The sequence below is a fragment of the Terrapene carolina genome, unplaced genomic scaffold, assembly GCF_002925995.2.
Source record: "Terrapene carolina triunguis isolate 2854851 unplaced genomic scaffold, T_m_triunguis-2.0 Scaffold402, whole genome shotgun sequence".
NCBI lineage: Eukaryota > Metazoa > Chordata > Testudines > Emydidae > Terrapene > Terrapene triunguis.
This window is the reverse complement of record NW_020664753.1, coordinates 2,418,612-2,483,162: the sequence shown is the minus strand read 5'-3', so window position 1 is coordinate 2,483,162 and position 64,551 is coordinate 2,418,612. Positions and strand designations below refer to the sequence as shown.

Below are 64,551 nucleotides of genomic sequence, written 5' to 3'. Positions count from 1 at the left end.
GATAGATAGATAGATAGATAGATAGATAGATAGATAGATAGATAGATCTATTGGATGGGGATGGATAGATGTGGTTTATGGGGATAGATGAATGGATCGGGTGGATGGGGATGGATAGATGGATGGATGGGGTGTATGGAGATGGATAGATGGGGTGTATGGGGTGGATAGATAGATAATTACAACCATATTCAGAAATTTAGTCCTGCTATAATCAATTAAGTTTAAGGGGCAAACTCAGCTCTCCTTATTTACATGAACTCCCGCAGATTTCAGTGGAATCTTTCTGCGTCAGGATCTCACGATCAGATCCCAGATGTACTGATGAATCAGGGTTAGGCAGTACAGTAACTCCTCACTTAACGTTGTATGTTCCTGAAAAAAGCAACTTTAAGTGAAACAATGTTAAACTAATCCAATTTTCCCATAAGATTTAATGTAAATGCGGGGGATTAGGTTTCAAGGAAATATTTTTGGGGCAGACAAAAGGCAATATATACTGTACAGTACTGTACTGTACTGTGGTGGGGAGGTGCCCCTGGCTTACCCCTGGGGCTCAGGGCTGGGGGTGCAGGGTCTGGGAGGGAGTTAGAGTGTGGGAGGGCACTCAGGGTGGGGTGCGGGGTCTGGGAGGGAGTTAGGGTACGGGAGGGCGCTCAGGGTGGGGGTGCGGGAGGAGGCTCAGGGCTGGGGCAGGCAGGAGGTGCAGAGCACTTACCTGGGGCAGCTCCTGTTTGGTGCAGGGGGTGTGCAGATGGCTCTGTGCAGAGCAGCACCGCCCCCATGGCCGCGATTCTGGAAGCCGCGATTCTGGGAGCTGCCCTCTCCACCCGGCAGGCAGGGCCACCCAGAACACAGGGGCTTTAGGGGCTTCAGGGCCCTGGGCTAAGGGGGCCCCTGGGCCCTGGCCTGCAGCTCTAAAGCCCCTTTCGGAATGCGGCCCTGTGAGCACGGGCCGGAGGACTCAGGAGGAGCAGGGGCAGCTGCGCAGCCAGCGGCCGGAAAGAAGCGGCGCTTTTCCCTTCAAAGCCGGTCGGAGAGAAGCGGCGCTTTGAAGGGAAAAGCGACGCTTCTCTCTGGCCGCTGGCTGCGCGGCTGCCTTTGCTCCTCCTGAGTCCTCCGGCCCGTGCTCGCAGGGCTGCATTCCGAAAGGGGCTTTAGAGCTGCAGGCCAGGGCCCTGGGACCCCCTTATCACAGGGCCCTGCAGCCTCTAAAGCCCCTGCGTTCCGGGTGGCCCTGCCCGCGGGGAGGGGGCAGCTTCCCCGCTCGCTCCTTCCCTCCCTCTCAGAAAGTCCTAAGCGCCGCCAAACAGCTGTTTGGGGAACTGCTGGGAGGGAGGGAGGGAGGGAGGAAGGGAGGGGGAGGAGGCAGAGAAGAGGAACTTGTGCAATGCTCCCTTGTAAAGTCAGCCAAACGACATTATAAGGGAGCATTGCACAACTTTAAATGAGTATGTTCCCTAATGGAGCAGCGACGTAACTTGAAACAACATTAAGCGGGAGGACGGTAAGTGAGGAGTTACTGTACAGCATATGAGTGCTTGGTCTTCCAGAGAGGTTGGTTCCCATCTTGACATAGGCCACGAGCGAAATGAGGCCAATATTTTCAAAAATGGGGGTCTAAAGTTAGGTGACTGAGTCCATAGTGGGAGACCTAAAATAGTGGTGTGATTTTCAAATGTGCTGAGATCCCAGCATCTCCCATTAGCCGCTGTCCTAGGTGTCCAAGCCTGGATTTAGCCATCCATTTTTAAATAATTTTGACCTAAATCTAGTGGGTTTCCCTCTGATCCAGTGCACACAATCAGCACACAGAACAGCAATCAGTGCTGAGACCCCCTGCAGAGAGATGCTGCAGAAGTACCTGAGACAGATCAATATCCTGTGCTTAGGTCAAGTCCTTGGACTGGAACAGTGGGAATGTGGCAAGATGGGCAAAGATTCATAGAGAGGACTGGGGGGTGGAAACCTGCACAGTTCCTATTTGCTCTAGACAGTGCCTGTATTCCATCATTTTTGTGAGTACTACATTCACTCAGAACGTTTAAAACAAAACGATGGGGTTTTTTGGCTTTCCTGGCACATAAAATGTCCTTGCCAACCTGGGCTTTTGAAAACAAAGCACCCAGTGTGTAGAGACTGGGTGACTCTGGGGACTGGCAATAGCTTGCAGCAACCTTTAGGTCATCAGTCCAAAAATGACCCGGGGCAATAATTATGGAAAGACCTTCCCATCTGGTGACTGTGTGGCCTGGATGTAATGAGTCTTAATCACTTCCCCAGAGGACTAATTGGTCTCCTTGTTGGAAGTGTCAGCAGAGAGGCCAAGGAGGGAATGGGCCATGAAGGCCAATCTCCCATCTCACCGCAGAGACGGGGCACTTCCAGAGCAGGGTTGATGCACGCTGGCAAGGACACTGCGGGGGAAGCTTGCACAGCCATTGTCTGTCCTGTGGATAAACAGAAGTCTGCAACCCCCAAGTCTGCCCAACTCAATTTTGCTTAAAATATAAATGATCTTTGTGAAACACCCCAGTTAGAGGAATGCAGAAATATATCTGAAAATCTCAAGTTCCTTCTTTCTCCGGCCACATAGTTCAAAAATAAGCAAAAGGAATTTTTCACATTCAGTACATTAAAATACACATAGCTATGTGGCTCAGACCTGTCATGTCAAGCACTAGCCAGGAGCAGATGTTCATGGCAGAGTTAGAAACCCCTTTAAACTAAGGACTTATAATTGCTGCACTGATAGACAATTATAGTGATGCTACCAGGCGCCGCTATAATTAGAAAACACTAGAGGTCAGTTGTTGTTTTTTGCAAGTGCATTTCGACACAGTGGCAAACAAGAGCTGGATGTCAACAGCAATGTAGCAGAGGAGAGAGGGATAACACAACATACGGATGTCACCACGTGATCTGAACAGAGTCAAGTGACCAAACCCCTGAGCAGAGGATGTAGCGCAGAGACAGGCAGCTGGATTCTTATGCAGCCTGAGGGCTGTCAGCAGCAGCCAGGAGGCCACTACCCCAAGAAGCTGTGAATTAGTAAACTTGAGGGACCTGTGGCAATAGGTTCAGCAGAGGCTAAGCACCAGTCTGGTGTCAACTCCTGAGCACACACAGCTCCCATGGCCTACAGCAGGAACTGTGGGTGCTCAGCATCTCTGAAAACCAGGACATTACTATATAAACATCAGTGCAATTGGAGATCAGCCCTCTGATTTCTGAGTCCCCTAGCCCCCTGTAACCAGCACACTGGAGTAAGGGAGCCCTACACTTACAACATTTCCCCTAGCATCAGTCTGAACCAGAAGAGCCCTACCTTCTGAATTACCAGAGCCACTTTCCATAACTTGAAGGTGTCCCCTCTAAGTACCAACAAAGGATGGGGGAGAGGGATAGCTCAGTGGTTTGAGCATTGGCCTGCTAAATACAGGGTTGTGAGTTCAATCCTTGAGGGGGCCACTTAGGGATCTGGGGCAAAAATCTGTCTGGGGATTGGTCCTGCTTTGAGCAGGGGGGTTGGACTAGATGATCTTCTGAGGTCCCTTCTAACCCTGATATTCTATGATTCTAATGCTGCTCCAGCACAACATACTGTGGTAAGCATACAGAGGGCAGATTGTATCTACCTGTGGTAGCTTCAAGAGGTTTGCCCTGACCTTCTGCTTTGTGTGGAATGACACCCTCTAGGAGGTCTGAGATAGGTCTTTGCTTTTTTCCCATGTCAGGCCTTCATATACCCATGGTTCAGTCCCTTTGCTCTGAAGCTGCCTATCCCATAGAGTTAATACAGGAAGATGTAATCTACATCAGAAGGAGGAAAAACTGCACAAACTCAGCAAGTTTCTCTTTCTAATTGGCACCATATATTATACCAATAACTTCACCAGCGCATGATCTTTTCCCCTCTGCCGGCTGATGTCTTGAGGATTTGATCCCTGCAGATGCCAGCTGGCAGGATGAAAAAGAAAATCATGCCCTGACAAAGTCATTGTGGTAATGTACAGTGCCTGCACTAATAAGAGAAGAAACTTGTTGTATTCCTTCAGTCTGCCTGCTTTTGATATGAGATAACATCTTCCCACAAGGGAGCAAAGTAACAGAAAGGACTTATTAAAGTCATTCTGGTTCACCCAGACTGACTTCTCAGACACACCCTGTCATTCATTCAGAGCGGACCTCACAGGCCATAGGACTCAAGCCTGGATATTTCATTGGGGGAAGGGATAGCTCAGTGGCTTGAGCGCTGGCCTCCTAAACTCAGGGTTGTGAGTTCAATCCTTCAGGGGGCCATTTATGGATGTGGGGCAAAATCAGTACTTGGTCCTGCTAGTGAAGGCTGGGGACTGGACTCAATGACCTTTTCAAGGTCCCTTCCAGCTCTATGAGATAGGTATATCTCCATATATAATGGCAACATTTCAACCCCATTGTTATCCATCTAATTAAGTCTGAATGTCTCTAATTCCAAACTGGCCAGGCACAATGGAGGAAGGCAATCCACAATGTCCTGTATAGGATGTGATGACACCACTTGGTGGCATACAATGTCTAGCACTGCCATATTGTTGGGGGTTATCCCATTAGAAGTTGGACCCAGAAATGCTCCCTGATTCACATCTGAATAAATGTGATTCCAAAAATGTGTATGTTACAGTCTCAGTTTCACCCATTCCCCTCTGATTGGCCATCCTCCCTTCCAACACTCAGAGATTCCCCCCACCCTGTCAACTCTTACTTATTATCTGGCTCTGTCCTGCTAAACTGTTCCAAGAGCCAGAGTCCATCCATCCATGAGATCTGTCCTCAGAAACCCCCTTGCTGCCATACCACCAGTCACGTAGAAAAGCAGTAAGGGCCAAATACAACTTCAGTTTGTACGCACAGCTCCCACCGACATCCCTGGACATTCTGCTACAGCACGAGGGAAGCACATAGACCATAGACTTTGGGGCTTTCACATAATCCTTGCAGATTTCTTTCTTGTAAATGTCCTACTCCCGAAAGGCCAACAGGAATTTCACCATTGGTTTCAGTGGGAGCAAGTTCAGACCTTAAAACCACAAGAAACTCTTTCAACTTAAATGGCCAAATTACCTCTTTCACATTTTTCATTCCAAACAGTTCGGCTTTTATTCTCTTGCAGACTTTCATGGCCTGATCTTGCTATGATTGAAGTGGATGGGAGTTTTGCCATTGACTTTAATGGCAGCAGGATTGGACCCTACACATAGATCATCTATACCACAGTCACAATCAAGTCAGAGAATCAAGTTACATCACAATTTCAATGTATAGGTTTGACAGTACCTTAACCAATATCTAAAGCCTTAGATTTGACTAGGCATATAATAATGACATTTTAAGGCAAGTAAATTACATTGTATGAAGTTATATACATGTCCTATCCTTCCATAGAGAGTACCCCAATCTCAAACACCAATATCCATTTTTACTGATTTTTTTTATTACATCCTGGAGAACAGCATGATAATGTTGATAATAACAATTCAAAATCTTGATACAAGTGCATTTGATGCTGGAGTCAGAAAGCCCTGTAATAAACCTTAGTAGGCAGGAGGGTATTTTGTGATGCATGTTCCTGGAAAACAACAACTGCCGTAGGAAGTCTTTCCATCCTTTTGCTTTCAGAGCAAAACAAAGTCACCATCTTTTGTTGAGAAGGTGCTTTTTGGCCCAAAGCTCAGCAGAAGGCCTGACAGAGTGAACAATTCCCCCGCTAGACACACACACACACACACACAGAGCCATCACCTGGTCAGATGCACATTGAAAAAAGCTCCAATCTTTAGTCATGCTTTAACATGTGCTAACTAAAGCCTCTTGACTAGCACAACTGTAAATTCTACTGTAGGCGGGACACAAACATTTCTTGCTTGTCATGTTGAACCCAAGGCTGCACGCTAGAGTTAAACACAACTAGGAACGAGCACCCCTGCCCTCTAACACTTGTGTAGTGTCTACACTAGAATTTACAGTTGACTTGAGTAACACGTGTTAAAACACATCTACAAATACCGGTGTAGACATACCTTAGGCCATATTTAAACTAGGATAATAGGTAGTATCTAAAAATTTGTTAGCCAATATGTATTAACTAACATATTTTAAACACTAGTGTAGACAACCCCCCAGAGATTAACCATGACCAGCTAACACGTTTTTAAATACGTTAAACCAGGCCTGTAAACAATTGCGACAAACAACTGTTGGATTCTTAAAATTAACCAGAATGCACAGGCTATACTGTATCCCAGAATTAACCAAAGGCCATGGGTGATAGCCTAGAACTAAGTAAATTCTTTGGATTCAAGCCTAGAACTAATTAAATGCAAATGGTTACTGCCTAGAACCGACCAAATCCCTTAACATCCCAGAACTAAAGCAAGTCGCGCATTATGCGCTACTAACCGCGCATTAGCGGGCTCTCCCGAGCGTGGCTGCCTTTGCTGGGCCACCGAGGCTTTGAAAAGCCCTGTGCCCCTGTGTGTGTGACCTGAGCTTCCCTGGCTGGGGGTGCCTTTGCTTTGCACAGTGCTCTCTTTGTGTACAGGGCGCGGGCAGCGTGGGAGGGCGGCATGCCCCGGCGATCCGCCCAGAGACCAGCAAAGATCCCCGCTGCAGCAGCAGGGCAAAGGCAGTGAAGGGTGAATAACCGCTTTTAAATGGGACTGTCACTTACTTATCCAGGACGAAGTAGAGATCGAAGGCCCCGTGACAGGACCGCTGGTCGTCTCGCCCTTCCTCCTCCGGCTCTGCTTGGGCGCAGGACGCCAGGCTCCAAGTGGCCAGCAGGAAGGCGCAGAGGAAAGCCGCTTTCTCCACGCAACTCCCACGACTCGCCATTTTCTTCCTCAATCTCTGCCCCCCTCCCCCGCCCCGCAGCCCTCGGAGTCTGTTCAGAAGCAAAGAAAAAGTTTCCGATCTCCTCTCAAACATGCGCAGAACCAGATCTCGGCTCCCCCACCCCACTGGTCCATGCAAGGGCAGAGTTGCTGCTGGGGGTGGGGGAGATTTCTGTGTGGAAGGGGGGCTTGGATCGGAGTCCGGATGGACGGTACCTAAAGCCCCATCCTCCCGCCCCTCGCTAACAGGCTGGGTTTAGTTGCTAGAGTAGCAACTCAGCCCCAATTTCCTGCGTGCCTCCTCCCATAGGGAGCGAACAGATTCGTAGGGAGGGGGAGACAGGATCTTATGGTGGGGAAGCTGAGCTGGGACTTTCCTGTTCCGGGCTCCAGAGCGGGGAAAGGAGAGCACGGCTGCAAACTAGCAAGAGATGCACCCCGCTTCCCCCCCCCAAACACACACACACCCGTCCCCCACACCCAAAACACCAGAGCTATGCCCAGGGTACAGCTCGGGTCTGCCCGCCCTCCCTCCCTGAGAGTCAGCTCTGGATTCGTTTGCTGACAAATCTGTTTTAAGTCTCTCACTCTAGTCTTCTTGCAGCCTCCCTGTTGCCGTTGGAGGCAGCTGGTTTTACAACCATGCTCTGTGTTTAGGGACCCTAAAGCAATTAGGACCGGTCACCGCTTTGCTATTTATTGAGTGTATTTCATGGGCACGGCCGGGGAGCAGTTCTGGAATCATGCAACAGGGTAAAGGGCTAGGAGGAAGAATTGTAGCGAAGCGATGTGTCTTGACCCCAGGCGAACGGATTGTAGCGATCTGTCTGGACCACATCACTGGGAACGAGTAGTGCAAAGGGGCTGTTGGCTTCACGGATGTTTATTCAGCTGCTGCCTTTTTGTTTAAAGAGGAATCGATTTAACCCACTCTCACAAGTGTCATGAAAACAGTTCGGGCTCCTACCGAGCTATCCATTGTTTTTAAAGCGCTGCTTTTAAAACAATCCAGATAGCCCTCAGATCTATTAGTCGCCCAAATGCCTCTGGTCAATAACAGTAAACTCGTCCGCTCCCTAGCTGCTCATTACCCTCTGTGCCTCGCGATTTCCAGTCGGGAAAAGAATTCCCAGGGAGGTGGATGAGGGCGAACATTTTACATCGGAGAGGCAGCCTTGCAATTCCCCAAACATAACGAATCGGTGCCTCTTTCCACCGCTGTTATCAATCCACCTTGCCCTTGTCACACGCCTTTTCGATCCGCGTGCAAAGGAAAATGCCCGGTTGCTGTAGTACAGGTTGCTGCTTTTCCCCACCTTTTTTACCCCACGATTAAATGTTTTCTTCTAATGATAAAAACGAACACAGAGAGAGAGACTTATGTATTGTGGGTGTCATATACGTGGGTACAGTGTAGGTACGGTTAAAATAAATCACTGAATTGAGGTTTTACACAACAGCAGATACTTGGACTTCCAACCTCCCATCACCACCACCACCACCCTCACCACCACACACACACAAAATCGCCCTTAAAGAACTGGCCAACGCCCGCATTCATCTGGATGCGGCATATGAAATCTGAATAATTAGCAGTTTCCAGCCGCCCATCTCCGAGCTGGGAACTAACTCTCTCCCCCCGCCCCCCATCGCCCACCAGTCACAGTTCCTGAGAAGGGACTGGGATTATATGACCTGATTAATGCCTAGAGCCACTGAGAGGGATGCGAGTAGAGTCACTTTGGATGAGAGAGTTGGAAACGGACGTTGCTCTTTCTTTGGGGGAAGGTTCATTGTCAGAGAATGAATCCACATCGATCATGGGGGTTAGAAGGCAAATTGCTCCAATTATATTGTCCCAAGGACTCCTAACCTGCCTCTCATCAAACCCCAAGAGAGATCGCTCCCCCTGCAGAGAAAAAGGTTCTTTCTGAGGACGGGGAGGGGGTCTGGTTGTTTCCTTGTTCTCAGTGACAAAGAGGAGCCTGGATCTGGAAAAAGGGGTAAACAGAGAGGTGGCAAAATTTGCAGATGATACAAAATTACTTAAGATAGTTAAGTCCCAAGCAGACTGGGAAGAATTCCAAAGGGATCTCACAAAACTGGGTAACTGGGCAACAAAATGGCAGATGAAAATCAATGTTAATAAATGCAAAGTAATGCATGTTGGAAAACATAATCCCAACTGTACATGTAAAGTGATGGGGTCTAAATTAGCTGTTACCACTCAAGAAAGATCTTGGAGTCATTGTGGATAGTTCTCTGAAAACATCCACACAATGTGCAGTGGCAGTCAAAAAACCTAACAGAATGTTGGGAGTCATTAGGAAAGGGACAGATAATAAGACAGAAAATATCACATTGCCTCTATATAAATTCATGGTACACCCATATCTTGAATACTGTATGCAGATTTGGCGGCCCCATCTCAAAAAATTCATATTGGAATTGGGAAAAATAGACTCATAGACTTTAAGGTCAGAAGGGACTGTTATGATCATCTAGTCTGACCTCCTGCACAACGCAGGCCACAGAATCTCACCCACCCACTCCTGTAACAAACCCTTAACCTATGTCTGAGTTACTGAAGTCCTCAAATTGCAGTTTAAAGACCTCAAGGTGCAGAGAATCCTCCAGCAAGTGACCTGTGCCCCACACTGCAGAGGAAGGCGAAAAACCTCCAGGGCCTCTGCCAATCTGCCCTGGAGGAAAATTCCTTCCCAACCCCAAATATGGCGATCGGTTAAACCCTGAGCATGTGAGCAAGACTCACCAGCCAGCACCCAGGAAAGAATTCTCTTTAGTATCTCAGATCCCACCCCATCTAACATCCCATCACAGACCACTGGACATATTTACCTGCTAATAATCAAAGATCAATTAATTGCCAAAATTAGGCTATCCCATCATACCCTCCATAAACTTATCAAGCTTAGTCTTGAAGCCAGATATGTCTTTTGCCCCCACGACTCCTCTTGGAAGGCTGTTCCAGAACTTCACTCCTCTCCCTCCCTGATATTTATCCCTCTGGTATATTTATAAAGAACAATCATATCTCCCCTCAGCCTTCTTTTGGTTAGGCTAAACAAGCCAAGCTCTTTGAGTCTCCTTTCATAAGACAGGTTTTCCATTCCTCAGATCATCCTAGTAGCCCTTCTCTGTACCTGTTCCAGTTTGAATTCATCCTTCTTAAACATGGGAGACCAGAACTGCACACAATATTCTAGATGAGGTCTCACCAGTGTCTTGTATAATGGTATTAACACCTCCTTATCTTTACTGGAAATACCTCACCTGATGCATCCCAAGACCACATTAACCTTTTTAATGGCCATATCACTTTGGCGGCTCATAGTCATCCTGTGATCAACCAATACTCCGAGGTCCTTCTCCTCCTCTGTTACTTCCAACTAATGTGTCCCCAATTTATAACCAAAATTCTTGTTATTAATCCCTAAATGCATGACCTTGCACTTTTCACTATTAAATTTCATCCTATTAGTAAAAAAACAGGAGTACTTGTGGCACCTTAGAGACTAACAAATTTATTAGAGCATAAGCTTTCGTGGGCTACAACCCACTTCTTCGGATGCATATAGAGTGAAACCGAAGAAGTGGGTTGTAGCCCACGAAAGCTTATGCTCTAATAAATTTGTTAGTCTCTAAGGTGCCACAAGTACTCCTGTTCTTTTTGCGGATACAGACTAACACGGCTGCTACTCTGAAACCTGTCATCCTATTACTATTACTCCAGTTTACAAGGTCATCCAGATCTTCCTGTATGATATCCCGGTCCTTCTCTGTATTAGCAATACCTCCCAGCTTTGTGTCATCTGCAAACTTTATTAGCACATTCCCACTTTTTGTGCAAGGTCAGTAATAAAAAGATTAAATAGGATTGGTCCCAAAACTGATCCCTGAGGAACTCCTTCCAGCCTGACAGTTCACCTTTCAATATGTCCTTTTGTAGTCTCCCCTTTAGCCAGTTCCTTATCCACCTTTCAATTTTCATATTGATCCCCATCTTTTCCAATTTAGCTAATAATTATAGAAAAAGGTAACAAAAATGATTAGGGGTATGGAACAGCTTCCATATGACGAGAGATTAAAAAGACTGGGACTTTTCAGCTTTGAAAAGAAACGACTAAGGGGGGATATGATAGTGGTCTATAAAATCATGACTGGTGTGGAGAAAGTAAAGAAGGAAGTGTTATTTACGCCGTCTCGTAACACAAGAACTAGGGGTCACCAAATGAAATGAATAGGCAGCAGGTTTAAAACAAACAAAAGGAAGTATTTCTCCACACAACACACAGTCAACCTGTGGAACTCCATGTTAGAGGATGTTGTGAAGGCCAAGACTATAACAGGGTTCAAAAAAGAACTAAATAAATCCATGGAGGATAGGTCCATCAATGGTTATTAGCAAGGATTGGGAGGGATGGTGTCCCTAGCCTCTGTTTGCCAGAAGCTGGGAATGGGCGATAGGAAATGAATCACTTGATGATTACCTGTTCTGTTCATTCCCTCTAGGGCACCTGGCATTGGCTACTGTCAGAAGACAGGATACTGGGCTAGATGGACCATTGGTCTGATCCAGTATGGCCGTTCTTAAGTTCCAAAGCAATCCTTTCACAGTGTCACATTAGCATCTCCTGTTCTGTCCTGGCACAACAGATAGCGCCAGAGGCAAAGTTTTGAGCTGAAGTGTGCATTGGGGTGGGAATTAAATCCCTCTCACTGTTATAGGCTGATCCCTTGATACTTGCCTCTTCAGTGCTGAAACTATCAGAAGGGCAGTTTGGTCCTCTCACCTCCAATCCTGCGGGATCCAAGCTAAAGATTCCTCTGATCTAGTGGGTTTTCAAACTTTTTTCATTTGCAGACCCCTACAAATTTTCAAATGGAGGTGTGAACCCCTTTGGAAATCTTAGACATAATCTGTGGACCCCCAGGGTCCACGTGGACCTCAGGTCAAAACCCACTGCTATAGGGAAGCTAGGCAGGGCATGTTCCCTCTGTGTTGTTGCTTGCCGTCTCAATGCCCGTCCTCGTGTGTGGTGGGGGGCAGATTTGCCATTGAAAATATGAACCTGGTGTATATCTATGGTGTGTGAATGTGTATGGATGTGTTGTGTTTCTTTGTGTACCTATGAGTGCTGCCTCTATGCACCATGGTGTGTATTTCTGTGTGAGGTGCATGGGTGCAAGAGAGTGTGTATGTTTGCGGCTGACTTTGCCTATGGATGGGAAGCAAAAGGTGTTTGGTGTGACCATGTGGGAGCATGGACGTGTGTATTGAGTGTATATATTTGGTGCGTATGTATAGGGGTGTGTGCTGTGTGTGAGAGGAGTGTGTGTTGTGTGCGTATGTGGGGTGTGCATGTAGGACTGTTGTGTATGGTGTGTGTAGGAGTGTGTGTTGTGTCTGTCTGTAGTTGGGAGGGTGTGTAGATGTGGTAGGGGTGGGCATTGTGTGTGTATGTGAGGTGTGTGCAGGAGTGTGTTGTGTATACGAGATGTGTATGTGCAAGAGGGTGTGTTGTGTGTTTACAGGACTCTCTCTGTGTTGCTGTATATGTGTGCTATGTGACTGTGTCTGCATGTGGGGGATGTTATGTGCAGGAGTGTGTGTTGTGTGTGTGCAGGACTCTGTGCATATCTTGTGGTACATGTGTTGTGCGTGTTGTGTGTCTGTATGTGGGGTGTAGCAGTGTGTGTGTGTTCACATAGCAGCGGCCCCGCCTGCCCCAGGCCGGGCCACCCGCCCCTGCCGCCGGGTCCGGGGCGGGGCTAGCAGCCCACACCCTCCCCCCAGCTTCCCGGCGGGCTGGCACTGTCCGGCCCGGACCGGCCGGGCGAGGCAGAGGGGGAGCGAGCTAAGACAGCGGGCGCCGGGCCCCTTCGCCAGCAGCCGCAGCCCGGCCAGGCTGGGACATCCGGCCAGCAAGTCTCTGCACCGCGCAGATATAGGCGGGGCTCTGTTACAGCCCCTCCCCCCTATACACACAACTGTACCTACACAACCCCCTCACACCAATAACCCCACACAGCCCTCCCACTTACACCCCCCCAAATACACACACAGCCCTCTCACCTACACCATCCACCTACACACACAACCCTCCCACCTACACCCATCCACCTACACACACAGCCCTCCCACCAACACACACCGAAATACACACACAGCCTTCCCACGTACACACACAGACCTACACACACAGCCCTCCCACCAACACACAAAAATACACACACAGCCCTAGCCCTCCCACCTACACACTCCCCATATACACACAGCCTTCACACACACACACTTCTCCCATCATCACACACAAAAATACACACACAGCTCTCCCACCAACACACACGCAGTGGCAGTCCTCACACCTACACATACACACTGCCTTTCTGCCTACACACACAAAATACACAAATAACTCTCCCATCTACACCCACCTACACCCCCCACAAACACATACACAGCCCTCCCACCTACACACACAGCCCTCCCACACACATAGCCCTTCCACCTACACACACACACTGACAGTCCTCACACCCACACATACACACAGCCTTTCTGCCTACACACACAAATACACACACAGCCCTCCCACACACGCACACAGACTCGCAGCCCTCCCCATATTCACATACACACACAGCCCTCACATACACACAGCCTTTCCGCCTACACACTCACAGCCCTTTCACACATGCAGCCCTCTCGCCTACACACACACAAATACACACACAGCTTTCATACTCACAGGCTTAGCTCTTCCACACACAAATATACACACACAGCTCTCCCACCTACACTTGCACACACAGCCCTCCGACCTACACACACAAATGCACTCACCGCTCAAACACACACATTAATCACGCACTCACACAGCCCCTCACATCAACACATACAAATACACACACACACACACACCCCTACCCTCACACACACACTTGTAAGACAACCACACTCACATATGGGCGCAGACACACACCTCCCCCCTCTGTTGTGTAAGTTACTGCTAGTAAATCTTGAGCCAACGCTAAAGCTACAAGCAAACCGGCTCTGATTTCGTTTCACGTTTCCTCGCTGGACCCAGTTCAGAAAATCAGTCCGCCCCTGGCTGTAGGCGGCTCAGCAAGAAAGAGGATCAAATGGTTTTAGCAGACAATTTGCCCCCTATAAACCATGCCCACCTGAAGTTGAATGCACTGCTTGTGTTAGCCACTTTTTCTGCCCTGGCCATTTCAGCCCCAATGGTTAACTTAGATCATGGAGATGGAAATAAAAACAACCCACATCCTATATGTTGACACACACACAAAATGAACAAGTGACTTCAGGGCAATGAGAATCCCCTCCCCTAGGCTGAGAGCTCAGTGCTGCCCACTAGGCGTCCTTTCGCGGGGAAATGTCTCTTTCCCGGGCTGCTGCAGACGTGTCCGAGGCGCAAATGTGCCAAGCGCAGATCAGAAACAGATTTCCACCCCTCTACATGCATTGAAATCAATCCAGTGAATTGCCTTTTAAAATCAAAGCCAAATGCTCATCGCTTCGGATCCCTTTGGTGCTTGACAAAGATCTGGTTCCTGTCCGTGTTGCAGGTATAATTACCCCCACACCGTGCTTTTCAACCTGAAATAAACTATAGTACGCATCGCGTATCTTTTGACATTTAAGTGGCTCGTGCACATTCACCATTTTTCTTACCCGTTCTGCAGCGTATCACTTTTTCATTCCGGATCCCTCATAAACAATCGATTGCGTTGCTCCTTTATATGCACAGGGTACACGTGCAGAAAGACAATAAACAGAACACCCCAGTGACTATCTATTAACGCCCATTGGGACCCCGTAGCACATCAGTGGGGCATACTTGAAGGCTTGTATAAAATTGGGAATAGTATAATAATCATGCAATTATAATTATTGAACTGAGAATCAAGAACATTCTGAATTAAAAGTCTGTTCCCCCTCCCCCTTTGCTGTGTCCAGATATTACAGAACTACTCGGTAATGATTTCTTCAGACTTTAAATACCAATGTGTGCCAGGGCACAGCACAGTGGTTAGAGGAGATTTTTTGACTTAATTCTTGCTCCACTCCAGCTCTGCAGAGCTATAGCTTTGTTTCACGTTTTGGTATTTCCAGGGTTCACATTCTCAGGGTATAAGATCAGCATCAGCATAAAGAGATGCCCAGTTAATTGCGTCATGCCCTGTGCAAACTTGACAACTCCGGTTACTGGTGGGTAGGTGAGATGGCGTCTAACCCCTTTGTCTAATCAAAATGGGGAGGGGGTGTAGCGGGGGCGGGAGGGGACGGGAGTGGGGTGGGGAGCTGCACGATTGAAAATGACAAGAACGCCTATGTTCATTTGCTCATGCATTGCTCAAAATAAAACCAAACACACTGCATCCAGTCCCATCCGCTCATCTGACAGTAACCTCTAGATCCTGTTTCCATTAGGGAATCGATACAAATAATCTTAGCACATTTTCTTGTAATGGTTCATGCGCCCTAATGCAAAAGGTGGTTTTTTAAAAAAAATCCGTTCCCTGTATATTATTAACCTATTTGCATGTAAATTGCGAAACATAAACAAACAGCTCCGGCAATGGGAATTTGCTGATCTCATTTATCTGCCACATACATCCAATTTCAGAAAATGTATCCAAAGAGATTTTAAAAGGCCCCAGCATCAGATAAACCCCTCCCTTGATTGGTGATTAGCCGCTGGAATAATAGCTGTATGCAATGCTTGGACCCGTTACCAGATTATCTATGTTCCTTTCTGCATGATCGGAATTCTTAAAGAAAGTTAAAATCCTTGCTCTATCCTCTCTTTAATCCCTTCAATATATTTCGCGTAGTGTAGGTTTCACTTCCTTTGTTGGTATAAGATTACTCTTGAATTGCAGCGAAAATCCCTCCTTTCAAAAGCATTACAAAGTTGACATTTCCTTTCTCAATACAAGCCAATATTTAGATTACATGGACGTTAATCAAATAACCCGGGTTATTTCATTTGTCAACATGTTCACAAGAATTTTCTACCAGGCGTTAAAGGCATTTATAGGGAACGACATCTTTCAAAAGCAATGTTGCTAGCCCAGATATAGGGAATATTTGATCATGACAAGACAGCTGATGGTTATATTTTACATACCAGCTGTTTCAGAAATCGTTCGATACCCCAAATAGATCCATAATTTCTTTCTTGTGAGTGCCTCCTATGAGGCAAAGATTGTTTTATTGTAAAACATTTTTTACCATCAGACCCGAAGTGTCCACAGTCTCTAGAATAGCCCTGTAAATCAGAGCATTCAGTCAGAGATTGCGGGAGACTGATTCACAGGACATTTTTAAGAAACACCCAAACGAACCCCCTTTTCCAAGTCCCATCCAGAGGAATTGAGCAGCGTTTTTAGTACCTAGTATCCCACAAGAGTTAACTATTTAATAAACACCTGCTTTCTAACCCCCTTAATTTTCTGCAGACTGGAAGAGGTGTGTGCCTAGGACACAGTCTAACCAGTGCAGGACTGGGAAAAGCAATGGCACCAGGGGAGATGTGACAGCACACCCCAGAGCTGCTCTGGAAGGCTGGTATGCTGGCATCCTGTAATATACAAAGGCTACTCCTGACGGCATTCTGCGCAAAAAAAAAAAAAAAAAATTCTCCACACAATATTTTGAAATTCTGCAAAATTCTGCAAATTGTATTTGTCAAATAAATGTGGAGGCTCCAGCACGGCATTGGGGAGCACAGGCCACTGGCTGCACAAAGGTGGGAGATCACTGTGCAGCTCCCCCCGGGGATGCGGACTCAGCGGTGAGGCTGCACCCAACCCTGACACAGTGCAAGGACTGGGCCTGCCCCAGAAACACCCCAAGGCCCTGCCCCTCTGTACCAGGTGCACCAGGTGTGGGCAGGCAGGCTCAGCAAGGCAGGATCCAAGTGTGGGGGGATCCAGGTGTGGGTTGAGAGGGTTCTGTGTGGGGCAATCTGGGTGCAGGAGGCTCAGTGAGGGATCTGGGTGCGGGGGGATCTGGATGCAGAGGGGCTTGTTGGGGGGTTCTGGGTGCAGTGGTAATGGGACTCTGCAGGGGGGTCCGAGTGGAGGTGGTTGGGGATCAGCAGGGGGTCATCTGGGTGTGGGGGAGATAGAGCTCAGCAGGGGGTCTGGGTGTGGGGGGCTCAGTGGGAGGGTCCAGATGCAGCTGGTTGGGGCTCGGTGGAGTGGGGATCCAGGTGCGGGTGGCTCGTCGGGGTGATCCAGGTGCAGGGGGAGTGGGGCTCATTGGAGGGGGGGTCTGAGTGCAGGGGAGGAGGGTCTGGGTATGAGGGGGTCTGGAGGCACAGGGGTTGGGTGGATGTGGGAACAGTTCCCTGTACAAGGATCCCTCCCCCTGCAGCTGAGGAGCAATGAGTGCAGGAAGCGGATGGTAGTGGGGAAGTTTGCAGAGCTTCCTTCAGCTGAGGGAGAAATTTAGGGTGAGTTTGACCTGGCCATGGATGCTGTGCAAGGGAAGAGGCAGTCCCGGCCTCCCCAGCTCAGCTGGGACTAGCAGCTGAGCACAGCGCAGGATAAGAGCCACCAGCTGTGTCTTCCCCAGTCCCGCCTCCTGCACCATAGTGATTTATCTCTTTGCCAGCTGCCCTGGGCCCCCAAAACATACTGCTGGGGAGGGTTGCATGATTGCTCTTGTGGTTTCCCTTTGGTTCTCCGACAGAAAGTCATTTTTCTGCGGGGAAGCAAAGAAATCTGTGAGGGACATAAATTCTGTGCATGTGCAGTGGTGCAGAATTCCCCCAGGAGTAAAAGGCTCTTGGGGGAGAGTTTCCTTGGAGAAGGGGGGCAGGTAGGGGAGTCTAGTTCCTGGGGGGAGAGGTGGGTCTCCAGGGGGTGTCTCTTGGGAGAAGGAGGGGGGACCTGAGGGAAGGCATTTCTGGTGAGAAGGCTGCAGTGTTCCTGGGAAGGGGCATATGGGGGAGAAATCCCTAGCTCATGGGAGTGTTTCTGGGGCAGGGATTCTCAGCGGGGTGTGGTATTGGGGAGGGTGAGTCCCGGGATTCCAGTGGGATCAGACCAGGAAGGGGCTCGGAGGACCTCCATGCTTATCAAACTCCTTGAGATGATGATAGTGCCAGGCTACCAGCTGCAGTGATCACTCCTTGGGAAGTATCTGTCTGTCCCCGGTGGCCCTGCGTCTGTCCGGAGACTGTAGAGGGGACCTCGCCTCCCGCACAAAGACAATCAGAGAGGGCGGGGGGGGAATTGAGGCGGGGAGGGGCTGTGATGAGTGAGGGTGGATTCGGGGGGCGAGGGCGGGATGCTGTGGGAGTGGAGATGGGGCACAGGGGAGGGGCACAGGTGGTGATGGGGAGCACAGTGACTGGGTCATGGGGATGGGGGGGGCAACGCGGCAGGAGGAGGCTGGGAGCACGGCAGAGCATAGGCAGTGGGGAAGATGGAAACCACAGATGGGGGTAGGAAGAGATTTAGGGAAGCAGAAGATGGGACCTGTGGGGCACGGGGGGCGAGGTGGGAGGGGGATTTGCCCTGGGAGTGGGTAGGGTGACCAGACAGCAAATGTGAAAAATCGGGACTGGGGTGGGGGGTAATGGGAGCCTATATAAGAAAAAGACCCCAAAATCGGGACTGTCCCTATAAAATTGGGACATCTGGTCACCCTATGAGTGGGGAGGTGGGGACCATGGGGAGGGTGGGCGATGTGCCGGGGGAAAGCAGGTGGGAACAGGGGGAAAGTGAGGTGTGTGCCTGGGGGCGGGGCTGTGCCGTGCCGTGTGTGTGTGTACAGGGGAGTGTAGTGCAGGGGGCGGATGCAGCGAAGGGAGGGGGCGAAGGTGTGTGCCGTAGGGGGGCGGGTGCAGGGGACTTGTGGGTGGAGCTGTGTCGTGGGGGGCGGTCCCAGGAGGGAGGGGGAGCAGGTGGTGTGCAGTAGGAGGGGCGGGTGCAGGAGAGAGGGGCCGGAACCAGGGCGGGCGCAGGGGCGGGCAGGGCTGGTGCTGTCACGCCGCTGAGTGCCGCCAGCCCGGCGCAGGGCGAGCGAGGGGCAGGCACCGCAGGCTGGAGCCGCCGCCCGGAGCGCACGGCGCTGGCTCTGGCCCCTCGCCCGGCAGCCCCGCTCCACCCAGCTCCCCCAGGCGCGCTGCGGGCCGGGGCCGTGGGGCTCCCCGCTCCGGCTGGGACTGCAGCCGGGATGCGCTGCTGAGTGGCAGCCCTGCGAGGGCAGCGCCTGCCCGCTCCCCCTCGGAACGGCAGCGGCAGCCGGTAAGCGAGCGGCCGGAGGGGGCAGATGGGCGGGCGGCAGCCCCCGGCCAGGCGCTGCGCTCCGGGCTCCCCGCGGGGCATGGCGGCGTGTGTCCGTGCCTGGCGGGGTCCGCGGGGGTCCGGGTCCCTTCCCGCGACCACCCGCTGGCAGTGCCCCATGGGATGGGCGGCTTAGGGCGCGTGCGAAGCAGCTGCCCAGCAGGCGAGCGGCAGGGATCAGCCTCCGGAGCCTGCCCCTGGGACACCTGGCCGGGGGTGGTCTCACTCGCTGCCGGCGCTGGAGGGGGCAGCTGGCTGGGGCTCGCATGGCTGGAGGCAGCGTCCCGGCTGAGCAGCCAGAGCATCAGGGAATCTAGGGCGAACTCCCCCCGCACCTGGGACTGCGGGATCAGGAGGGGTTTGGTGCCGCTTCCTTGAGGGACTGACCCTGGTCTTCCAGGAGGGTTGGGAAGGGCTGTGTGCAGCGTGTGAACGAGCCCTGCCTCCCTGCACTGAGCAGGGGCAGGGAAGGAAAGGGCCAGAGGGCTGCTCTTCTGAAGCATTCCTGGACCCAGACTTTTCCCCTCGCTTGGCCTTTCCTTGGAATTGCCCGTTTAAGTCATCTAAGGAAAGAGTGTGTGTGTGTGTGGGGGGGGAACTCCCTGCATTTCAGATAAGATCTCAACAGGGGCCGATGTGTGTGACTTGTGGGGAGCAGGGGAAATGATCAGAGAAGGACGATCAACTTAGCTCACCTCCCTTACACTTGGGAGTGTTTTTTTCAGAGCTTCGTGCTTCTTTTATAGCACATCTCTCTGTGCAAACAAGATCTCCTCTCGCAGGGCAGAAAGAAGACACTTTGGGAAAGTTACCCACAAAGACAGCCTATCTTAACTCCCTCCCTCCATGAATCTTTAGCCAACTCTCATTCTCTCTCGCCCCCACCCCGCAGCAGGCTGACAGTTTTCTAGTCGAGCCGTTTAAGTAATCATTTCCCCTTGTTTTTTCTTGTCACCCTTAGGACCACAATAGCTCATCAAACACTATCTGGAGACCTTCAAAACAAAAGGATCATGGTTTAGACACTTGTATCTAGGGACTAATTGCCATTTAATATTGGTGAACTTTCTTTGGCATAGGCTTCAGAGTGGTAGCATGTTAGTCTGTATCAGCAAAAACAACAAGGGGTCCTTGTGGATGGGGGTTGCTTTACCAAGTGTGAGGTCAGTCTAACGAGATAAATCTCTTACCACTTCAAAAGTTATTTTTCCTCCCTTGGTATCCTGCTGTTAATTGATTTATCTTGTTAGACTGACCTCACACTTGGTAAAGCAACCCCCAGCCTTTCATGTATTTATACCTGCTCCTGTATTTTTCACTTCATGCATCGGATGAAGTGTGTTCTAGCCCACGAAAGCTTATGCCCAAATAAATTTGTTAGTCTGTGAGGTGCTACAAGGACTCCTTGTCGTTTTCTTTGGCATAGGTCAACAATACTTCCTATTAAATCTGATTCAATCCATTTAGCAAAAATCTCTTGTCCAACTAAATAAGAATCTGTTTCCATTGTCAATTAAAAAAACCCATTAAATCTGCTAATCCTTCCATGGAAGAGTTTACTTGGTAGAAAAGAGTGTGGTATGGGTGTTTGAAACATTTGAATAATATCTTCTGTTATCAAACATGCACTGCTTGAAATGGCAGGTTTCAGAGTAGCAGCCGTGTTAGTCTGTATCCGCAAAAAGAACAGGAGTACTTGTGGCACCTTAGAGACTAACAAATTTATTAGAGCATAAGCTTTCGTGGGCTACAACCCACTTCTTCGGATGCTTGAAATGGATGTCAATAGACATTTGATGGAGGGAATTTAAAGCTGATTCTTACTGTCTCAGTTGTCAAAAAAAAAATCAGTTACAATTGTAGTTAATGCAGTATTTGAATATGAGCTATCACTCAGGAAATATCCCTTATGTTCAGTCTTTTTTTCATAAAAATTGCTAAATATGGTGCTTGACAGCTTTGTCACCATTTAATAAAGATAATTGGTACCAGAGAAGGCGAGAGCGGGAGAGAGATTTTTCTCTAGGCAATATGAAGACTGTGAGAATAATATTGAGATTTTTTTGGTCAGTCTTTTGTGTGTGCAACTAAATCAAATTAAAAAACTGGATCATTAAGAGAAAATAGATTGGATTTAAGTGACTTACAGTATTTCAAGGCAATTAATATATGTTGCAAAATGGAACCAAAATCCTATAGAAAAAGAGGATTGAGCATTATTGCTATTACATGAATGCAAAGTCAAAATATACACTATTCTGCTAATTGAATGTAATATATTTTAAAAAGAGACAAGGAAAACATTAATTTTTAAAGAAAATGGCTAGCTAAAATCTTAGCATATTATATGTAGATTTTTTTATGTTTGTAATTATACTTTTGTTAATACAAGTACAATTATGTCCCCATGACCCTGTGATACACTGCTTATTTTACAAGTTATTTAGAATATCATGAGGGAAAAAGCTAATGTTGTATCATAAGTTATTTTAAGTCATATTCATAGCTTCTTGCAAAGAAATCTTTCATAGGAAAATAAAAGTTGTGCATCATAGTAATTTAAACTCAATATTTATCTTGTTCACCAAATCTTCACATTACATAGTAGTATTCACCTCAACCATCGCTTCAGACACCTAAAAGTGAGTGATGTTAGCTTTCAGATATCCCCCATCATAATCAGAAAACGAGAATCATTTATAATATTCAAAGTACATATGTATGCTAAGGATATAATACCTATGTATAGAACTTTCAAAAAGGAACAGATGCACAGCCAGCCCAATATTAATCCTGGTATCTTTGGTAGCTCTTGGTTATTAAAAATATTGTTCAACACAAATGTGGCTTAAAAATCTTGTAAACTGATAGGATGAAATTCCTTTTCATGTAAAAAAAAAAAGATGATTATAAAGTGGATTATAATTGCATGAATAGTGAAAGGAAATGATTTGTGAACATTTTCACCAGTTACAAATTTTGGTTGAATCTAATCTTGTTAGCACCATTTTTGTTCATTTTTTTCTCTGAATATTCATGAAACTGATTTTTGTTTGTGTGCATCTAGCTATTCATAGATTCCAAGGCTAGAAGGAACCATTGTGATTCTAGTCTGACATCCTGTATAAGGCGGGCAAGAGAAGTTCCCCAAAATAATTCCTAGAACAGACTAGATCTTTTAGAAAAATGCCCAATCTTGATTTAAAAATTGTCAGCGATAATCCTCCACCACCGTTGGTAAATTGTTCCAATGATTAATTACTCTCACTATTAAAAATGTACATCTTCGTTCCAGTCTGTTTGTCTAGTGAGTGAACGTACTTATCTGTGTGAGAGCAAGGATCTTGGTCCTGGAATGAAGCGCTCACCTTGCCTGCCCAGTATATACTTATTGTATTTGTTTGGGAGCAGGAGAATGAGAAAATCAGTGATCTTTTTCATGCAAACAGCTGAGCAATCCCTCAGCATGAGTAGCAATGAGAGGGGGAGTAGGGTGGGTGGTGGCAGGATTCGCAAACAGCAGACAGGTCCTTTTCCTGAAGACACTCTGCGCTTGTTCCTGGTACTACCCATATATATGGGCCAGTTAGACAGAGGAGAGTCAATGTTTGAGGAAAACCACTCTGTGGAATCGTGCAGATGGTCCTGGGACCATACAGTCATCTGCCTGATAGAATGCAAGCTACAAATAATGGTGGTGCATAGTAGTGAATTCACTCTGTGCAGCTGGCAAGTATACAAAGTGACTTGTGTTGCTGTATGTAGCTTTCCAAACTATGCTGGCCAGAGCCCTGGGACTCTCAATTAAGTGACTTAAGGAACTGTCTGTAACTTTCTCTCTCCCTCACCCCCTCCCCTCTCTCTGCCTGGGAATAAATCAAGGCTCTAGCTTTCTCTCTCCCTCAGCCAGAGAACTCCATAATTTTAAAAGCTAAGGTCCATGTATTTAGCCAGATTTTTTTTTTCATGTAAGAGGGGACAGAAAATATTTAAAATGCTAACAGACAATTCTTAGACCTGCTGTTTCCCCTCCCCGAGTGATCCAGCACCCCAAAGATGTAGTCAGGCAGTTGTGTTCATAAAGGTCGGGTTATCCCAGCTTAACAGGGTAACCAGAAACCAGACCAGGCAACTGAGGTGGCCAGGCACAGAGCTCAAATATTGAATTTCAGATACTCTGGACTACTTGCTTTGAATAGTTTGCAAACCACCAGAGACTCAAATACGTGCACAAAAAGCCTTCATCCTACACTTAGAAATAACAAACCAATTCATAAAATTCAAGATCTGTTAATAGACAATTCATGAAGGGTAACACTCAGCCTCATGCATGGGGCCAGCACAAAGCCAATGTGAAATCCCAGTTAAGCTCTATTTTGAGGTCTTAGGTGGTGCATAGGCCTTGGAATGAAAAGGGCCAAACCCAGTGAATAAATTGTTCCCATTTAATAGTTCAGTCAGCTCTAGCAGTAGTTGGCGGTCGGGGAAGAGACAACCATTCTGTACGCTGTGCTGGGTCAGTAAAATTCACTCTTTAAAAAGGCTGACCCTCTTTTTAAACCATGTAAAGATTCTACCTGGAGTTTTCTAAGGAACCAGAGGAAGTTAGGTGCCCAATTCCATTTGAAAGCCAATTGGAGTTGGGTGCCTCGCTCCTTAGGCTCTTTTCAAATCCCAGCCTTTCGAATTTATGGGCACGTTTCACTATTTGTACAGCGTCACAGGCAGTTCACCCAGGCGCACGTCGGTGCTGAGTCTCAGAAACGTCACTTCTGCGCTTCAGTGTGGGAGTTGCCCAGGTCTGATTCAGCAGATGAAATTGCTCCCTTGCGGTGATCCATGAGATCACCTTCATACTCTGCTCCAGGGTGGCGGCCCCTGCACCCTTTCCTGGGGAGATTCCACTTGACTGTGGGTCACTGTGCTGGGTATCTAGCCGAGATCTGATGGTTCATCCTAATCCAACTGCCTGTATGGTGTGTACTGCGGCATACGGGGAATGGAGACAGACTAAAAAGTGTGGGGGGTCTACAATCCTCAGTTGCTCCAGGGCTGGATGTTGATGACATTATAGCTCTAAAAAAGTCTGAACCCCCCGAGGCTTGGAGATGTTTGGATCTGGAATAAGAGATCCAGACTGGATCCCATCCCCTCCAAACAGGCCAATTTCTGTCCAGTCAATTTCCATTCCCGAGGTTCTGAAGTGCAAACTGGGCCCCTACTCAAAGCCTTCCATGTCTCACCTGGCTGCGCCAGCCAGCTGCTACCTCCACTGCCTTTTTTAGGGAAGCTGCCAGGTGAGTGATGAGTGGTTGCAGCTGTGGAGACAGGAATAGTGGAGATCCCATGGGAACAGCTGTTCTCGTGAGCAGGGCTGGTTCAATCACATTTTGCTCCCCACCTGCCCCCAGAGGGGATTATCACATAGGCAAACTAGGGACATGCCTAGGCCCCAAATGCGTGTGGGGAGAAGGGGGGGGCGCGTCTGGGACCCAACAAACAATACAGTCACCACAGCTGGGCTGGCCATGCTGTGGATCTGCCAGGACTGTCTGCTCATCAGGGCACTTCTCACCATGATGGGGACATAAAAGAGGCCCACTGAAGTCAATGGAAAGACTTCAATTGACTCTAATGTGATTTGGGTCAGGCCGAAAGATTGGATTCTAAGGGTAGGATTAGGATTCACACCTGTGCAATGGGGCCAACAAAAACAGACACAGCACTCAAATCCCACTTAGCTCTATTGTGGATTTAACATGCCAGGGCACAGGCCTTTAGCTGGGTGGTGGCAAAATGGAATGTATTGCCAGTACATTTAAGTATAGAGGAATAATTTAAAAGGCTGAGAAATGAAGATTCCACTACATAAAGTGCTTTCCTGGCCTTGCTTAGAACATCAGGTGCAGGGCTCGGCTGATAAAGAACCACCAGGCCCTGGAGAAAGTCCGGAGCACACAGAAGAATGATTAGGGTGAGACAGCGAGGTTGTACGTACTTTGGGACATATGCTGCCAATGGTTTTTAAGCATAAATTCCAATTTATATCAATGGGGAGTTATGCTTAAAAACTGATGGCACAATATGTACCCATTTACTTCAATGCTACTGCATGGCAAATAAAGTTGAGGGTCAAGTAGTTTAGACCCAAATTTAAGGATTTGCTACAAGTTTTTATAAAATCTACAGTAAATAAGTTTTCATGATTCTCCCCCTCCCCGTAAATGTTAATGGGAACAGTAGAGCTGTTTGAAACATTTGGCCAACTTTTTTTCTCATCAGAAAATGTGATATAGTTGAAATTGAAATTTTCTACAGGAAAATGTTGATGAAATTTTTAATGTTTCTGTCAGGAAAATATAAATGAAAAATTTTGTTTCAGATCAATATTGACAGAGTCATTTTAAGTCAAAATATCAATTCAAAATGAAAGACACAGGTGGGGTGGGGGTGGTAATATCTTTTATTGGACCAACTTCTGTTGGTGAGAAAGACAAGCTTTCGAGCGACAAACAGCTCTTCTCCAGGTCTGGGAAAGGTACTCAGAGGGCATGACTACACTGCAGTTAGACATCTCTGGCTGGCCTGTGTCAGCTGACGCAAACTCATGGAGTTCGGACTGCCAGGCTGTTTAGCTGCAGTGTAGACTTTCAGGCTCAGGCAGAGGCCCGAGCTCTAGGACCCTGCGAGGTGGGAGGTTCCCAGAGCTCAGACTGCAGCCCCAGCTTGGAAGTCTACATTGCAATGAAACAGCCCCGCAGCCCAAGTCAGCGAGCAGGGACCAGCCTCCGTTTTTTATTTGCAGTGTAGACACACTCAGAGTGTCACAGCTAAAAACAAGGTGGAACAGATTGTTAAGCATAAGGAGTTAACTTAACACATGTTGCAAGAGACCATTCAAGGGTAAAGTGTGCAGTTAATAACTTTACAATTGTAGTAGGACAATATTCTGGGACCAACAGCAGCACAAATTCAAAATGAATTCTTTTGTTTAATTGACATTTTGAAATGAAATATTTTGTTTTGAAATGTTAAAACATTTAGTTTGATTAATAAGGTCCACTATTTTAGACATTTCTAAATAGATTTTTTTTTCAGAACTTTTCATTCCATGAAAGTTTGATATTTCAAGTTTTTGTCCCAATTCAGGATGAAAACAAGTATCAACATTTCAGAGTTTCCTGTAGGACAGAAATTCCCTTTTCCAGCTAGCTTTTAAGAAATAGTTATTTGCATATAAACATTTCCCCCACAGTATTTGAAACAAATCTAGCAACACTCTATAAACAGAAGTCCCATTTTTGTTCACACATTATCTGCAAACAATCAAAATCATCTGATGAATCGGTGTGAATAATCGTTTTCAAAATGACTGCAGAAGGTGCAGCCAGTGTAAATATACGAGCAATAATTTATCCAGGATGACTTTGCTTTCCATTGCACCTTCTTGCAAACAAAATTTGCTCACCTGTTTATGAATGGGAATTAACGTGTTTGTGAATATCAGCAAAGTTAACTGGCAAGTTTCATCCTCAAGGATAAATTTAAATACTTGTGGCTGGATTTGTCCAATATTAGTTGGGATCATGGGTCACAGGGGCATTTCCTAGAGCTGGTTGAAAAAAAGGAAGAGAACTGAGAGTTTTCCTCCTCCAATTTCAATGAAATTTCTACACAGCTGGATGGAAAAAAGAAAGAAATGTTTGGGAAAACTTAGTAATATGCTTTCCGCCCCCTCTTTTTTGCTGAACTTTCAATCATCTTTGGCAGTTTCTGACCAGTTCTAGGGATTTATAATAATTTCTTTAATACAGCCACTGCTCATCCGGGCCCTAACAGTGCATGTTTCTTATAACAAGTTAATAAGCCACATTTCAGCAAAGCACTTTAAGCAACTTTAAACACGTGATCACCACTGTTTGAATTTCAGCGTGACTACTCATGGGCTTCAAGTTAAGCATGTGCTTAAGTGCTTCGGTGATTTGGAGTCTTAATTTATTACAGTGACAAAGTAACCAGTTAGATCAATCAGTTCACCTTTACCCTTTTTGTCAGCTTTCCAAATCCTGTTCTTTTCAATATTATTGTCCTCTAAGAGTTTTATTAGTGGTTAGAAAATGGGGGTAGCCAAGTGTTAACATCCGCTAACAAAAACAAAAAAATCAGGTGGCAGATTTTCATAGTTTTGTATATATTCAAACACAAACGCTCAGAAACCTGTTCCTTCCTATTTTAAATTTATGCTTACTAAAACCCCAATGTGAAGAGACAATTATATTAATTTATATGGAGCAGAGACTGCCTGTTACATACTATATATACACAAAACCTAAGCTTAAAAAATATTATCAAGGTTACACAGCCAAGAACTCAAACATTAGGCAATAATGGCACTTCCCATGCAATCTTAATTTGGAAAAAATCATACATAATCATGTAATTAAAGACTGCCTCATATTGCATATGCACAAGGGGGCTGAATTAAGGTTGCATACACAACTTTAATTCTGGTATTTGCTAACTTTTCAGCGTTTGACTGCTCAACCTTTAACATAGACTTGTGTGTGAGAGATCTTCTAGGTTTTTATAAAAGCAAACTTAAGACAGAATGTGGCATCATATTGACACCCACATGCATCATCAGCAAGGTTGAGACCTTTCAATCCACCACATAGACCTCTGCCACATGAGCTAACAAAGTAATTAGTAGCAGTAGTAGGTTGTCATCCTTTATGTGGACCAGCACTGGCAGAGGATAGGACATTTTGCCCGTGGGTTTCACAGATATTTGCTGACAGCAGAAGAATGGTGAGACTCAGGGCAGATCTCCACTACCATTTAAGTCGATCTAACTTACGTTGCTCAGGGTGTGAAAAAGCTCCCCCCCACCCCGAGTGATGCAAGTTCTGTGCTGTCTACACTGGCGCTGTGTCAGTGGGAGATGCTCTCCCGCTGACATAGCTTCTGCGTCTTGCCAAGGTGGAGTAATTATGCCGGTGGGAGAGCCCTGTCATATCGGCATAGAGCGTCTTCACCAGACATGCTACTCCCTCTGACCCCACTGCAGATGTGGCTCTTGTCCCATCCACTTTCAAATCAGGCAGCTCCTTCCTCTGCATTGCTGGGCCCAGCAGAGGGGTCATTAAGAGCGGAGGAGAGCCAGCCTCCCTGTTCTCTGTTCAGGTGCATGACCCTGTACTCAGCAAGGCCCTCAGCAGCCCAGAACTGCAATTGCAGCCCTCTGCTGGAGCATGCCCAGTGCAGATGGAATCTTAGGGGAATTTACCTACTAAAATCTACTAAGTCTATTGAGCATGTGAAAACTACATTTCCCCCCTCCCCCAGGCTTGTAACTCGGCCAAATTTGGGCAGACATTCACAGTGACAGCAAAAGGCCCAGCCCTGACACAAATGTCGCCTTCTACCAAATGTCAGGTCCCTGTTCCAAAGTACAGGGATGCTAGAGCCTTTCAAAGAAAAAGTCACCAGAAGATTATAGCATGGGTGAAACAATGTATTTTTCCTTAGCTTCATTTTTGGCAACAGCGGAACCATTTTGGCTGAAGTTATCCAAAACAATTCAGCCTGAGGTAGACACCTGGCATGGAAAACTTCAGCCCAAATGGTTAAAGTTTGAAAAAGTTATAAGCAACTGAAAACGGGGTCTTATAATGGGAAGCGTCGAGCAAACTTGGTGGTGCTATCAGCCCTGCCTATAATAAATAAGTAAACTGCTCCTATTCTCTTTTTCATGGTGACAAGTCCTATGAGGGCCGAGGATGGGGGAGCGCCCGTTAGGATTGCCTCTGGCTTGCTATTTTACTAAGCCCACAAATGAAATGTAGGAAGTCAGGCTGTTTCCAAGAGCTAGTAGCGACATCTTAAGGCCAAACACTGGAAAGTCAGGGATCTAGAAAATGAATTCACTATTTTGTTTTTTCCCTTTTCGGGGGGGAAAAAAAAGTGTTTGCTCTCATCTCTCAGGGAACAACCTGAAAAATTCCAGGCCCCCCCCCCAAGATGTTCTCCTAGCAAATGGGAGTAAATGAAATGCAAGAACTGGGAAGTGTAGACATTTACAAGAGAGAAAAAATATCTGCACTAGTGTTCTGCCTTGGGAGAGGGGCTGGCCTACCTGGTTTGGGATCTAAATTATGAGAGAAGTCAAGAAAATATGATGACTTTAAAATGTTTCAGTGACAGGGCTATGACTTAACACAGACAAATTGTTCTTGGTCTTCATATGAAATCATTTCCCCTCCAACTGAGCCTAGCATTAGAAAAAACATCAAGCAAAACCAAAAACCAGTAGATTGCGAGTTTGCTTTTGATCTGTGCAAAGGACCGAAAATCAGGGGGAAGCAGTTGACTTCCCAGCTCTAGGTTGGGTTTCAAATCTTGGATTCCATTCCCAGTTCTGCCACTGACTCTCTGGGAAATCCTGGGCAAGTCACGACCCCCTCAGTTTCCCCCACCTGTAAAATGGGAGTGGTAATGCTGATCTATTCCATAGGGCTGTAGTGGGTCTTAAGTAATTGCCTGGAAAGTTCAATGAGATCTTTGCATGAAATTTCCCTTGCAAACCAAAGTATTGTCTAGTTCTGGGCTTAACATTTTGTCTTCTCTTCTGTCCTTTTCTCTCCTTCTCAAAGGAGATCTGCCAACTTCTCCTGCTCCCTGAACACTTCAAATGTAACCCACACCCGCTCCATGTGGTGCTCTGTCTCTCGAAGGCCAAAAGTGGGCAGCAAGTTGGAGGGCCAAATTCTCCTCTGTCACACATCAGATTTACACTGGTTTAATTTCCACTGATTTCAGTGGAGTTACTCTGTTTACACCACTGCTAACACAGAACAGAACTTGGCCTAGTGGTTGCGATCATTGCCTTTCCTTGTTTGCAGGCTACGTTCATCCCCTCACTGTTGAGAGAAAGCAAGGAAGTCATGGAAACAAGACTGGCTGTAGATCACTGAGTGAAATTTACCTCTGGTGTAAATACAGCAGTGGAAATACTTAATGGGCCAAATCTATCCCCAGTGTCTGCCAGCCACTTGACTGTGTGTTGTCATCTTTCACAACAGAAGTGAGGTCAGGTCTGGAACCAGAGGTGAGTCCTCTAAGGAAAACCCAGAGTGTTGCCGAAAGTGGTGTTGGTAATTCAGGATCAGATCTGTGGTTCCATTCCAGCTCCTTTGCTGAGAACTCCCCCAGCACCAGTGGGCTCTCAGCTGGCATAGCCAGCCCTTGTGCCACCTCTCCCTACACTTTGGATCTGGTATAGGGTGCATGTGGGGGGCATGGCTATAGCATACTGCACTCTGGCTATGCTCAGCTAGTGCATGGGCCCTCTACGGACCGTGGCTAGCTGGTAGAAGTTGGAGTAACCCATAGGTGCAGATCCTCCCTGAGAATCAGGGAGCCATCAATGACTCCCAGACAGCCCCAACCCTGCTGTGTTCAGCAGGATAATCTGGGACTCTTCCATAGAGTGTGTGCAGTCGCTCCCCTGGCCAAGTGCTTAAGACGCTGGCTTGTGGTTGGGGTTTTAGAATTGAGATTGTGACTCCTCCCTGTGACCATTAAAGCCCTGGTGTGCTCAGAAAGCCCTGGCAGTCAACCAGGTGGGCTGTGGAGGAAGCCCAAGGAGGCTGGCAGACTGCCAGGTGGGCTGTTTGGGAGCCTGAGAACCCAGGAGCCTGCCAGTGGGATGCCAGGGAGCTGGAGAGCCCAGGGAAGTGGGTGGGCAGGTGAACTGGCAGGAAAGCAGGCAGGTAGGTTGCTTGGCCGGTCAGCCTGCCCAGTTCCCATAGAAAATTTCAGTGGAATCGAGACGTTCCTGTGGAACATTTTGAATCAGCATTTTTTGATGTAGTTGTTCCATTCGAAAATTTTCAACCAGCTCGGCTGTTCAGTGCTGTTCCAGTTTCACCCCCTGGCAGTAGACGAAGCAATCCTGCATGCAGTTTGCACGTCCATTCTTGTCTGTAAATCCCTTTGGGGTGATTTATGATCAAAAGTGCCAAATCAATGTACAGTATTATTAATTTCCAGAGAGCTGATGTGTGCAGGGGCTCTGGTCCTGGGGTGCTGAGGGCAGTTAAGTGCTTAGATACAGGGCAACACAGTCAGGTGCTTTGACCTGGGCTCTGTTCCCGACTCTGCCACTCTGACTAGCTGTACAACCTCAGGCCAGCCACTTTGTCTGTATGCACCCCCACTCTCCTGTGTGTCCAATAGTGACACCCCCTTGTAAATCACTGCGGTCTGTGTGGAAAGTATTAGCTCCGTGACTGCCAGGTATAGTTTCATCCATGTCAAACGTGACTGTACTAGATCACCTCAGACTGCTCAGAGTAGCATCACCTGGGACACTCAGGGAACCTCAGATCCAGGGCAGACTGAGATGGCATAGCTGAAAGGCAGTTCCACTGAGTAGATACAGCCTGCGCTTGGCTCTGGGGGCTGGCCTCTGCCACACTTACTTACTGAGGAGTATCTTTCACTTACCCTGCTATAGCCCCACTGATTCCACTGAGGCTACTATGTCTTGTGAATGAGGGTAGCAGAACTGGACCCACAAGAAAGAAATAAAAGCTCCTGGGGGTGTGAGCAAGCAGCTGTCTTGGTCCTGCACCATCTATTTCATGCACCGTCTAGTGAAGAATTCACGAGGACGTCCCCAGATGCACACGCCATCGGGAGCTGCCTGGCTACAGGTACTGGCTGTTTGACAGATCTGTCAGTTATCTCCAAAATCAAGATGCAAAATCTATCACTCAGGGACATTACGCGGGGGTATCAGATACTCTCTGGGGGACAAGGAATCCATAAAGCAATGAGCCCCTATGCTCATCCACATGAAGAGCTTTCAACTGTGACATAGTATGGAGAGTACCCATCATTTAACAGGCAATCCAAGTCTAATGTGTTACTAATACCTTATCGATATTCATTTTGTCCTGCCAGTGGAGAAGCCCATGTGAAAGGAGAGCCCAGGGGAGTGGGAGCTGCTTATATAAAGAGGGCAAGGGGCTGGCAGGGTGCGGTCGCACCGGAGCTGTCTCTCCAGGAGGTGAGGGCATTCCCAATGGTGGCGTTTGAAACGAAACACGGCACTGGCGAGCTGGCAAGAGGCATGCCACAAGGTTCTGTAAACGTAATTGCTTCGAAGGGGGCATGGGTCAGGATTGCTGGGGAGACTGTGATTCATGCCTGCAGCAGGAGAAGTGGGGGCACAACAGGATCTAGTGCTGGTGCCTCTTTGGCCTGTGTGGGTCCTTGCAGGGTTGTTTCCTCCCCCCCACTGTCCAAGGGGGGGAGGAGCATCACCATGGCCTTAATAGAACTCATGGCCGGGCAGTTTGTCCTGCTATTCAGCCTCCAGGGGGAGCTCTGTGGGGGCACTGCATTCAAACACACCCTCTTGCAGCCCTGCAGGTACATTGTCCTTAGTGCCCTTTCAGCCAGCCAGCCAGACCTGCTTAGTTCAGAACATCTGTCCCTGGGGGTGGGGCTGGTTTATCAACTTTTTTACAGAGCTTCACTCATTGCTTACTTGCTCCAGTTCCCGCCCTCTCTAGGTCCATACAAAAGCGCTGATCGGTTTACTTGCCCTGTTCCTCCAGGAGCCAACTTGTGCCTCCAGCAATCCCTCTCCATGAGATGCCAGTCTCCAGCCTTCCTCCCTGGGGCTGGGTTATAATTCAGGCCAGCTACAGGGCCTTAGCCAACTTCTCCTTCAGCTAGTCCCTTTCCCCAATTAGTCCTCAGGCTCGGAGGGTTCAGCAGGAAGTCATCTCCTGCAGGTGTCTTTGATGCTCCGAGGTAGGAAGCAGCGTATATGCCTGCCCCCTTCTCCCAGCTCAGTGCTCTGCAAGGCTCCTAGCCCTGGGACCTTAAAGAAACAGGATCTGACTTTCTCCACAAGCTACTTATTTCCAGAACTGCTTCCTCTCCACCAATACCTCGTATTTCCTAGGTCTTTGATACATCAAAACCTCCCAGAATCTTAAAGGGCCATGCCATGTCACTGGGATGAGCTGACCCCTAAGCAGACTACCCCATCATAGGGAGGCAGTGTGGCCTAGTGGTTAGTTCCCTGCCCTGGGACTCAGCACACCTGGGAAAGTCCTTTCACCCTCTGTGCCTGTTTCCCCATCTGTAAAAGGGGCTAATGATACTGACCTTCTTTGTAAAGTGCTTTGAGATCTATTGATGACATGTGCTGTGTAGGAGGTGGATACTATCTATTATAATTTACCTCTCAATTTCATCTGGTGGCTGCTACTTGTATCCCTGGCTACCACCTTAGATAATTCTCCTTGATTTTTGGTGTCCATGCCATCAGCTATTTGGAGACTTAACATGCCACCTCTTGGCTGTCACTTCACTAAACAAGCCACATTGCCTTTCCTTATAAATCACTCCTACTGGCTGCCTGCTCAATTGTGTTCTTTCCTGAACTCCTTCCCATCTATCAATAGATCTGGCAATGCAGTATGTAGGTCTGAGCATAGTCAGAAAAAACTGTGTGCAGCTGTAGGCACTTCTGTACCAGAGGGACTTCACAGAAGGGCAAGCAGACTGATTTAAGGGCTGGAAGCTTTGGCTTCTGAGAAACTAATGATGAGAAGGAGATGTGTTTACCTTGGGCAAACAAAGAGTAAGGCAGACACTGATAATCATCAGCAAGTATTTGACAGGTGTAAGTGCCAGAAAGCGAGAGAGGAATAGTTCAGTATATTCTAACGGGGTATATCTGGCAATAATGGGATAGTAGTGAGCAAAGGGAAGGGATGGTTCAATATCAGGAAATAGCTCCCATGTAAAGAAGGTGGTGGTGGTCCCAGCATTTGAGTCAGCTAAGACTAGATTAGACAAAGCCATGGAGAACAAGATCTCTCTCTCTCTCCTGTGCTCATCACTGTACTGTCTGAACAACACACCTACTTTGGTTTCCAAGAGAAGTTAGGTGTTTGAATAGGGCTTCTTCTTCACTAATTATGACCCTTGCAAAGTGCTCAATTAATAATGATGGCGGCTTTCCTCAATCAGTATTCTCTATTGCTGAGGACACCAGGTTTGGATCAGGACCCAAATGAGGTTTAGGCTGGTTCAGAATTTGGGGTTGTGGCTGAACCAGTTCCAGGTTGAGGTTGAGGTTTGAGATTATTGCAAGCTCATGAGCTGTTCTAAGAAAATTCTGCTACCTTGAATGTTGGAAATTTTGAAAGATCAGGTGTCCCCTTTGGCTTTGGATCCAAACTCAAATCAGACCCACAGAGGTAGGTTCCGATCCAGGAATTTAATTTTGGTGGAAGGTTCGATTTAAAGGCATTTATATTTCAGCTCTGTATTTTGGCCCAACCCTAACAATGAACTTTATTCTACCACCTTACTGTTAGGCTCTTTTCTTTCTGGTGTGTATTTGCAATGTTAAGCTGTCACATTGCATTGCATCTCTTAGGCTGCAGCTTTTTTGTATTAGATCATCACACTCTGCTATAGACTAGTCGCATACCTGCTGAAAACCCCTCCAGAGAATTTAGCAGATCTCTATGTGACAGCAGTCAGTTCTGACCTTGCAGACATCCTCTCCTTAGTTGTTTGTATTTTTTTGGACTTGCAAGGAATGGTGGGAGAACAGCAAAGGTGTTGGGCTGATTAGGTCCTGAGCAGCCCAGTGTTCGTACTCCAAGGACAGTTATTCTGTCGCACCACTGGGGTGGCACTGGGCTAGTTGAGGCAGAATTGACTCCAGAGGCTTAGTTTCTTTCAACCAGGATGGAGTTTTGTCCTTCTTTCTCTATTCTTCAGGGTCTTCCACCCTAGCCCTCTTCCTCCTCTCCCCCTCAATGCTAGAGCTGCTCAGATAATGGAAACAAAAGTTTGGGAAACATATTGAAGTTATTTGTGTTTCGCAGGGTTTGAAATGACCCCAATTTGGGAATTTCATGAATTAGTGTGTGTGGTTAAAAAAACCAAAAACACAGAAATGTTGATTTGGAAGGGTTATCAGAAAGCAAAGCGTGGCTTTCTGTACATGACAAATGGCACTAACCGTTTTTTAACTTATGAAAAATGCCACCAAAAAGTTTCAATAGAAGCCACACTTTTTTTGCAAAAAAAATTTAGTTTAGAAAAAACAGCCAGTTTTCAATTAAAGTGTAACTTTGTCCTTCTATTCACCTCCATTCTGCCAGCAGATGAACCCTGCCCCACCTCCTGTCCACGATGCCTGATAAACATCCATAGAGGTCTGGCTCCTCTCCATCACTCAACACTATTCCTCTAGCCCTCTTTTCCTCTCTCTAATTCCTCTGCAGAAGCTCCTTTACCTTTATCTCTCAAGGGGAGGGGGGTCAAAAGGTCAAGGAGGAGACTGTCTCTCACTATCAAGTCAAGTTCAAGGTCTCGGTCCTTATCTTCAAGGCATACCAGGGTCTCTAAAAGCCTATAGATCTGGCATAAGTTCATGGTCGATAATGCTGCTCCTCAGGCACAGTGGAACTTTCTACCACAAGAGTAAAGCTCGCCTGGGCAGGAGACAGAGCCTTCTCAGGGGCCAGAGCCTTCTCAGGGGCTAGTCCCAGGGCTAGTCCCGGGGGGGGGGGGGGGAGACAAGTGGGGCAATTTGCCCCAGGCCCTGGGCCCCACAGGGGCCCCCACGAGAATATAGTATTCTATAGTATTGCAACTTTTTTTTATGGAAGGGGCCCTCGAAATTGCTTTGCCCCAGGCCCCCTGAATCCTCTGGGCAGCCCTGGCTAGTCCCAGACTGCGGAACGGACTCTCCCAGGAAAGAAGGATCATCCCAGATCTCCCCACCTTCTGCAACAAGTGCCAGGTGTACATCTTCCACACGCCTTCTCTCACATAAACCCAGAGCCACATGGACATTTAAAATACCCCCTCCCCACAAACCAAAACCCTACCCCAATAAGCCACCCCACTGCACACACAATTCTTCCTGCAGGGAGAGGATGAGAGAGAACAAACCCCATGGGCCAGATGTTAGACACATTGCTTAATGCACTACTAGAAGGAGGTCCAGCCCAGATCCACAAAGGTACGTAGGCACCGAAGTCCCAATTTAGGCATCACTGCAATGCACAAAACTCTCGCCTAACTCTGTAGGCGCCTAATCTCACTTAGTGCCTGCATTTTCAGGATGAGAGTTTCCTGGGTGCCTAAATTCCTGCCTCTGGGCTTGCACGCTGCTGCTCCCTGTAGGCGCCCGGATGCCCATCTCCTGCCTAAGCCGCAGAGCGATCCATGAACCAGGAGAAGATAGGTGGAGGAACATCTATCTTCTCTGCAGGTCGGATCCAGTGGGTATGCTCAGAGGCCACCCACAGGATCACACCCTACAAATCAGTTATGGGAAGGGCACCTATCTTCCCCAGATTCGTGGATCTACCCACCCTTGTGGATCTGGGCCTCAGACACCATGGTGATGAGGGCGGGATAAGAACCTTTATACTACAGACACTAGAAGGTTGCCCTGCTGTGACTATCTCAGAGTGTGATGTTATGCTGAGACAAAACACTAGGTGGTGCATTTAATCAATTATTCAACTTCTAAAGAGTTTCACTTGCTGGATGCTTTCAGCACCAGCAGGCAGTACAAGACTTACCACAACAAGGCTGTTTCTTATATACAGACAGTACGCTTCCCATTTTTCACATAACCATCCTTTCTGTACAGTGTATGAATACAGCCATAGCTGTCACTCACACGCTTTGGCATCCACTCCTGCAGGATATGGAGATTTTGTCTGCCACTGATCTTTGGATATTTCAGTCATTGAGCAACAAGCAAACAAAGCTGACATGTTGCATTGGAGAGACGCTAAAGGTGGGATGGCGTGAAAATGGGCTAATGAGATACTAGCTGAGATTCCCAATCAATCCCCATTCCCTGATGATCCCTCATGCAGAGAGAGTGCAGTGTTACAGAAGACACAGTCATACCGGGAAGTAACAGGAGAGCACTACAGCAACCTTCCCTATAGCTGTGTGTGTGACAATGCAATCCCTTTAACAAGGAGCCATATCTTCCCTTCACCTCCATGGCCAGAGATGATTGGGAGGCAGCCAGCAGGTTCTGCTGGGCAGTGGGCACAGAAGTAGGGATCATGCGGTCTGTGACATAGTTCCCTCCCCTGACCCAAAACCTCTGGAAACCCTCTGTGGTTTGTTGGGGGGAGGTGGTGGGCTGGGCCTGTGGCAGAAGTTGGATCACCACACACAGTGGAGCTGTCAATATTAGCACCCCCACTTTCCCTATGCAGTAATGCCCTTTTTGGGGGTACCCTGAGGGCATTACTCAGTGGGGTGCCCCAGTGGCATGGCTGCTGGTGGAGGGTCAAAGAGGAGGCTGGGCTGCACTGCTAAGGCCTTGAGCCTTCATGTGACTGACTTGTGCATCTGTGGAACACTCCAGATATTCACAGGTCTTGGGGGAATATATTATGGCAGCCATCACCAGATGGCACTGTTACACATAGAGAGCATGTGAGGCTTTCTTAGCATATGAGCAAGTTTTCAGTCTTTGGCAGACAGGCTTGCAGGTGGTTGGTTTTGTGATGCAGTATATAGTCCTTGAAGAAGAGTTAAGCGAAGAGAAGTGGTAGGTAGCAGACAGTTTAGACTTTGCTCTAGCTGCCATATTTGGAGGCAATTCTCAGGACAGAGAAGCTTCCGGGGAACTAGGCATTGGTGCATGAGCTGAGATTTCCAGAAGTGGGGGACTGTCTGGGTGCAGTTTGCAACCACCTCTGTTCCAGGACCTGTGTGTGTAAGTAGAGCAAGTTACACTTCAAATAGACCCAGCTTCAGTGGTTCTTCCTTGTAAGATAGTGTACTCTGCACCCCTAGTGTCAGGGTGCAATGCTTCAAGGGTGCAATGCTGCAATGTCTCCAGGGCCTCCTGCATCTCACCCGGTCTTCAGTGGCTCAGCACCTCCAGCCAAGCCACACAAAGCTCAGTTCCCTTCCAGGGTAACAAAAGATCAAACTGAAAGTCCAAGGTAAACATCCAGCTAGTAACTCTCCCCCCACACCCCACCCAGGCTCCATTGAGGTGCTGTTACTGACCCTATGTCAGGGCCTCTCCCACAGGAGCCTGACCTGCTCCTGCAGAGCTCTCCCTCTGTTGCTTCTTGTCCTAGCAGGGCTTCCCTCACTGACCCTCTGCCACTGGGGATCCCCCTGCTCCTTGCAGGCCCTCACCCAGGGCTTCCTGCACAGGAGCCAAACCTGCACTCTGTGGGTCCTCCTATCTGCCTGTTTAGGCCCTGTCAGAGCTCCCACTCACCTACACCAGTGCACCTTGTGAGTCCTCCTATCTTCTCTATACACCCCTCCCCCAGCTGGTTGCCCCCTCAGCTTGTATAGTCTGGTCCTGCCCTTTCACACCTGGGCTCACTAATTATCATTCAGTTGCCACATTACCATCAGCTGGGGGTGGGGAGGGGGGGTAGCTGCTAGGCCTTGGGCCAGGCTGAGCATCTCTTGCCTTAAAGGGTTAGTCAGCCTGTGACATTCCTCCACCGGGGAGCCGGCCTGCTCTGGAATGCCCCTACTCCTCACTAGGGGTTTACAAGTAGGCTGTAGCCCACGAAAGCTTATGCTCAAATAAATTTGTTAGTCTCTAAGGTGCCACAAGTACTCCTGTTCTTTTAACACTATATTAGTCAGGCCAGTTCGCTGGTCTGGCCAGTCACAGGGAGCGGAGCTGTTTTCTAGGAACTTAGGTAGGTAGATAGAATAATACCAGGAAGACAACACCATTCCCAGCTTATACAACAAGGAGTCTGGTGGCACCTTAAAGACTAACAGATTTATTTGGGCATAAGCTTTCGTGGGTAAAAACCTCACTTCTTCAGATGCATTCTTCAGAAGTGAGGTTTTTACCCATGAAAAATTATGCCCAAATAAATCTGTTAGTCTTTAAGGTGCCACCAGACTCCTTGTAGTTTTTGTAGATAAGGACTAACACGGGTACCCCCTGCTTTGATTCCCAGCTTGATTCCCAGCTTATGGCATTTCCCTGCTTTGCTAAGGGAGTAGTAACCTTCCTTGACAAAGGATCTGGGCCATGGCCCATAATTTATTCCTATAGATTTTTTTTTTTAGTAATTTAGGCCAACATCTTTATGCTCTGTTGTTTTCTTTTGAAGTGCTTTTTAAAAACGAATGTGAACAGAATGTTTTCATTAAGTAAACCCCGTCCTCCCATACATTTAAATGAAAACAGTGTTTAAAGAAATTCTATAGTTATATAGTATCCCAGTGGTGGTGTCACACAAACATAGCAGCACTGGGCATGGGATAGTACTTGGGAGCCAGGAAGTGAAACTGATCAACTGAAAGCACAACTACCCAGTCTAGTTCCACCGCCAGCCATGAGCAGCATAATGCAGCCAGAGGTAGGGTGACCAAGACAGCAAGTGTGAAAAATCAGGATTGGGGTGGGGGGTAATAGGCGCCTATATAAGACAAAGCCCAGAATATCAGGACTCTCCCTATAAAATCGGGACATCCGGTCACCCTAGCCAGAGGCAGCATGCACCAGTGTGAGTTGTCTCTGGCGCTGGGGGTCAGGAGACTTAGGATCTGGTCCCATCTTGCCAGTGACCTGCCCTATGACCTTGGGCACTTGGCATTTTACCGCCTTGTCCCTTTGTTTCCTCTCCCGTCTTCTGTCTGTCTTAGCATCTTGTCTGTTTAGACCGTGATCCTGCAAAGACTTACTCACAGTGCATTACATTAAGCATGTATTGAAATCTTTACAGGATGGGGATGTAGACCTTGCCTATATGAGAAAACTGTTCTGATTTGACTAAATCGAGGTAGAACTGGAATTGGGTCAGTGCCACTCTCTGGCGTATTGAGTGCTTTACATCCCATTAGCTTAAGCTCTAAGTCACATTGTGACAAAACAATCCCATTGGCACAAAGTGAGAGAGGTTAGATTGGCTCTTCTGTCCTTCCATCTCGGTATTTCTAAGGCCAAGAGCTCTTCAGAGCTTGTTACTGTCAGGGCTGGCTCCAGGCACCAGCCGACCAAGCACGTGCTTGGGGCGGCACCTTGTAAGGGGCGGCCAATCTTGGGGTGGCAGGGGGCGCTCGGGTTCTTTTTTTTTCTTTTTTGGTTCGGTGGGGCGGCGCTTGAGGTTTTGTTGTTTTTGTTTTGGCGGCACAGCGCTCAAGGGGGGTGTTTCGGCAGCGCGGCGCTGGGGGGGTGTTTCGGCGGCGTGGCGCTCGGGGGGGTGTTTTGTCGGTGCGGCGCTCTGGGGGGTGTTACGGCGGGGCGGGGCAGCGCTGGGGGGGGGTTGTTACGGCAGGGCGGGCGCTCTTTTTTTTTTTGCTTGGGGCGGCAAAAAATTAGAGCCGGCCCTGGTTACTGTTCTCTTTCAGTCTCTCTGCTTTATGGACCTGATCCAGCTCTCACTGGAGTGAATGAGGATCTTTGCACTGCCTTCAGTGGGAGCTTGATGGAGCTATGTCTCCATAAATAACCCACAGAACCCTGAAATGGCAAAGGGCCCAATCCTGCAACCTAACCATGTGTGGAATTCCCAGGCTCGGCCCCAAAGTGCTGGAGATAGCGTCTGAGCTCTGATTCATTTAATAGCATTGCCCGCTATTCACTGACAAATACCTTCATGCCAGCTGAACTGCGAGAACATACTGCCCCGGCTATATTGTTAGCAATGTCTGAGATCGCCATGTCGGGACGCAGGTAGAGGAGTCACAGTCTGCTCGGGCCTTCATAACTGTCACAAATGATATTGATATTAAAATGGGACAAAAATGACCCTTTTATCCAACCCTCATGGGTTCTGGGTGTTCAGATTGAATGCAATTTGGATCCAAACCATCCTTAGTTTGGTTCTGCAAAACCCAAACCTGGATTGAGGAGGTTCTGCCAAACCAGAACCCACCGCTGCTTCTCTACCTCTAATTTACACTGTGCCTTTCACCCTAACCGAGAAGGATCTCAAATCACTTTATTTACTAGCTAATCTAATGTAAATTGAAATGCAGCCACCTCAGGGGTGCAGCCCGGCAGGCATTTAACAGCACACAGCATCAAGGCTCAACAAAGCAGGCCAGGAAAGAAAGGGGCATTTTAGGTAGTGGACTGTAATTTTCCCAGCTGGAATCTGGCCAGGACACCGTGGCTCAGACCCTACAAAGTACAAACAAGACATAAAAGGCAGCACGCAGAATGGGAGAAATCTTCAGTTGATGAAGAAAAGCCACAAGCATTTGGAACAATCCCAGCATTTCCATTTTGGGGGCCGAAGTGAACAATGACTGTGTCTTGAGAAAGTCCGGCAGCCTGTGATCCTGTAATAGACAGGACTGAGATTAGGGTGGACTAGTTGGCTTTCTTTTCATCAACTGGAGATTTTCCCTACTGTGCCCAAAGCTTCATGGTCCTGGGTATAAGCGGTCAGCATCGTGGGAGCTACTGGGCCGTGGGAGCAGCTGACTGAGTGCCCTGGAAAAGATTGACTGATTTATTCACAAGATTAAGATTGCTGCTTTAGTGCGGAATAGCTTGTCTCTTTCTGGGCTGGACATCAATAAAGCCACAAGCTCCCATGTGCCAGGAAAACTCCACCAATGCCAATGTGTTGGTCCCCAGTAGCTTTAAAGCTCCCATCCGGTTATAATTCAATTCCAATTCCTTACAGCCTTTGTGGTATAAATCATGATCAGATTTATCCCCCACCCCCCCTCAATTTCCTATCCCCAGTGTAAGTGATTCCTTGCTTTGTTGCAGGTTGAGGATGGAACTGACATCTTTGCCTAAACTCCTCTGGACGAGTGACAACAAGCTCTTGCATCATCATTTCCCAGATGTGTTTGCAACTGTCCATACCACTCAAGACATCCCAGAGGAAGCCAGTTTTGGACCATGTATGCTGCAGAACACCTTGTTGGACACTGTTGCTTTTATTGCCCTGAAATGCTCCGAGAGAAGAAATATCCATTATGTATTTAAGGTAGGAGAGCCTGGTATTTTATATTGTACTGGAAAAGCTGTCCCCTCTCCCCGCCCGCCCCGGATTGCTCTTCTCGGCCGGTGGCATTGGCATGGGATATAGTTTTATCCCCAGGTCGGCACAGCTAATAGCTCTGCCAAGAGGGGAAACTGGCCCAGCGCGGTGCTGACCTGGAGGCTGGATTCTGAGGGGATCCCAGCAAGGACTGTTCCCGTGGGGGAAAGAGCCCAAAGCATGAGTACCGTCCTACGCCAAGACACCCTTGACCTGCCGCTGAACTGATCCAGGATGTGGTGGAATGAGGGGCATGTCTTCACTTGGAGATGAACAACCAAGAGGGCTTGGCATGGGGCATACTGACCCTTCAAGGCCAAGGAGGGGTCACACTATCCCATTGCAGGGACTGCCTGGCATCCCCGAGGGAGAGCGAGTGGCTTCGGGGCAGCGTTTTGAAGTCTAAGAATGGGCCCAGGCTGCTCCTGTTTAGACAGAGCATAGGAATATGAGCAGAGCACGCTTCTCCACCCTGTCTCTCCCTGCACCATGGGGGTTGCTGCAGCCCATGGGGGGGAGGGGGGGTCTCTTCCCCTTTGCTCTTGCCTCTTGCGGCAAGATCAGATCTCTGGAGGGGGCCTGGGTGCCAGGAGGGAGGAGTCAGGGCTGTTTGCGTGTGTTTGGACTCTAGCACCAGACTCTCAGGCTGCATTTTGGGACTTTGCCACAAGAGCCCTGGCGGGAGTCTGGACGGTCTGGAAAAAGATGTCCCTGGAGTGGGCTGGGGCTGGCAGGGTAAGGCTTAGCTCTGGGTTGTACAGCCAGAGCAGCGTCTTAAAGCCCTACTGTCTCTTAGAAACCACGTCAGCTGACACACCTGGGCTGAACACACCTCCCTTTCCATGTGTAACCATGGTGTTCCCCGTTGCGTAACCAGCCCCTTTCGTGCTGTTGGGGGGGAGGCGGGAGTTGAACCTGGCACCTTCAGTCCCCAAAATGCAAGCTGCTACTGCTTGAGCTGATCAAGTCCCTCCCTTAGCAGCTAGCTCATAGACTTGAAGGCCAGAAGGGACCACCATGCTCATCTACTCTGACCTCTGGCACATTGCAGGCCACAGACCTCACTCACCCACTCCTGTAATGCACCCACAGCCTCTGGCTGAGTTCCTGACAATGTGGAGTAGGCTCTTAAGTTACATGGACCAGCTATTAGAGGGTGGCACAGCCACATAGTGCTAGCAGGCTTTACACTTCGTGGGCATTTTGACTGGGAGTTGTGACAGGCGCTGAATGAATAAGGGATTTCTTGTTTCGCTGGCAGTTTAGAAAAATAACAAATCATTTGGGGTCAAACCAAAACCAGTGTTTTATGAAATATTCCGGCAAAGCGAGAAGTTGAAACAAAAATTGCCACTCAACCCGAATCGGAATGTTGCAGCATCACAAAACCCAAACCTCTGGAGTTGAGACATTTCCACTTTCGTGCATTTGGACAAAAGCAAAAAGAAACAAAGGGTGGAGGAGACCTGGCTTTAATTCTTCCCTCTGCCTGGGGAGAAGGGATTTGAACCAGGCTCTGTCATCTCTCACGTGAGTTCCCTATCACTGAGCGATAGGGTATTCCAGTAAGAGGGCTGCCTCACTCTCTCCTCTTCAAGCTGCTCCACTGTGTCTAAACAATTAAATAGCCATTGGAGCGGGAGGCCTGTGTCCTGGGTCTCTTATACCCGAGGGGAGTGCCCTACCCATCAGGCTATGGAGTCATTCTCATGCTCAGTGACTATCCAACTGGAGAGCCTTTAACTCTGAGTCCCAAAGGGAATCTGCTTTTCTTCTCCCCTTGCTGTTTTTTCAGTGGGTCAACCCCATGGAGTCCCAGAACCCTCAATTTAACAAGCTCCCTTAATGTTTTCTGCACCCCAGACCTAAGAAATAACAAGGCTTCCCCAGCTTGATCTATGCCGTCTCCCTCTCCACCAAAGCAAGCCAGCCATCTGTAAATCAGTCAGGTCTGCTAAACCCAACCTGCCCCATGCCCCGCCACTTACAGCATCCTGTGCCATCTCCTTCTCCTGAAAGGTCCCTTCTCTTCCCTCCCCGAGGGGCCTTGAAAGCCAAGCCTCTTTATAGTGGAGTTGTGATTGAGCCCCTCCGGGCCACTGAGGCCTTCCCTGCTCTGTAGACACAAGGGAAGCACACAACTGTCCAAGGGACCCATAAGCAGAGGAGCTGGGCTTTGGGCACAGCAGTACGTCCACATGCAGACCAAAACACCCAGAGCTAGGCTTTGAGTCTCTTCTGCTCTGTCCTGTGCTCTTACTTATTCCTTGTCCCCTTTCCATGTGTTCAGCCCTCTCTCTTAGGGCCTAATTTCCAGAGATCTTACGCATCCCTTGACTGTGCTCAGAGCGGTGAGTCAGTGCTGGGCACTTCTGAAAACCAGGCCTTAATTAGTGACAGCCTTTGTCCTAGCTATTAGTTACAACCACTGGGGGCATCAGACTTCTGTATTTGTCAATTATCATTAAGTACCATATAGTTAAAAGAAACCAGCTGCAGGGCATGCTAATTTATTCTTTCCCTTATACTAATTAACTCTTACACTAATTGTCTCTTAACAGTTCATTCTTCTGGCTGAGCTGCTAAAGTGCGCATACTTTTGCATGCATTCCGAGGGGTAAAAACAGAGCAGCGATGTCCAAAACCCTGTTTCTCCTACAAAACCCCGTGGCATAGCTGCAAGGCACTTAGTGGAGGAACAGAGAAAGAAATCACTGGGGGTGAAATATGCTTCATTTCCAAACTTCTCTCTTTCAAAACAACCACTGAGGCGCTCAAAAATCAGCAGACTTTTTTTTGCAAATGTCCTTAATCGCTTTGTGCCTCAGTTTCCAAGCTGTGGAAACCCCCCTCGTTCTTTTTGCTGATACAGACTAACACGACTACCACTCTGAAACCTCTCTCCCTTGCAATTAATATTTGTTAGGCTTAGATACTGCTGTGATGAGCTCCAAAGGAAAGCCCATGAGGAAACTAATAATTCCCTATTCAGTGCAAGTTTAGAAGGGCGTGCAGTGAATAAGGCAGGGGCCGCACATAGAGCGATGAGGATAAAAGTAATATTGAATAGCTGTACCATTCTCAGAGCATCCTCCATCTTGTGCACTGAATGAGCTGGGGTCTTGTGGAAAAAATAGTATGAGATCATGTAATTAAAGAGCGTATCATAATACAGATGCGCAAGGGGGCGGAGTTAAGATTGCACAGGTAACCTGAAATACCTTAAATTCTGTCATTTTTAAACTTTGGAGTGCTTGACTTTGTAACCTAAATATAATTCTTTTAATATGGGGTGGGGGTTGTATGTAATATTGCACGTATTAGCTGTTACTGACTGTACCTGGGGTTGTCAATCTTTTTCTTTCTGAGGCCCCCCCGATATGCTATAAAAACTCCATGGCCCACTTATGCTACAACAATTGTTTTTCTTCATATAAAAGCCAGGGCTGGTGTTAGCTAGTAGTAAGCAGGGCAATTGCCCGGGGCCCCATGCCACAGGGGGCACCATGAAGCTAAGTTGCTCAGGCTCCTGCTTCAGCCCCAGGTGGCAGGGCTCAGGGCCCCAGGTGTCAGCCCCATGCAGTGGGGTTTCGGCTTTCTGCCCTTGGCCCCAGCAAGTCTAACATTGGCCCTGCTTGATGGACCCCCTGAAACCTGCTCGCGCCCTCCCAAGGGTCCCCAGACCTCTGGTTGAGAACCACTAGGCTATACCACATTATTTCAGAAATAATTGAGTCTGCAGCATTCAGTTGTTGAGAGCTTGTCCTTTATGGATACCTTGAAATAAATTTGAATTTTTTACTTGATGCAAAAATATGAATAAACTGCACTATTTCTGAAGCTGGAGAGCAAGGTATAAGTGCTTAATAGTTGTATTTAATAATATCCTGTATGGAAAAGCTCTATAGGCATTAGTAGAGATGAAATCCATAGGACTCTACAGATGTTTAATAGGGTTCTGCTGTAATAATTCTAAAGCCCTCCATAATTTAATGGAGAATGAGATAATTTCTGTAGGGGTTTTGAACTATCCTATAGGATTCAGGTGCAGGGATCTAGTTCTTTATTAAATTCTAATGGATTGTTCATTATAGCCTAGGGAGAGGTTATAATTTTACATTAAATTCTCTAGGACTTTCCCATCTGGAGTGAATTGACAATGGAGAACAATGGAATGGAGTTTCTGGTTTCTATCTGGTGTACCATACTCATGCTTTTCGGATTGAGGCTTATTGACTAGAGAGCAGACCAGGAAACTTGAGTTCCCACCTCTTCAACTGACTTGATGGGTGACCCTGGGCCAGTCGCTTCATCTCCCTCTGCCTCAGTTTCCCCATCTGTACCACAAGGATAACGGTCCTGGCCTATCTTGGACTGGGCAGGTGTGGCGTGAGTGAGGCTGAATGATTGGGCAGTGAGGTGATCTGAGAGCCTCTCAGGGAAGGAGCTCTGCAGGGCCAGGGAGCTCTGCATTTCTGGTAGTGGTGGGGATCTGAATGCTGCCAGGGGAGTGGGCGCTGGAGAGCAGGAGAGAGGCCAGGCAACCAGCCAGGTGGGGAGCAAGAAGCATGGGGAGCTCTGAGTAAAGCAGCCGAGGCTGCCCGGGAGAGGTTGGAGCGCTGGATGGACAGAGGAAGCTGCAAGCTGGGTTGGCATGGGGACTGCAGGAGCCAGCTACCGGTTGGGAGGGTGGGCAGCAGTGACGCTCAGCATGTAGGGTTAGAACTACCTGTGTGTGCTGCTGGCTGGCAGAAACTGCACCACAGGCAGCTCTTCACACATAGAATCATAGAATATTAGGGTTGGAAGAGACCTCAGGAGGTCATCTAATCCATCCTCCTGCTCAAAGCAGGACCAACACCAACTAAATTATCCCAGCCAGGGCTTTGTCAAGCTGGGCCTTAAAAATCTCTAAGGATGGAGATTGCACCACCTCCTTAGGTAACCCATTCCAGTGGTTCACCAGCTTCCTAGAGAAATAGTTTTTCCTAATATCCAACCTAGACCTCCAACACTGCAACTTCAGACCATTGCTCCTTGTTCTGTCACTGTCATCTGCCACCACTGAGAACAGCCTAGCTCCATCCTCTTTGAAACCCCTCTTCAGGTAGTTGAAGGCTGCTATCAAATCTCCCCTCACTCTTCTCTTCTGCAGACTAAATAAGCCCAGTTCCCTCAGCCTCTCCTCCTAAGTCATGTATCCCAGCCCCCTGATCATTTTTGTTGCCCTTTGCTGGACTCTCTCCAATTTGTCCACATCCTTTCTGTAGTGGGGGCCCCAAAATTGGATGCAATACTCGAGATGTGGCCTCACCAGTGCCGAATAGAGGGGAATAATCACTTCCCTTGTTCTGCTGGCAATGCTCCTACTAATGCAGCTCAATATGCCGTTAACCTTCTTGGCAACAAGGGCACACTGCTGACTCATATTCAGCTTCTCATCCACTGTAATCCTCAGGTCCTTTTCTGCAGAACTGCTACTTAGCCAGTTGGTCCCCAGCCTGTAGCGGTGCATGGGATTCTTCCTTCCTAAGTGCAGGACTCTGCACTTGTCCATGTTAAACCTCATCAGATTTCTTTTGGCCCAATCCTCCAATTTGTCTAGGTCACTCTGGACCCTATCCCTACCCTCCAGTGTATCTACCTCTCCTCCCAGCTTAGTGTCATCTGCGAACTTGCTGAGAGTGCAATCTACCCCATCATCCAGATCATTAATAAAGATGTTGAACAAAACCGGCCCCAGGACCAACCCCTGGGGCACTCCGCTTGATACCAGCTGCCAACTAGACATCGAGCCGTTGATCAGTACCCGTTGAGCCCGACAAGCTAGCCAGCTTTCTATCCACCTTATAGTCCATTCATCCAAATCCATACTTTTTTAACTTGCTGGCAAGAATACTGTGGGAGAGCATATCAAAACCTTTGCTAAAGTCAAGGAATAACACGTCCACTGCTTTCCCCATATCCACGGAGCCAGATATCTCATCATAGAAGGTAATCAGGTTGGTCAGGCATAACTTGCCCTTGGTGAATCCATGTTGACTGTTCCTGATCACCTTCCTCTCCTCCAAGTGCTTCAAAATGATTTCCTTGAGGACCTGTTCCATGACATCACAGGGCCTGGAGGGCTGATGTTCTGAGGGGCAACCCACACCAGTAAAGGGGAGTGTCACTGCTAGCCCTGTAACCCTGTGTGCCTTCAGTTCGCTGCTGCAGGGGCTCACAGCCTGGACACGGACAGCCAGCAGACAAGCCTGCAGTCCCCTGAGTGTCTGTGTGCCGTGCAGCCCTGGTTCAGCTCTCTGACCACAGCAGCCTGTCTATAGCACAACAGCCCTGCTTCGCTCTCCTCCAGCCTGGGTTACTACTTGCTGGGGACCTCAACACTTGCCAGTCCTGAATTTCCCCCAGACCATCTGCCCTGCAGTGGCCAGCTCTGTCCTGGAGCACTACGAGAATGAATAGAGTTTGTTGCTCCTTTAAAGCGACAAAAGCACATGACAGCTGGGGGAAATATTCCCTGCCCTGCTAGCACAGCACTGTGTTGGGTTCCAGTAAAAATAAAAGACGTTTATTAACAAAAGGCCTTAGGTTAAGTGATAGCAAGTCTTGCAGAGACTCCAACCTCCTGTCTTTCTCTGCTTGCAAGAGGTCTGGCCCCTTGTGGATACCAAGATGGCTTCTTCTCTTTCCTTATGTTTTCTCAAGCTCCGTGTTTTGTCCCCAGACTCAATGCTTCCCTTCCGGTGAACTTCTCATGTCCCTGCTGATTTGTATGGAAATGAGGCTTGCTTAATTTCACTGGAGACAGGTAGATAGCTGCCTTCTCTGCCTCCTGGCTGGGAGAAAGCTTGTTTATCCCTGTGTTTGGTCACAGACTTTAAAGCGTAATATCAGTGATTAGCCATATTTCCTCATATAGTGTCAATACAGACATTTCACAGTGATATTAATCACCAGTGTGTCATTAGCGTTGAGAAAAGACCTGACTCACTGCACTTTTGTAGTACAGTAATCTTGTGTGTAATCAATGGTAGCAGATGACAGAACAAGGAGTAATGGGGAGTTGCAGTGGGGGAGGTTTAGGTTGGATATTAGGAAAAACTTTTTCACTAGGAGGGTGGTGAAGCACTAGAATGGGTTACCTAGGGAGGTGGTGGAATCTCCTTCCTTAGAGGTTTTTAAGGTCAGGCTTGACGGAGCCCTGGCTGGGATGATTTAATTGGGGATTGGTCCTGCTTTGAGCAGGGGGTTGGACTAGATGACCTCCTGAGGTCCCTTCCAACCCTGATATTCTATGATTCTATGAATTACTTCTCAGCTGAGGTTCAGGCCCCCTGACTTTATAGTCCAGAGACTATCTCCCCCACTCGTGAGGCTGATGGCTTTGTTTAAATGTACCTTTGTGTTCCCTGCCTGACAATCAGGCTGGTCAGCCAAGCAGATACTCATTCCTTTGTCTAGGGCAGGCTAGACTTACGCACATTTTAATAACATAATCCAAGCACATATCCATAACTCTTTGTACAGACCCTCTACATGCACCATGCAAAGATATTAATGATCAGTGAGTTATTAGTTGTCCAGTGATATATTACATGCCACCTTGTGGGTATATATCGTGACAACAGTGTGTTAGGTGTAGTGAGTGTGTCAGGTCTGGAAAGAGCTGCTGTCATGGAGCAGCAAACCAACAGCAGGTCACTGTGTCACAACCCCTCGAAGACAGTCCTGCCCTGACATGGCCTGTTAGAGACGGGGTGATACTGAAATGATGGAGGAAGAACCTTGTGCGTGTGTGTGTTTGTGTGTATTGGGGAGGCTCCTTCTCTTTGCAGCCAGAGGAGAGAGGTAAGTGGGCAGGTTAGATTTCCCAAATGACTGTGTCAGGGCTGAGGGCACGTATGCTGCAGAGGAAGATTGGGGAGAGGTGGAGGGGGAGCAGCAAGGCAGGGAGAGAAGGTGAGTATCGGGGGGTTGTCACTCTTTGAGCGGGATGGCACAAGATGTTCCATCATTTAAGACGGTGCCGCCTGCTGCGTTCTGGTGTCTCTGTCCTGCTCCACCATCTCTGTGGTCCCCTGGGCGTGGGGTATAATTCAGGAAGGCTGCAGACACTGTGATCAGGCCCCTTGTGTAAGTGTTTGCTGCGTCGGGGCCACAGCCCTTACATATTGGATCACGTGTAAGACAGGAAAGGACAGGCTTTGCCGAGAGTGTTGATGAATTTGTGCATTCTAGGTCCCTATTGTCTACCTTTTTGCCTTGTGTCTAACAGGTAGATGTCACCTCGGTGCACAGCCCCTCTGGACTGCCCTGGATGAGGCTCGTTCAAGCAGCTGCCAATAGCAAGGAACAGAACTTGGAAGCCTATTTAAAAAACAGCCAGTTGTACTATCGATCTACTAGGAAAATAGGCAAAAACGAGGAGCTCCTTGTGTGGTACGATGAGGAGCTTTCCAGCCTCCTGGGTTTCAGCGCGATCAAAGCCAGGACTCTCCAAACCGGTGAGTACTGAAGGGAAAATTGCCAGATGCTGAGGTTGTGCGGGTAGCACTGAGGGCAAGATCTTTGTTACAGGTGATGCTGGGCCAGCGGGGAAGGGACCAGCTTGACTCTCAGATCCCAGGCTGGGCTTTCAAGGTTGGGCAGTTAGAAGCAAATCTTTTTACTGGTGCACTGAGCTGGAGTCAATGAAGGGAGTCTTCCAGCCATGGTAGATAGACTTGTGCTAACAGGGCTTGAGCTAGCTCACTAAGGATAGCTGTGTGGACGTTGCTGCTCCAGCGGAGACTTGGGCTAGCTGCTCGAGCCTAGGGGTTCTGGGGGTGCTGCCCTGGGGTCAGAGGTTAGCTCGAATGATGTAACTGAACTGGGCTACAGAAAACAGCTCAGGGTCTGAACACTTCTTGATGCAGCTCAATCTGCTTAAATTAGCCAAGACTTGGGTAAGTGTAGATGGTCCTGATTCTCAGGGGCTCTTGGGAACACATTTGGCTGGGAGAGATTCACTTATACTAAGTGAATTGCTTTGAAAATGAGTAACACAGAAAGCAGTACAATCTTTTAAAGAAACACTGTGCATAGGGAAAGATTGACAGCTTCACACCACTACTCAAAAGGCTGTAGTGTAACTTATGGTGTGATTTTTAAACAGACTTTGTCAAATTGGTGCTACCCAGTGTGGAGGGTCTCGAATTGATTTAAATCTGGCTTGTAGCAGGATAGCTTGTGTTAGTAAATTTGCTGTCTGCTATAACCCATTTTAAACCAATAGAAATGTGTCCACACAGGAGTCTGCACCCAGTCTGCTTTCAAACTGATTTTAGTGAAACCAGTGCAACTTGTGTGTGTGGACACACTTAGATCGGTTTAAAATTGGTTATAGTGGCCTGTGAAGGAGCAGAGAGACTGCTGCCGGGCACAGCAGGGGTTAAAGAAAACCTCTGGGTTCAGCTAGCCCTGCCCCGTTATACCTGCAGCCAATGCCAGGCCTGGAGGGGGGGAGAAAAGAAGGGAGCCTGGCTCAGTCAAGGCCATTTTGGTGCCCTACACAGCCCTAGGCCTCCGTGTGTGGGGGCTGGGTTGGGGGGCAGAGGGGAAACGACCCTCCAGCACGAGCCGGCGAAGCGGAGCCAGTTGGAGCTGGGTTGCTCCACTTCCCGCCGCCCGGTGAGTGCAAGCCAGGCCCGACCCCGCACTCACAGGGCGGCGGGAAGTGGAGTGACCTGGCCCCAGCCTGCTCCGCTCTGCTCCCCTGGCTCCCAGCCTTGGGACTTGGGGGTAGGGGCAACCGCCCCCCAGCACTCACCAGCGGCGCGGCTGGGAGCCAGCGACATGGAGCGGGCTGGGGCTGGGTCGCTGCACTTACCGCTGCTGGTGAGTGCAGGCCCGACCCCTGCTGCAGTCCTCAGGGGAGTGGGGGCGGGGCTGGGGCGGAGCAGGGGTGGGAAGAGGTGGGGCTGGTACAGAGCAGGGGCGGGGGCCATGGGGAAGGGGCAGAGCAGGGGCTGGAGCAGCACGCAGCTGTGTAGGGCACCAGGAAATTTGGTGCCCCAAATTTCCTGGTGGCCTAATGCAGCTGCATACTTTGTGTATGGGTAGGGACGGCCCTGGGCACCTGGACTAGTGGGGCCACTCCCCAACTAAAAGACTTGCATAGGGAGCAGGCCAGGAAAACAGGCCCTGAACCTCTCCTCACGGCTGGGAAAAAGATCCACCTCCCCTGTTTAGGGGTTGAACGACACAGGACCCTGGGCCAGGACCTGAGGGAGAAGGAGGGCTCAGGTCTCCCTATAGCCCACCTAACCAACGATCTAGCCACTGGGCTGCCCGGCCACTGAGGGCCCTATCACACCAACTCAAAGTGGGAATGTTTTTTTTGTATAACCTAAGGTGTGAATTTAAATCAGTAGAGTTATATTGGTATAACCCTCCTCCCACATAGACATGCGGTATAAGACAGCCTTTTTATCAGTTTAGCTTATGTCGCTTTGGAGGGGATGTAAATGAAATAGAAAAAAGGCCTCTTATCCCAGAATAGGAGTGTTCTGCGAATACCGGCGTAACTCTGTCAGTATAACTGGTAGGACTGTCCCCTGTATGCTGGCTTCCCGAGTGATCTATGGAGTAGAGAGACGTGCAAGCCACATTTGGATTCTGCTTTTGGATCCACAGGGGTGCTTGAAGCTGGGTTTCTCATTGAGACCATTGTAAAGATGATTTGCCTGTTGGCAAGATCAGGCGCAGGTCTGGGTTTTGGGCTTTGAGCTGCCACAGAGTTCGGAGGGTCGATTCAGGCCAGTGTCTGCTGTGAGCACTTGACTCAGCAGCCAGCATCGGGGTGTGGAACGTATGGAAGGAAATGTATGCGAGGTGCCTCCTGTAGCAAGATGGCACCTGACCCTGCACTCCAGTTAGCTTGACCCCAGTGACCCAGCTATGGAGTTGCTCCTGGTTTAGACCAGTGTCAGCCAGGCCTTAAAAGCAGCCGGGACTCTGACTACGCAAAACTCAATGGCCATTTTCTGTTTCCACAGAGCTCAGGTGCCCGGAATGTGAGCAGGGCTTTAAAGGCGGGCACTCCTATCTGGCCCACGTCCGCTTCCTCTGCGTCCCGGAGAAGAACGCCCCGCCGTGGAGAAATCTCCAGGAGCAGAAGGCTGGGAAGGGCCATTTGCCTGACCAGGCCACAAACTTCCACAGCCTGGCAAGGGATCTGGAGGTCAAAATAGCCACGTGGAGAGACGACCCCCGTGGGCTGTCAGGGGAGAAGAGAACAAAGTCGGAAGAGGTGGAGAGCAACAGGAGCAGGAAAACGGTGTTGTTGGAGAAGACAAATAACCTAGGGGAAGCTAACAGCTATGGGGGCAAGGAGGAGGCGGTGGGGGAACACGCCTTCGCTGGCTCCGTCTGGAAGCTCAGCTCAGGGAAGCTGTCGGCGAAGAAGGATGCCTTGGAGCAGAAACAGAGCGCTTTCACCGAGGTCAGGAGGATGAAGGACCGGCTGAGGAATGAGAGAGCGAAGGAGGTGGAGCAAGGGGGTGGCCTGGGCCAGTTTGGCAAAGAGCAGATGCCCAAGGACGTGGTGCTGAGCTCCTCAGGTAGCGCGTTCTCTTTCGTATGGCCCACCCGAGCCCGGGGGGAGCAGAAAAGTGCTTTTAGTAAGCCAACCAAGTGTCTGGTGGACAGGGCTGCTGGGTATTCCTCCCATCCCATGACCGAGCTACCGAAGAGCCTGGGGGAGCTGTCTGGCTTCATCACCACAGCGGACATCATGTGCTACAGCAACCTTTTGAATTCCAAGTTCTTTGTCAGTGACTTGTGTAATTCTCAGGCGCTGCAGACGAGCAACAGCCGGAGCAACGCTTTCCCACATACCTCAGAACCGTGGCCAAAACAAACTGGGGGGCAGCTGCAAACCGCCACCACCACCTCCTCCTCTTCCTCCTTGACTCTGCTGCCGCCCACCTTCACATCCTTCGGGGTGGCCGCCCAGAACTGGTGCGCAAAATGCAACCTCTCCTTCCGCATGACGTCCGACTTAGTCTTCCACATGCGGTCCCATCACAAAAAGGACTACTCCTCGGCCGACTCTCAGTGCAAGAGGAGACGGGAGGAGAAGCTAACGTGTCCAATCTGCCACGAATACTTTCGGGAACGGCACCATTTATCCCGACACATGACCTCTCATAATTAGAGCTGGGTAGACTGAGCCGACCACAGGACTGGGTTGGGGGAAGGGGGATGGGGAGGGAAAACATTAGTTTGTATCATTATTATTTTTTTCAGTGTTTAAATTAATTTCTTATAGGAAACAGCTGCTTACAATAATTTATAATTGATGCTTCACAAAAAATATATGTTTACATGAGACCGAGTGGTCGTTGGTTTTGAAAATGCAGCCAAGCCCTTGTTAGTATATTTTTGAGGAAATAAAATGATGAAATGAATGAAAATGTTTTATTAATTTGGCCTCGAAGCTGCTGCTTTACAGACAACAATCTGTTGTAGCCATGTGTGAGATATGCTGTTATGTGCATATGTAACAATTAGAGCTGAGCCAATAATTGATTTTATCATCTGAAAAAAAAATCAATTAGTTTTGTACCAAAATTGATTTTTTCCCCTCGTTTTTCTCTCCAAAACAAAACAAAAAAATGAAAATCCTTTCTTCGGGTCGAATGTTCCAACATTGGTTTGAAATGACGTCTTGACTTTTTTGAAAAAAATGGTTCCTCATTTTTTATTTGGCCGAAATTATTAATTGAATTCAACCCAAATTTGCGAAGTGTTTTGGTTGCGCCAAAACTCCATTTTTCAGTGAATTTAGTGCTTGACAGAAAATTTTCATCCAGCTCTAGTAACGGGCTGGTTGAGTGCCAGCAGCCTTTAACCTGGGACCTTCAGCATTAAAAAGCTTCAGACTGAAATACTTAAACTAAAGGAATAATGCCATTTGCTGACAGATGTAGTAGACTCTTATGTGGACCAGACTCTAGAGGGTGCCACTTTCCTAGCTTGGGTTGTGTATGTGCTAAAGGGAATAGACATACTTGATTACAGTGATCGGCTTGAAACGAAACCTTGACTCTGGCCTGCCCCATGGCTGTAGAAGGGAGCTGTGATCCAAGCTCCGATCTGAGTTGTGTAAACAACCCTCCTCTGTAATAGACCAAACCAAACTCACAAGAGGATGTGATTGAACATCAGCAGATCTGGTCATACTCTGCAAACTCTGAAACGTCTTTCTTTAAACCGAGATCCAGATGTTGTGGCTTGTGCTCACTGTTACCAAATAGACACAGGCCCAAATTCTGCCATCTGTTATACCCATGAAATCCCAATAACTTCACTGGGTTTGTACAGATACAGTGGAGGCAGAATTTGGTTCATTGTTCACTACTGGCCATGTTAATGCCCTGGCCAGGGTGAATGTGTCACCGATGCCCACTGCTAGATGGAATCAGAACTGCTCAGTTCTGAGTTACGGGCCCTCTACTGCTAGCATTTATTTTGCAAAGTAATAAGGAAATATAGCAATTATTGTAGCGGATCAGAGTATCTTGTCCAATAGCCCATTTCCAACATGGGACAGCTGTTTGTTAAGAAGGTGTTAAACTCCCAGTAATGGACAGTTATGGAAAAACCTGCTGCTGGGGAAATTTATTCCAGCCCCCATCAGTTAGTGCTCAATTTATTCCCTGAAACATGAGGGTTAGGTCCCTTATGAAAAGAAATGCTATCTCGAGGTACTGTGGCTGGTCTCACTATAGGCTGTCAATGTTTAGTTCTGCTCAGCTCTTGACCTTGATCTTGTGGCAATGAGTTCCATGGGCCAATGGTATGTTTGTTTTTAAAATAAGCGTTTTCTTTGATCGGTTTTTACATTTGTCATCTTTTAGTTTCACTGAGTGGCCCCTTGCCCTTGTATTATGCCTAAGGTAAAAATAGGTACTCCATCCATGACGTTGACTCCCTTTATCACATCCCCTCTTACTCATCTCCTGTCTAAGACAAACAGTTCCAGCTTATTCAGTGTCTCTTCAGATGGTGACTTTTCCAGGCCACTAATTCTGGCTGCCTGTCTCTGAACCCGTTCTGTTTGTACTATAGCCTGCGGTAGCCAGGGGACCAGAGCTGCACCCGGTGTCTTAACTGAAGGAATCCCACTGAAGTATATAGGGCAAATGGCTCAGCAGTCGATTTCCCCTGTTATCACTGGGAAATTCGGAGTGGTCAGGAGCACATCTGTGAAGGCCCAGGTAGCTGGCAGTTGGATCCAATGCTCTATTACACTCCCTGTCAGCTCTTGAGAGAGTTCCATGAATCAGGGGGTGTCTTTTTCCCAGCATTCATGGGAAAGTTTCCCATCCGTATAAATGCAGGCCAAAAACCAAGCTAGACAGTCCCAGGCTTTACCCAAGATAAGGCAAGGGAATGATTACATGTGACAGCTTGCGGCTTATTCTCTAGAACTGAGAGGAAGCAAATTGAGGCTGGGAGGTCTGTTGGACTGTAGAGCCATCTTCCAAGGGATGTGGTGGAAGTTCTGTTCCTGGAGTCATTTAAAACTGAACGTTCAGTGCAAGAAATAATCCTGCATCGGGCAGGGCGAGATGTGATCTCCCCCCCATCTTTTCCACCTCTAACGTCTGTGTCCAATGAAATTTATCACATAAGGAATTTATTCATGTCCAAGTTTTCTAGGCCAAACTTAGCTCTGTCTGGCTTTAGCTGGGAGCTGGCCTGTTAATGAGAAGTCAAAATCCATAAAGCGTAATGAAGAACTCAGTAGTGTAGAAGCGTTCATATATGATGAGGATTGTGGCTTCTGGGGGTCAGATTCTGATCTCATTTATTCCAGTGCAAATCCAGGAATAACTCCTCTGAAATCCAGGGTGCTATTCCTGATTGACATCTGTGTCTTTGAGATCAGAGGCAGCCCAGGATAAGTAAGACAAAGGCCGTTTGGTGCAGTTGTGGCATAACATTTTCTCATGCTCTTGTAAAAAAATATCCTGGATCTTCAATGACCATGCGGTTAGGGCCTTGGTCTTGCATGTCACATGGAAGTCGACAACTCCAGCTGCACACTGCTCTCTACCCCTGTGTTGGGGAATTGCTTCAATACCAGTTCAAAGGGCCAGATTCTGTAAGGCCCTGCATCTTGGGTGCCCGGCAGACTTTTCTTCATAGGTTATGCAATGCCGTTGTTTTCTTCGAGGAGAAAAATAATATTTTAGCTAACCTGTTTGTAGAATCCCTCGCCCATAGGAACTCAGCCATTAGCACTGTGTAAATACCTTAGGTATTAGAAGGGGGGTGGGGGACAGAAGTTCCACTTTATGAAGGATTTTGAAGTTTTGCAATTTGGCTTTGTTCCAAATCAGAACGAAAACCAGCAATTTCAAAATTCCAGGGAAAAAAATCATTTGAAGTTGTTCAAAATATTTAATGGCAATGTTAACTTAAAATGTTGCATATTGCAGTACAATATGCAATATGATCCAACAGAAAAACAATTGAAGATGTTGAATCGGGATGTTGGAAATTTTCCCCCCTTCAATGGAATTCCAGTGAAATTGACCTAATTTCACAAAGCTGTTAGATTTCAACAGAACTGCCCAGTCTGGTGGAATATGGCTCCATTGAAGTTCCTTCTATTAGACACACTGATCGAAAATAGAACCAGATCTGAATAGTGGCAGGTAACCCATTCCAGTGGTTCACCACCCTCCTAGTGAAATAGTGTTTCCTAATATCCAACCTAGACCTCCCCCACTGCAACTTGAGACCATTGCTCCTTGTTCTGTCATCTGCCACCACTGAGAACAGCCAAGCTCCATCCTCTTTGGAACCCCCCTTCAAGAACCCCCCTTCAGGTAGTTGAAGGCTGCTATCAAATCCCCCCTCACTCTTCTCTTCTGCAGACTAAATAATCCCAGTTCCCTCAGCCTCTCCTCATAAGTCATGTGCCCCAGCCTCCTAATCATTTTCGTTGCCCTCCGCTGGACTATCTCCAATTTGTCCACATCCCTTTTGTAGTGGGGGAACCAAAACTGGATGCAATACTCCAGGTGTGGCCTCACCAGTGCCGAATAGAGGGGAATAATCACTTCCCTCGATCTGCTGGCAATGGTCCTACTAATGCAGCCCAATATGTCGTTAACCTTCTTGGCAACAAGGGCACACTGCTGACTCATATACAGCTTCTCGTCCACTGTAATCCCCATGTCCTTTTCTGCAGGACTGCCACTTAGCCAGTTGGTCCCCAGCCTGTAGCAGTGCATGGAATTCTTCCGTCCTAAGTGCAGGACTCTGCACTTGTCTTTGTTGAACCTCATCAGATTTCTTTTGGCCCAATCCTCCAATTTGTCTAGGTCACTCTGGACCCTATCCCTACCTTCCAGCATATCTACCTCTCCCCCCAGTTTAGTGTCATCTGCAAACTTGCTGAGGGTGCAATCCATGCCATCATCCAGATCATTAATGAAGATGTTGAACAAAACGGGCCCCAAGACCAACCCCTGGGGCACTCCGCTTTCCGTTTCCTGCCTCTCCCTCCCACCTCCTGCAGAGTATAAACCCCACCTGGGGCATGCGCTGCTCACGATGGGGTCGTGTGCTCTTGGATGCCCATCACTGTCTGGGAGACAACCCTGCGCTGTGCCTTTGCATGCAGGGCTCCTCTCTATGAGGAACAGGGCACTTCCCAGACTACCCCAGTATCCTGTCTCCAGCACCAGATGCTTCAGAGAAAGGTGCCAGGTCCCTGCAGCAGCCAGTTGTGGGACACCTGCCCCAGGACAAATTTCTTTCTGACTCCTAGCCGTTGGGGATTGGATGGGATCTAAACCCTCCATCTTTAGAGTTTACGTCAAAGTTTTTTTTAGTATTTACCATTATAACGCCTGATGTTATAATAGTTTATAGAAGTGTTCAGTCCCTTTCTGAATCCTGCTAAGCTCTTGGCCTCAATGGCATCTTGTGGCAATGAGTTCCACAGGCTTCCCTTTCCAAGTATTTCCTTTTCCTCTGTTTTGAATTTTCCTCCTTTCAGTTTCATTGTTTGTGGGTTATGAGATGGGAAACAGGAGCTCCTGGGCTACCTTCTCTTCCCCATGCATTATCTTGAGTATTTTTATCACATCCCCTTTTATTCATCTCCTCTCTCTGGTTAATAGCCCCAGCCTTTTCAATCTCTCTTCATACAAATGGTTTTCAATGGCCCTCGTCTTTCTTGTTGAGAAATTAGGTTGTGTTAGAACACGACCTTGGGGCACTGTGTTAACTAAGATGATGATAATCATGGCTTAGCAGTCAGTGTAGACAGGGACAAGCCATGTTTAACACCCCATCAGCTGGTCCATTTTAAGCCTTGTAGAGTTTAACCATGACTAGCTGACGTGGTGTTAAACACAATTGTACTTGTGTCCATTGAGTGTTAAATCATGATTAACATTGCGTAAGTTAACACAACTTTTCAAGGTCATGTTCTAACATGACCTAACTTTCTAGTGAAGACAAATCCAGTGGGATTCAGCAGAGCTGGCTGAGTTATCCATTGCAAATAGATTAGCTTAGAAAATGTAGCTTTTTTCTTTCTTTTCCCAGACTGATGCTGTTTTCTATAATGTGTCTGTCATTCGTAAATCATCACCATGTAGTTCATCATGGGAACAAATTTTGGTCCACGGGTGTGTTTTGAAGTATTAACTCTGTTTGCTATTAGTGCTGTCACTTAAGTCACATGGTAGAGTTTCTGGCCCCTGACTGGACGACTGAAATTTTTAAAACAGGAAAATAATTAATAAATAGCGAGTAAGTAACAGCAAATAGGAGCATTCACACATGATGACCTTTGTTCACATGGAAATATAGACTCGTGTTTTGGAAAACAAAAGAAGCAAAGCTAGCTCATTTAGACTTTAAAGGGACTTTTACAAAACCTAGTATGGATACAAATATTTTCATGGTGTTTTTTATTAATGCACTGACAACTGTGGGCATTGCCAGATGTAGTATTTTTAATATGTTTCATTTATATAGCGCTTTGACTAGCTAAGGTCCTGTGCAAACTTTTATCCATTTAAACAGTCCCCTGCAGTGTCGAGAAACCCAGACATGAAAAAGAATGGAAAGAAATGTCTGAACAGTCTAGTTTCACTGAGTGATGTTGAAAAGGTGAACACATCACAGAAATGATACAAAATCTATTTGATGGTTAAAACTCTTTCCAGGTCAATCTTTGAAAATATTCTTTGTGATGCGGTGTTTAAAACACAGGATTTTTGTTTTTGTTTTTAAATCTGCACAGTGAGTTTCAACAAACCCAATGTGTAACCACTGCAAACGGCAGAAAGGCGACATTTAACTCAACTTTTGCAGAGCAGTTTCCAAACCTGGGCGCCTATGCTAGCTCATCTACTTCCTTCAGGGCCTTCAAACAGGTATTTAGTGGATATGGGGTTGAGCAACAGAGTTCAGACCCAGATCGCAGTGAGCAGAGGGTATTTATAAATCCCTACACAGGCAGACAAACAATTAGATCAGAGGTTTCCTGAAGTTCAGAGATGTTTTGAGTTGATTGGGGCCAATGTCAATTACCATACTTGGGTGCTATGGGCTCGCTTGTCCCTTAACTAACTCCGTGCCAAGAGAAGCATGTAGCTGCGCCATCCCAGGATGAGCCCAGCCTCAGCAAGGTAGGTTCTTCACCGCTTTCCCCCTTGCTCCTGGGCTGGGCGGGGTGCAATCTGCTCTTGGCTTTGACTAGAAGCAGGTCACTTTCTTCCTACCCTGACCCGCTGGTTTAGCTATGCCGGCCAGCACATTGGGGGGCAGAGTCACACCATTGCCTTTTCCCCACCCACTCCCCACCCATCTCTCTGGGGGCGGGGCCCGGGAGTGAGTGCTAGGAGTGCAACTCCAGAAATACAGGGAGGCTGTGCCGGGGCTGGTGGAGAAGGGTCCTTCTGGAACACGTGAACAAGGAGACAGGCGGGAGATGAGCTCAGCTGGGAATTGGGCCCTCGCGTCTATTTCTCACTCCTCTTCAGGACACAGGAGGGGGAACGTACACGTTATTTTCCAAAGCACACGATGCATTTTCTATACTCATCACACTCACACAAACATCACCATAGATGGGTGCGTCACGCCCCCTTTGAGCCTTGGCTGCGATTTTCAAAGGGGCCGAAGGGAGTTAGGAAATCAATGGGATTTGGGCACCTAACCCCCTTAAGCGCCTTTGAAAAGCACCACCTAGATCCCTCTTGCTGGAAGCTCACTGAGCCAGCCAGTCTATTTGGAGCTGTGCAGGTGCGCGTTGAGCATTTCCTTCGCTTGGATGAGAGCCGTCTCGGTTGGCACCTCCAGGTGCGGAGCCACCCCTGCGCCCTCCCAGGAGGTGCCATCAGCAGAGCTCACAGATCTGGAGGTGGGGATGGTGATGTAGAGGCCGGTGTCATCCACATGATATGTCTGAGGGGGGTGACAGCCACCGCTGGTCACTTCTCCGATGATGAAAGCTCTGCCCAGCCTCTTCATGATATACACAAACTCCTCAGCTGCCCCGGCAGTCACAGCACTGGTGAGGATGATCAAGCCCTTCTGGGAGCCGTACCGTTCACCTGCGAGAGGCAAGAGCAAATGTCCTTACAAAGTTCCACTTTCAAAAAAGAGCCAAGGCACAATGCATTGTGGGGATTAAAGGTTAACCCTTTTCCATCCCAACTGGCATTAAAGTCCCTGAAAGAGTTTTGAAACCTTCACTCACTCCCCAGCTTGAATGGCATGAATTTGCTTTTTGCCCTCAAATGACACATGGTAAGCAAGGCCGGTCAGTTTCACTTGTGGTGCTGAGTCAGTTTCCCTCTCGGGCTCTCCTGCAGTAACAAGACTGCCAACTGTGCTTGAGTTGAAAGGGCTGAGGGGGCGGGGGGATGTTTTACATTCACAGGGCTTTCCATGGAATTCAAACACAATAAAAAAAAAAGGCAAAACATTTCTATTGATCAGAGGTTTTGCCAAGCCCTTTTATAGAAAATCTCTCGTTGGAATCTGAACTGACCTGGTATGTCCCTTACATAACCAGATGGGAGCAGTAGATTTTTCTCTTGGTGACAGATTTTCAAAATAGTTCAGCACACTGGGTGCTGGTTGGGTGCTAAGCTCTTTGAAAATCTGGCCCTAGGTGTTGCAACAGGAGCTGAGCACTTGGAAATCTTATCCTAAGCTTCTTTAAAAATCTGGTCTTTTTAAAGCTTTTAAAGCTCTATAAGTATCTGTCTGTCATAGGTGCCCACGGTGTTATAGTTAATGATTAGGCGAGAGCCCGGGCTGTGGCACGGTTCAAAGTCAAAAAGTGTAAAAAAAAAAGCAGAGAACATGCAAATTGGTCGGGAACAGTCGCCAAACCCAGTGATGATGGAACCTGGCGATGTTCTGAACAAAAAGCTCTCGGCCGTGCTTGTAGCCGCTTCCATCCCTTCACATGGACCGTACAGACATTCTAGGCTTCAGCGTGACACACACACAGAGTGACAATCCTGGGATCTTATTAGATAGTCAACTCTGAGTGATAAGAAAGGGGGCCGCCTCATGCTTGAGGCTTCTCTTCCAGAATTCATTTTAAAAACAACTCATGCCACCAACAAATGAACATCTCCCAGAAGATATCCCCAGTAGTCACAGTGGATACGTAGGGCCGGATCCAATTCCCACTGAAGTCAATGGGATTGTGTCCATTCTTGGGGTTCAAATGATGATTCACGCTGCTCCAGAGCGCTAACCATGTCTAATTATGGCCATCAGTGCAGCACCTTGGGTCAGCACTGTCTGCGATTTCCCCCCTCCCTTAACATTAAGATCAGTATTTAGGGTTGTTTAGAGCTCAAAGGGCACTCTTATAATCACAAGGGAGCTGACACTGCCTAATGCTGAGAGCCCTCCCCTCCCAGGGACGACAGAGTGCTCTGCTCTCCTCAGGTCAGCGCCCTAGACCGGCTCAGACATTTGGAGTATATAATTTTTCTCTGCTCATTGCTTTTCCATTCTCCATACAGGCTGGGCCATTTGTGGTAGGGGAACGTTGTCTCTGATGGATTGCTAGGAAACCAGCATTCCAGGTGTGTGGGAAATAGGTAGAGAGTACCCGTCGACACCTGAAAGGAAAAGCTCTTGCAAAGGGCAATTGACATCTCACCTGCGAGCTGCGGCTGGGTCCAGATCTCATTTGTCGTATCATTGGGTCGATTGTAGACTTTATCCAGGAGAACTGGGTGCCCTTCATCAAAGAAGTAGGAGCACAGGGCTGCTATGGAGGAAGTGGGGCCTCCGATATTGTACCTTTTTAAAAGCAAACAAAAAAACCCCTCATCCAGAACATGTAAGGAAATAACTGAACACTTGTTGCAAATAGTACAACTGCCCTGCCCATCTCCCTCCCACGAGCATCTGCTTTGTAGTGCGTTGTCACCGGCTGGCTGGCTGGCCCTTTAAGCTACCCCCAAGCTGAGCCTGATCTGGTGGCTTAATTACCATTAGTGACACAGCTGTGACAGAGTCAAGGCTGACTACAAAGAGAGACAGAACCCAGTCAGTGGGAGGAGATCCAGGACAGAAGAGGCAGGGTGTTCCCCCTCTCTGGGAAGGGCATAGTGAAGATAAGCTGAAGAGGGCTGCAGGGATGGAACTAGTCCCTGTGGTGGGCCCTGGCGAAGGCAGCAGGGCAGTCCTGGATATCAGCGTTCCAGGGGAGGACCATGGAGCCGAGAAGACCCAGGGAAAAGGTTGAGAGGGTTGAGAGCTAGAGGAGAGGCTGTGTGAATCACAGGCTACTGGGAAGCAGTGTAAGGGGCTAAGAGGTAGGATATGGCCCATGAAAGCAACAGCATATCTGAAGGAGCAGACCTAGCCACTTAGCCCAGGGTCGGCACCAAGAGCAGAAGGTGGGACTGAGTTCCTCTACCAGGATTTTTGCACCCGGGATCGGGCTGAGGACAGAGCCCATGGCAGGTTTTTTGAGGAGTAGCCCCAGAGGGTAAAAGGGTCTCTTGTTGGGATGCTTGGACTCTCTGTTGCCCTCAGGGCCGGCTCTAGGCACCAGCAAAACAAGCTGGTGCTTGGGGCGGCACATTTTTAGGGGCGGCATGGCCGGCGCCAGAATGCCGCCCCTAAAAATGTGCCCCGGCTGCCCTGGCTCACCTCCGCTGCTGCTGCCACGGCGCGCGAAACAGCTGATTCGC

At 48.1% G+C, this 64,551-nt stretch overlaps 3 protein-coding genes across 3 annotated transcripts in view; 1 reads left to right on the top strand and 2 right to left on the bottom strand.

The window, feature by feature from the left end:
* Positions 1–7,145, bottom strand: part of ANTXRL (ANTXR like) — a 73,773-nt gene extending 66,628 nt beyond the window's left edge. The window contains exon 1 of the mRNA XM_024210336.3: positions 6,713–7,145. Coding sequence (XP_024066104.1) covers positions 6,713–6,969 — 257 coding nt within the window. The 5' untranslated portion in view covers positions 6,970–7,145. The remainder of the gene's footprint in view (positions 1–6,712) is intronic.
* An 11,938-nt stretch (positions 7,146–19,083) lies between these two features.
* On the top strand, positions 19,084–54,704 carry ZNF488 (zinc finger protein 488). The gene is made up of 4 exons (XM_024210372.1): positions 19,084–19,187; positions 42,025–42,247; positions 50,580–50,808; positions 53,341–54,704. The coding sequence occupies exons 2-4, from the start codon at positions 42,032–42,034 to the stop codon at positions 54,498–54,500; spliced, it is 1,605 nt and encodes a 534-aa protein (XP_024066140.1). The 5' UTR covers positions 19,084–19,187; positions 42,025–42,031; the 3' UTR covers positions 54,501–54,704.
* Positions 54,705–60,846: 6,142 nt separating this feature from the next.
* RBP3 (retinol binding protein 3) overlaps positions 60,847–64,551 on the bottom strand; it is a 22,090-nt gene continuing 18,385 nt past the window's right edge. Inside the window, exons 3-4 of the mRNA XM_024210379.2 lie at positions 63,510–63,652; positions 60,847–61,935 (exon numbers count right to left, since the gene is read on the bottom strand). Of these exons, the coding sequence (XP_024066147.2) occupies positions 61,607–61,935; positions 63,510–63,652 (472 nt within the window). The 3' untranslated portion in view covers positions 60,847–61,606. The remainder of the gene's footprint in view (positions 61,936–63,509; positions 63,653–64,551) is intronic.

Coding starts and splice junctions, on each gene's coding strand:
- ZNF488 (XM_024210372.1), top strand. CDS start 42,032: ATGGAACTGACATCTTTGCCTAAACTCCTCTGGACGAGTGACAACAAG. Junction 42,248..50,579: donor ATATCCATTATGTATTTAAG/GTAGGAGAGCCT, acceptor TGTGTCTAACAG/GTAGATGTCACCTCGGTGCA. Junction 50,809..53,340: donor AGCCAGGACTCTCCAAACCG/GTGAGTACTGAA, acceptor CTGTTTCCACAG/AGCTCAGGTGCCCGGAATGT.